General features: G+C 37.4%; 3 protein-coding genes and 2 long non-coding RNA genes across 5 annotated transcripts; 4 read left to right on the top strand and 1 right to left on the bottom strand.

The window, feature by feature from the left end:
- Window positions 1-11,540: 11,540 nt before the first annotated feature.
- Window positions 11,541-32,676, top strand: LOC109171631. The gene is made up of 3 exons (XR_002052631.1): window positions 11,541-11,551; window positions 23,761-23,767; window positions 32,570-32,676. It is a non-coding gene; the product is annotated as an uncharacterized LOC109171631 (long non-coding RNA).
- Window positions 22,052-22,697, top strand: LOC109171628 (putative ripening-related protein 1). Its single transcript, XM_019320686.1, has one exon. The coding sequence runs from the start codon at window positions 22,112-22,114 to the stop codon at window positions 22,688-22,690; it is 579 nt and encodes a 192-aa protein (XP_019176231.1). The 5' UTR covers window positions 22,052-22,111; the 3' UTR covers window positions 22,691-22,697.
- A 191-nt stretch (window positions 32,677-32,867) lies between the features above and the next one.
- Window positions 32,868-35,578, bottom strand: LOC109171627. Its single transcript, XM_019320685.1, has 3 exons — window positions 35,143-35,578; window positions 34,055-34,109; window positions 32,868-33,413 (listed from the first exon to the last, which is right to left on the bottom strand). Exons 1-3 carry the CDS (start codon window positions 35,359-35,361, stop codon window positions 33,061-33,063), a joined length of 627 nt encoding a protein of 208 aa, XP_019176230.1. The 5' UTR covers window positions 35,362-35,578; the 3' UTR covers window positions 32,868-33,060.
- Window positions 35,579-40,461: 4,883 nt separating this feature from the next.
- Window positions 40,462-46,080, top strand: LOC109171630. Its single transcript, XR_002052630.1, has 3 exons — window positions 40,462-40,472; window positions 45,031-45,459; window positions 45,674-46,080. It is a non-coding gene; the product is annotated as an uncharacterized LOC109171630 (long non-coding RNA).
- LOC109171626 (small nuclear ribonucleoprotein-associated protein B-like) lies at window positions 43,874-46,906 on the top strand. Its single transcript, XM_019320684.1, has 2 exons — window positions 43,874-44,841; window positions 46,089-46,906. Exon 1 carries the CDS (start codon window positions 44,047-44,049, stop codon window positions 44,827-44,829), a length of 783 nt encoding a protein of 260 aa, XP_019176229.1. The 5' UTR covers window positions 43,874-44,046; the 3' UTR covers window positions 44,830-44,841; window positions 46,089-46,906.
- Window positions 46,907-72,089: the final 25,183 nt, after the last annotated feature.

Here is a 72,089-nt window from a genome sequence, read left to right as displayed (position 1 = left end):
GCATAAACAATAGCCACAACCCAACATAAACAATCCCCAACATAAATCCCATATTCACATCCCCCAAGACACTCATGATCACCACTCATCCATATCACAACACATAGCACACTTTGTTGGCGCCACAGGACCAATCGCATGCCCATACATGAGGGTCAGCGCATGTAGCTCTGACACGGCCCCGCAGCACCCTGCCCCGTATCGCAACACGGAGGGGTCGATCGCAACCGACCGATGAACCGCAGCTCATCATAGTGTTTGATCGCAACCAAACAGTGGACCGCAGCCCAAGAGAATGTCATCTGACCGCAGCCAGGAAAAAGGACGAACCGCAGCTCGTATAGAAACGTTTGATCGCAGCCAAACGGTGGACCGCAGCCCAAGAGTATCAATCTGACCGCAGCCAGCTTCTGAACCGCAGCTCAGGATAACCAATCCGATCGCAACCGAATTGGGGTAACACACACATAACACATAGCAAGCACATGCAACCCACATTACACATTAGGAAGGGGGAGAAAACGTATAACAAAACCTATGCGTGATCCATCACTTACTAAGAATAGTCCTAAGGGGTTCATACTTCCTCCACCTAGGTCAACGGGATACCAATTCAACTAGCATGCAATATAATAGACTCATAAACCTACGAACGGTACCCGAAACATCAAACTAGACATAGGCACGATAAACGGAGTCCGTTGGGACACCACGGGGAACGGGGAACATCAAACGGGGAAGCCGGGGTCCCGGGTTGGGGGAATTTCCAGCGGGTAGCCGGTGGGTGGGGGCCACCCGCCGGCTGCCCGCCGGACATACTGTTCCGGGCAGCGGGTCGCCGGCGGGCAGCTGCCCGCCCGCTGCCGGATATACTATTTCCGGCCGTGGGTAGGTGGCGGGTCCCCACCCCCCCACCTACCCCCCACTGACTCTTATCACATAATTTCGCCCCGGGAACCGTTGTGGAACCCGAAACCATCCTTAGACACTTTACAACGCAATTAACGACAGCACGTATACAATTAACGGATCAAATACGAGAAACGAACGGCACATAACCTATCATGCTTTTCTAAACATAATCAACACCCAACATGCGATTTCCCCACCCGATAAACCAAGAATAATATCATACGATACAACCTAGGGTTCTAATCGCTTTTATATCAACAAGAATACGGTTCGTCTTCTAATTACAAGATTCGGTAAGAATAACGCATAAGCATCAAGAACAACACACAATTATCAAGAACATCACATAATCATCAAGAATTCCAATTAATCATCAAGATCCCCATGTAAGCATCAAGAACACCATAATTACCAAGAATCTCCCAACATCAAGATTATCAAGATTCCTCATGGAATCATTATATCAATCATTAATAATAATCATCACCAATCATTAATACACAATAATATGGGGAAACCCTAAGGGGGAATCATAACTATGAAAATAGGTTTTGTTGAGACATGGGTTACCTCTTAGCCTTAATTAATTCCTTGGCTATGAAGGATCTTTCTTTAAGCTTCCTTGCTTTCTTGATTTCTCCTAAGGGGATTCTTGGAGCTCTTTTGGGGTGGTGGGGCGTTATTTTTGTGGGAAGTTCTAGGTGCCTCCTAAGTCCCCTATTTATATATTTAGGAGTCTTAATTAGGAACTAATATTATAGGCTTGCTAATTCTATTCCTTTTGGAAATAAGGATTGGGTTTAGGGGTTGGGTTTATATATGAAGGCCCATGGACTATGGTGGGCCTTTTTCCCTAATTAATCATTATGATTTATTCTTTCTCTTGGGCTATTGATTAATTAATTAAATGGTTTTAGGGGCCGTAACACGGGGTGTTACAGGTATCCCCGTCCCCGTCCCCGATCCCCGAATTTTTTCCCCGTTCCCGTCCCCGTTCCTGACGGGGACGGGTCACATTGCCATCCCTATTGATATGGGTACACCATACTATGTAGACTCAAACTGACTCAAATAGAATAAAATTGGAGACTACTTGATTTTTCAAAAATACATTCGGCTCATCAAAATTTACAATTTATTCCTAACACTTATTGACTTACTTATTCACTTGCACCAAGTCATGACCTAAAATGTGTAGATTTTGAGGAGACTAGACAAATTTGTGCAGCTTTTAAACCCTAGACAATTTAGGGTGTGTTTGGTTCGCACATAGGAATCGGAATCGGAATGGGTATCAAATACTTGGTAATGGTAATGGGTTTTGGTGAAAGTACTTAACCTGTTTGGTAGTAGGGTGAAATGAGAATGATTACTAATAGTAGTGCTTGAAAATGAATAAGGGAATGAAACCCTTATTGTATTTGGGTATGGGTTTTTCAATTGATGGGGTATCAATTCATATGACCTTGAGCAGCAGCCATATGACCATGAGAGATTAACTTTTTATTCTACGAGCCAATCCTTTGATTAATCTTATCTTCAATATACGAGAATGCAGCCCGTTTATCACTCCCAACAAAGGAAGGCAAACCCAAGTATTTCCCAAAGTTTGGGGCCTGAACCACGCCAAGAACTTGAGCCACACCACCCCTGTCTACACCAGCTGTATTCCTGCTAAAACACACACTTGATTTATGGAAATTAACAGCCTGACCTGAGAGGCTCTCATACACATTTAGGCACTGTTTAACCACCACAGCTTCCTGGGTAGTAGCTTCGAAGAAAGGGAGGCTGTCATCCGCAAAAAACAAGTGAGATATAGGGGGTGCACCCCTCGCCACCCTACATCCGTGAATCGCACCCTCCGCTTGTGCCTTCTGCAATAATAAAGAAAGATCCTCCGCATAGATAATGAAAAGATAAGGGGGGAGGGGGTCACCTTGCCTCAAGCCACGAGTGGGAGTGACCTGACCACCAGATGACCCATTTACCATAATATTATATGAGACTGTAGTGACACACAACATAATCAACTACACCCACTTCTCATCAAAACCCAACGCAAGCAACATTACACACAGAAAAGGCCACTCCATCCGATCATAAGCTTTAGCCATATCCAGTTTAAGTGTTCCCTACCCGAGTACCCCACACTGCTTTCTATTAAGATAATGTCCCACTTCAGCCGCCACAAGAATATTATCAGTGATAAGCCTTCTCGGAATAAACGCACTCTGAGAAGCATTGTGGAAGCATTGTGCTTTAAAAATCAGATCTTGCTTGTTTGACTTGCTACATCGTGCTTTTCTGATTTGGCCACATTGTGCTCTTTTCGCATCTTGCTGTCCTTGGGGAGGGGGGGGGGAGGGGGGAATCGATCTCAGGTGGATCATCGTATGTAAGGACTTTTATCATTTTGCTGTTAGGCTCATTCAGTCATTCTTTGTAACGCCATTGTTTAGTACTTCTGTTCCGGATGAATACTTGTAGGACCAAAATTAATTCTCCAAATTAATTTTGTTCTTCATGAGATAGACTTTCCCTTAGCATACTCACTTTGACATTTTGATATATGATGCTTGTACTAAAGACCTAAATTATAAGGGGATCTAAAGTACATTTGGCTCATCAAAACTTTATTAAAAAAAATATTCCTATCAATTTTCCTTCTTTTTGATGAAGCCAAAACCTATACTCAGTCATTTGGCTTGTCTTTTAAAAATAAATTTTTCAAAAGATTTTATTAAATTTGACATAGCCATGATGAGTTTAACAATTTGATTTTGACTCTAGGAAATGTATTTTTAGCAACAAAATTCCTATTCGCATTTTTGGACTTTAATGATAATGATTTTTGCAATTTCTCCAATTATGCGATTTGATACAAGCTAAGCTAAAAATTTACCTTTCAAGACAAATTAAAATAACAATAAATAAAATATTGTAAGCATCATAATCAGATAATTAATATCAAAATATCATAGCAAGTAGTTTATGATCATACTTAGGAGTTTTTAGATCAACCAAAACATTGTAACATCAATTACAAATTACTTGATTATCTTGTTCCTCATTTCTTCTAACACATGATTGATATGCTTCTTGATTTCACTGAAATTATCACCAATAGCATAATCTTTGCATACCTGCCCAATCACATAATAATTGAAGGCTTCAATGATGTTGTCTCCGGGCAGTGCATTTTTTTCATACCAAATTATGCATTCTTCTAGACTTCTATCTCCTTGTAGTTCAGCATCATTCACCTTGATGTAGTCTAGAAGCACCATGATCATTAAGGACCTTGCATAGCTTTTGATTCTTCTAAAATTTTCATTCGAAACCCACATATTTTGGTCACTTGGACCACTCTTCTTCATCCTTTTGGTAGATCATTTAGATTTACCAATCTTGGCATTTGAACTCTGCCATCTCTTGGTGTGGATTCCAAATAGAGAGCTGCTTTGTTGTACCAATTAATTTGCTCTTGATTTCCACCTACATAAAAAATATCACGAAATGATTTGTTACTGGTATTGGCACAGCTAGATCCTCCTGGACTGCTTGCATCACCACCACCAAACCAGTATTCTAGTCCTCCTTTTTCGTGCAATATTGTTTCTGCCAGTTCTGCCTCCTCTACTGCTACTTGCACCAACATTTTTGGTAGCCATGATGACTTCTAACATTCCTTCCAAATGACTGAATCTCTCTTCCCCCTTTTTGGTGTAATCAACCAACTCATGAGCAGATTCTCTAAGGGAAGAAACAGATTGTGAAATAATGTCATAGGAACCACGAAGACATCCAACTTTGGTGTTGATGGAGTCAAGATCTGTGTGGACATCCCTGATTTGATTCTTTTGTTGATGAACTACTTTGAGAATTCCTTTGCTTTGATTCACGGAAATCACTTCACTGGCTTGCCTATCATTCTTGAGGGCTTGAGAAAGTTGAAGAAAGAATTCATTGAGGACTCCCTTGACATTGGCATTCAAACCACCAATCTGCCAAGGATTGGTGTGTGTCAATCAAACTTTGTTGACTCTTTTGATTATCAACAAATGATTCTTCAAGCTTTCCAGTATGAGTGTTGACAACATGATCCACATGTGTATAGATTCCTTGGATCAAACCTTCCATCCTGTCCACCAAATCGAAAATAACATTTTCCAGTTTCTTCAAGTTGTCATCCGAAGCAGTAGCTTCATGATCTAGTTCTTGGACAGTGGGTTGAGATCTTGCTCTTTCTTGAGCTGAGTTGTCACCAGGCAGTTGAGAATGCCCTTGTTCACACCTTGCTCTTTCTAGGGTAAAAATTAAAATGCTCAAGCACAAATGTGTCATCTTAATCACTCTCAAAATGTTGAGATTTTCTTTCTTCAGTGTGCTGACTACCTTGCATGGCTTGATTTTCAGTTTGTGCATGGCTCACCCCAGTCTGATTCAAAACACTCACATCATATAGATCAATACCAAGAAAATTTGGACTTACAATATTGTTTCCTTGATCAGTAAACTGACCAAAGAATTCAGTTTGAGAGATACTTGCCAGTGCCGGGTCTGTGATATGTCGAGACATCTCAATCACTCGATCAATATCATCATCATCTAAGAAATCATTTCCAGTTGGCAAATTTCCTTGGACTTCATGAACTTGAACTTGCTCAGCCATCTTTGCTTTCAGTTTAGCGAGAAAAGCAGCATTAATAACTAAAATTCTTGTGGCTTGAGAAACAATATGGCAATCAATCCAATTTAAGACAAACATTTCTTCATTCTCCAGACTATGTCCATGTGACATCAACTCTTGATATGTACCAAGTCTCCAATCTCTCCAATTCAATACTCTTTGGTATTCACTCACCAAAATTGAGTCTAACCCATCAAATTGACATATGATTTCACTTTGAACTTCCTCCATGGATTCTGCCCGAGAGGTTGGGTTATTGGGGACATTGTTTTGGTTGGAATTTTGATTAGGACTTGAGGTGTGAGTTTGGCTTAGGTTATGGTTATGGCTAGAAGTATGAGTGTTGTTTGGATTGGGATTGTGGCTAGAAGTATGAGTGTGGCTTGGAGGATCATTGGCTTGGGGTACGGGTTGAGGATTTTCATTGACGATGTCTTGCACTAGTCTTTTTCTGGTTGGTAGTGCTCGGGATTTTCTTTTTCTTTTGTTAGACTCATCTAACAGCTCAAAATCTTTGTAAAGAATCCTATTGTTTCCAAAAGGTTTTCTTACTCTCGTGGTCAATTCTTTGTGTTTCAAGGTTTCACCAATTAGTAAGCCAAAACCTAACACACGGCTAAACTTTCCATTCTTGATTTTTGCACCCTTAACAAATGACATATTCTGCTCAACACCAACTTGCTTTAATTTGCTTTAACACCATTCATAATAGCATGCAAATAACCAATTCTTATTGGAGATATATCTTCCATACTGTTTATTTTGCACAGAATACACTTATATATCACATTTATCAACATTTGATATTCCGACTTCAAATCAGTCTTGTCTCCAGAGAGATTAGGTTCAACAGATGATTTCTCATTCCTAATCTCTGCCCAGACCTCAGTTCGGTCATATACATGCATGTCTAAATCTAGCAAGGGTTGTTCTGGGGTAGACATGGGCAGTCCAAAGGTTGAGTATAACTCATTTTCTCCAATGGAGATAGGAGTTCCATTAACAGTGGACTCAATTATCCAACCATTCACCTTGGCATTGACATAGAAATCGGCTACATCCTCATCATAATATCCAGAGTAGGAATAAGAACATAACCTCATTAGACCATTGTTTTGTATTGCATGGATGATCCTTTGGGCAAGCTCCGAATTCTTGGCAGTTTTGAGAAATCCAGTAGGGTTGAAGCTTCCTCCGGCTTTGACATTGGTGGCCAGCTTGGTGAGATTAATCTGCAAGGGTTGTTCTTCATTAACTTGTGAACTTGATTGTCCGATTGTTGCCATTGTGTAGTCGAGGGTTGATGGTGATTGGGAGATGCAAAAATTTGAAGAGAGTTCGGCTATGGAAGATGAAGAGTTTCGAAGGTGTTTGGAAAGGTTGTAAAGTGGAGAAGATGATGGCTTTTGACCTTTTGACCGGTTGAGTGGAAGGGGTGTTTTACGAAGAGGTCCTTCAATTTTGGTTTAGGACTCCTAAGTATTGAGGGGTATTTTTGCAATTCCACTCGTTGACATAACTAATTGTCAGTCTAGGTTTTATATTCTCCATTCGGTTTGTCTGCTTTGTGGCGCCAAATTTAGAAGTATAAAATTAATTTTGACCTGCCACACAAAAGAAAGTACTAAGTCTATTCCAATAACAATAATAATAAAAATAAAAGTGATAGTGGCCAAAAAAAAAATATTTAGATAAATAGACAACTAAATAAATGTGATGGAGTAAATGCTTTCAACTACCATAACTAGATGCTCTTATTTAAGCTAATAGGCAATCATCACAACTATCTTGTCACACATAAATAAGGTAGATATTGCATGTAAGAAAATCTTATAAATTTATATATACACGGTTAAAGAGAAAGGCAATAAAAAAAATTTTAAGACAACTTATCCTAGATGCTAGGAGGTGAAATTTTGGTGCATGTTGGACACATAGGCATATAAAAAGAATGTGACCAAAAAAATATATAAGATCATTTAATTCGAACAAGAATTGAGCTTATAGTTAAATGAGATTTGGTGACTTAGCTCAGTTCGATCATGCCCATCTCGTGTCTCAATTTTGCAAACCTTGATTCGCACAAGGGTTTTGTGAGGATATCAGATGTTTGATTTTCCGTTGGAATATATTCTATTCTCAGATTCTTCTTTTCGATGTGATCACCGATAAAATGATGTCTCATGCCAATGTGCTTAGTTCTTGAATGTAGCACGGGATTTTGAGTGATTGCGATTGCACTTGTATTATCACAAAATATGCTAACGTCTTCGCAATTTACACCGTAATCTTTTAATTGCTGCTTCATCCAAAGAATTTATGCGCAACAACTCCCAGCTGCTATGTAACACCCCCTAAAAACAAGCTATTTAAAAGTCTTAAACACGCAGATAACTGAGCTAAACAACAAACACAGCAGAAGACTGAAAGATAACTAGATAAACATAATCCGAAACATGGGGTGTTATGCCACGTTCACCAAAAGGATGAACGTTACGGCAACATCTGCAATGTTTACATCTAAACCCATAGTCTCAAAGTGCTACATCTAAACTGGCACACAGACCACAAAACAAAGAAGGAGAAGCTATACTAGCAAGCACTAGACCGCGCACTCGTCTAGACATCACCTGAAAGAACACAATAAAACATGGGACGACGCCCGGTCAGCGAATAATGCTGGTAACCCACCAATACATGTGAAATAACATACATAGATAAGATATAAGTTGTAAAGCCATTTTCGAAACGGAATACGTAAGTATATAAGTACAAAACCAAGAGCAATAGTCAACACAAGACGCAACACTCTCAACAAGGATACGAGAACACATCCCAAAACTACAAAGAACAACAACGAGTTGATATGCATTCCTTATGCCCGGTTCTAACCTTATGGCTACCCCCAACCTTGTATCTTCTTCCAACCATTACCTCCAGGACCCCTGTACTTCTTAGTCCAACCTTTTCCCTCCTGAGACCGTCGTCCCCCACCAATGACCACCAACGAGACCACCGATTTCATAGTACACGAGGGTACCGTACACACACACGGCAACACATGCCACCCAAGAATCACGTGAACCTTACTCAAAGGTCACAACTCCATAATCACGTCACGGCCACCACGAGGACCGCTGCAATACCTTGGTGACTAGTGTCCCATACCACTAATCGTGCAATCTAGGTAAAGCCACACACACATCACACCACAACAGGAAACAATCAACGGATCACAACGAAGATATAAAACCATACTCAATCAAGGAATGGGTCACAACCCAACAACAACAACGATGAATAACACAAGTTATCATCAACCAATAGGAAGGTACAAACAACACACACGCTAGCATTTAAACACCGAACTAGCATGCTCATCAAACGGGTAAACCAAATGTAGTTCCGAAGAACACACAAGACTCATCACAGTTCAACGAAACACAATGTTGAACACTTAGCACGATTCAAGACACCAAAACCTACATGGATTCCTACCATATAGTTCTAGACATACGAAACATCAAGAAGACGCTCAAATAGTTCCACAAAAGAACATCGGGAAGTCAAAAGACCAAATATCGAGTCAAAAGAATCACGGGGAACAAATCCCCGCCATCACCACAATACGTACCCGCGGGTAGGCCCACGGGTAGGCCAATACCCGCGGTTCCGCCCGCGGGTACAGGCTGCCCAACCTGTGTACCCCGCGGGTGGCCGGCGGGTTGGACCCCTACCCGCCGTTCCGCCCGTGGGTACACCCCTATACCACAACAAAACACTTCGCGAATTTTCATCTCCAAACTCAAATTCAAGTCCAAAACATGCCAAATCTCACCAAATACAACAAAATGACTTGAATCAAAGGAAATGCCAAGCAATGGCACAAATGAACCCTAAACACAAGCTCTAGATATGCATTTTCACAAGACAATGCATAAACACTCACATTTCATAGCAAAAACACATGTAGAATCCAAGAAATATTCATATAGGTAAGCAAAATAGATTTTGTAGAGCATGGGTTACCTCTTGTAGACTAAAGACTTTACTTTACACCTCAACAAGATCCTCTCAAGGCTCACCTTCCAAACCCACTTCAAGAACATACCAAAAGATCATAAAGATCTCATCTTTAAGAAAAGACACCTTAGATAAAACCAAAAACACAAGATGAACTTAGATCTTACCCTCCTAGATGCCCAAATATATGAAAGGTTGAATCTTGGAAGCAACTCTTGAAGTTTTGGCAAAGTTTCAACTTGGCTTGGAAGAAAAGCTACTCACCTTTTTAGAGAGAAGGTGGAGCTAGATTTTTAGAAAAGTGTAAGGAGAGAATGAAGGTGGTATACTAGGTTAGGTTACAATACCAACAACAACTGAAAGGTCAAGAATACTCTTACTAACATAAGGAAGTGTAAGGAACAAGGGAACTCCCTACAAAGCTCAATGTACAACTTTGACTTTGGGGTTGACTAGTCAATTACTAGTCCCCAACTATTAAATTTCAGGAATTTAAGGAATTAAATCACAAATTGAAATAGGATTAATTACTTAATTAATCCCTTAATTATATTTAGCTTCGGCAGTGCTTGTAGCTATGGAATTTTGCTTTTTGCTAAACCAAGATACCAATCTTCTCCCTAAGAACTGGCATGTCCCTGAGGTACTTTTTCGGTCGATTTTACATCCTGCAAAATCTGCATCTGAAAAATCAGTTAGTGTAAAATTACCTTCTTTGGGATACCATAATCCCACATTGATTGTTCATTTGAGGTATCGAATGATTTTCTTGGTAGCAAGAAAATGACTTTCTTTCAACTTTGATTGGAACCTAGCACATACTCCAACTGAGTAGGATATATCTGGTTGACTTGCAGTGAGGTATAGTAATGATCCAATCATTCCTCGATATTTTGTTTCATCAACATCCTTGCCTTCATCATCTTTATCCAATCTTAAAGACGTGCTCATCGGGATCTTGATTGAGGATTTTCCATCTTGACCAAATTTCTTAATAAGATCTTCTGTGTATTTGGCTTGATTGATGAATATTCCATCGTTGAGTTGCTTTACTTGTAATCCAAGAAAGTAGTTCAAACTCTCACATCATGCTCATCTCAAACCTATTCTGCATGAGCTTAGAAAATTTCTCACATAAAGTTTTATTAGTACTTCCAAAAATAATATCATCAACATAAATTTGTACTAATAAAATATGATCATTTTCTTGAATTCTAAATAAGGTTTTATCAACAAGGCCTTTTGTGAAACCACATTTAATTAAGAACGTTGATAAGGTGTCATACCAAGCTCTAGGTGCTTGTTTTAACCCGTATAATGCCTTCTTTAATTTGTAGACCTTATTAATATCACCTTTTAACTCGAAACCGGGTGGTTGTTCGACGTAGACTTCTTCTTCAAGTAACCCATTTAAGAATGCACTTTTCACGTCCATTTGGTAGACAGTGAAATTCTTGTACGCGGCATAGGCTAGAAATATTCTGATAGCTTCAAGTCTTGCAACGGGTGCAAATGTTTCGTCGAAGTCTATTCCTTCTTCTTGTGAATATCCTTTTGCCACTAATCTTGCTTTATTTCGAACAATAATTCCTTCTTCATTGGCTTTGTTCCAGAAGACTCATTTTGATCCAATTACATTGTAATTTTCGGGTCTTGGAACTAATTCCCATACATCATTTCTTTTTAATTGATCTAGCTCTTCTTGCATTGCATTAATCCAGTCCGGATCATTTAGGGCTTCTTCAATGCTTGTAGGTTCCACTGAGAAAGAAAACAAGAAAATAAAGCATCTATATTTGAGGATCTTGTTTTTACTCCTTCTCGTGGATCTCCAATTACTAGCTCTGGAGGGTGATTTTTAAGCCATCTCAAATCAGGTTGTAGATTGCATGGATTTTCCACCTTTCCTTGCTCAGTAGGTAAGTTGGAGGTAGACTCAATTTGCTCCTCAGATTGTTCTCCAACTTGTACTTCTGCTTGAGAATTTTGTATTTCCACGTGTGGTTCTTTATTTTCTTCCACGTGTCCTTCACTATTGTAATCAATGTCCACTTGGTCTATTCCCTGTACAACATTATCTTTAAAAGATATGTCAGCATCATTAAATGATTTTTCAACTTGAAAACTTTCCTGATCATTTTTGTTGCTTTGGGTTTCCTTCTTGTGGACTTCATCAAATGTAACATGAACTGATTCTTCTACCACCATTGATCTTTCGTTTAATACTCTGAAAGCTTTACTGGTAGATGAATATCCCAAAAATATTCCTTCATTTGCACGCTCATCAAAAGTCTTTAGATATGTTTTACCATTATTAAGAATAAAGCATTTGATACCAAACGTATGAAAATAGTTGAGTTTAGGTTTTCTCCCTTTCATAATTCGTGCGGAGTCTTATTGTAAGACTTGTGTATCAAGCTTTGATTTTGCGTGTAGCATGCGGTGTTGATTGCTTCAGCCCAATATCTTTTAGGTAGCTCGGCTGGCGTAATCATCACACGTGCGGCTTCTTTTAGCATTCTATTTCTTCTTTCAGCTACACCATTTTGTTGTGGTGTACGTGCGACAGATAATTGAAGTAGAATTCCTTGAGAATTGCAGTAGGCTTGGATCACTTGGTTCATGAACTCAGTTCTACGATTGGTTCGAATTTTAGCAATTTTCAGGTCTTTCTCGTTTTGTAGTAGCTTTAGAAGTTCTGGCAGTTTTTGTTCTACTTCATTTTTTTTTTTTTTTGAGAAATATCCTCCATGTGTACCTGGAAAAATCATCAACAACTACTAGTGTGTATTTCTTACCACTTATACTTACTGGGTCTACTGGACCGAAGAGATCCATGTGTAGTAGACTTAGCAGTCTTGTTGTAGATTCTTGAGTCTTGGATTTGAATGATGACTTGATTTGTTTTCCTCTTTGGCAAGCATCACATATTTGATCTTTCTTGTAAATATTGTCGGGTAGACCTTCAACTAGTTTATTTCTTGCGAGCTTGTTGATGGTCTTGAAGTTTAGATGGTTCAACTTTTTGTGCCATTCCCAACTTGTTGCGTGTGAGTTGTTTGCTAGTAGACATACTGATTCTTTTGTTGTGTTCCAATCAACCACATACATATTTTTCTTCCTTATTCCTTCGAGCACAACTTCTCCCGTGGAATCACTCTTCACTTGACATTTGTCTTTGAAGAATTATACTAGGTATCCATTGTCACAAAATTGGCTTGTACTTAACAAGTTGAATTTTAGACCTTCAACAAAGGATACATCTTCAATTTCTAAGCCATTGCGGGATATTGTACCAATTCCTTTGGTTATGTCGTATCGTTCATTTCCACCGAATACGACTTTTGGTCCTTCGATATTTTTGAAATTCACAAGACTAGATTTATTTCCAGTCATATATGTCTAGAACATCCACTATCGAAGTACCAAATTTCCTGCAAATAAATTACACATTTTTAGGTACCCAACATGATTTGGGTCCTTGGGTGTTAGTCATTTTTGGTACCCAAATCCACCTTGTACTCACTGATCTAAGTTTAGGTGATTGGTAACCATTAAACACATTATAATCATAACTGATTTTTGAAAACATTTTTGGTGCCGATTTTTGAAAATTGACTCGATTTTTTGGCACTTGGGAAGAAGATTGTTTGAGCCTATGATAGGCATTAAATCTGGACTTAGTCCATGGTTTAATATTATCAAACCAATCTTGTTCAGAGGGATAAAATCTCCCTGCCCCAATCCTCGAATTCCTTCCCATTTTTCTATGAGGGCTTTTTGCACTTGACTCATTGGTGTGTTTCCATTTAAGAACAAACTTTTGCCTTTTTATAAACTGCTTAGCCGAAATATTATTTCTTTGAGGCTTCAACCTTGTAGCATTAAATTTGGCATTAGTTTGGCAACCAATTCCTTGTCTCATTGTGCTATCTTGACTTTTTACAAATTTTACCACTTGAACTTTATTGTTTAAAGTAGTTGTAAAATTGGTCAATTTCTCAGAAGCTTGAGAACACGATGGATCATAACCAAGTCCGGTTTTATCACTTGAGGCTTTTTGGATATTTAGCATTTTATCCATTATTTTGGATGAATGTGTAAATGTTGTTATAATCTCTCTAAGGTTGTGTTCTCTCACTTCCCTTGATTTACACTCTTTTTGAAGACAATTAATTTTATCCTTCAAGTCTTTCACTTCCAATAGAGCATTTTGCAAATTTTCGTTTAATTCATCTTTTTCAAGAATTAAAAGATTATTGCGCTCTTTGAGTTGAGAGTGAGTGTCCATTACAGTTTAACAATCTTTCATTAAGTGAAAGAAGGACTCTCTAGAGAATTAAGAGTTTACAAAGTCATAAGATTTAGATGTTACCTCATCTTCTTTATCTTCATTAGCCATAAGACACATGTCTTCGTAGGATGAGTTGTTGGAGATACTCATGCAAAACATTGCATTGTCATCTTTTGAGGTGTCACTTTCATCACTTGAAGATTCCTCTGACTCACTTGTTTCTAGTGGGTCACTAATAAGTACTTTTCTTCTCTCCTTTGTGGACCTTTTATCTTTGGTCTTGAATTCTTCCTGTTGAGGGTTAGAAATATTTGTGTATTGACTTTTACTTACCGTGAGGGGTGGACAACTTGCTACAAAGTGTCCCGACTTTCTACAATTGTAACACAGATTTGAATCTTCCTCAACCATTTCTTTCTTCGAATTTTTCGTTGCATTCCATGGTTTTCCTTGTGGATTTTTCTTGTAGTTGCTCCTCTTCATGAATTTCCTAAAATTTTTGACAAAGAGAGCAAATTGATCATTAGGCAATAATTCATTTTGTACTGACCTTGAGGTTGATGGTTGCTCGGCTATGAGCGTATTGTTCTTTTCTTTATGATCTTCCTCGATCCTTGACTTCATTTCAAATTCATAAGCCTTTAGATCACTAAACAGCTTATCGGTTGATAGGGTTTTTAGATCTCTATGATCTCTCATGGCCGTGACCTTCATATCCCATGTAGATGGTAGACCATGTAGGAATTTGAGTGAGACTTCCTTTTGATAATTGTCTTTTCCAACATCATTAATTGCTCCTAAGATTTTGGCAAATCTCGTTTCCATGTCGGTAATATTCTCGCCGCTTAGCATTTTGAAATCCTCGAATTTCTTTAATGCTATGGTGAGTTTATTATCCTTTTCTTGCTCATCTCCTTCACCAATTTGAATGAGCGTTTCCCAAACTTCTTTTGCGGATTGGCATTTTCGAACCTTTGGAAATATCGTGTCATCGATAGATTTAAACAAAATATCCTTGGCAATATTATCCAAGTTATTTCTTGTTCTATCTTCACGAGACCATTCCACCTTCGGTTTTGGAATGTATTGTTGAGTGTCGCTTGTTTGTACGGATGAAGTATTGACTTGCAAAATTTCAATAGGACCGTACTAGTGATCACTTTCCACATTTCATCATGTAATGTGGATAAATGTACCTGCATGCGAATTTTCCAATCATCAAATTTTTCTAAGGAAAATAATAAATTTTGGGCAAGAGCCATATCTCTTTTCATCATCTTGATTTTTCAAGATCTGTCTAGCAGTCAAAGTTGACTCAATTAGAAAACTGCTCTGATACCAATTGTTGGTCCCGATAGGATGGTAGAAAGTCTAGAGGAGGGGGGGGGGGGGGGGGGCTGAATAGACTTTCTAAACTTTTTCTCAATAAACAACTCTTTGGTAACTTCAACTTTAAGTAACAAGTAAATAGAGAAGAGTTTAACTTGAGCTGCACAGCGAAATAAATATGTGTAAAGAGTTATGCCCAATCAATAAATTGAATCACATGCACGTGTAAGATAAGCTCAGATGATGTGTAAGGATGACATGAATATCTTGAATATTTAAAGGAGATGGTTCACTCAATATTTAACAATAGTATTCAAGATTATAAATAAGACTTCGTGTCACGTCAGCCGTATGATAAATGTCACATGCAACACGTCAAACTTGCTTAGAGTAAATCAAATGTTAAGCATGGAAAGTTTGAGTTACATGCATACGTGAAAACACACTAAACCCGAAAGATTAAGATAGACCGTGAATAGTAAACGGGTTAGTCAAATAAGATAAATAGATAAAGCAAATTATGTAAGTGCGGTATGTAAATGAGAGAGGCAATTTATAGTGGTTTGGAAGTGGCGTAATCTTCCTAGTCCACTTTACTCCATTCACTTCTAGGAGTAATTCACTATTTTCCACACACAGTTACAATAGTGATTAAGCGCTACACAAGCACCTCTTCCGGATGTCTTGCACACAGCTATATCCAACTCCGAGTGTCTCGCACACAGCTACACTCAACTCCGAGTATTTCACACACAGCTATACTCAAACGCCAACTAAGTGTTTTGCACACAGCTACACTTAGCAATTACGAGTGTTTTGCACACAGCTACACTTACTAGAGTATTTTGCACATAGCTATACTCTTTTTACAATTACAAATACAAAAGTAATTGTATCTCTCTCCAACTATTTTTGAGACTATTCGGACTAAGTCTCTCTTCTAGATATTTCAAAGAATATTTAGCACTTGCACTTGTTCCTTAGCTTCTATTGTGTGTCTCATGTGTTCTCGTTCTTGTGCTATGTTTCTCTTCAAGTCTTCATGGCCTTTTTATAGATAATCAAATATATCCGTTGGAGTGGGATATTTTTATTTTTGAATTTTGAATCTTGTAGCCTGATATTGTTGACAATGGTGGGTCTTCAATTTTGATTTGATTGTCAACTTGCCTGACAAGATAATATTTTATTTCAACTTGATTTTCAAGTTGTTCCTAAAATATTATTTTCCTTGTCTATTTTGAATTTCCAACGTCTCTTTGCAATAAGTTCTTCTGATAGAATTTATTTCTAGGATAAGATCTTTTATCCATGCCTTCATAAATTTTCCACCGTTCTGAACATATCTTCAGGAAATTTGGATTTTTGTGACATGTGAAATGAACCAACATAAATTCTTTCGAATTTATCTATTTTCTTATCATCTTGCTTCTTTGTTGCATCTTGCTCTTTTGAGACGCATTGTGCTTTAAAAATCAGATCTTGCTTGTTTGACTTGGCACTTCTTGCTTCTTTGACTTGCTACATCGTGCTTTTTTTGATTTGGCCACATTGTGCTCTTTTCGCATCTTGCTTCTTTAACTTCAACACATTGTGCTTGTGTGATCGTTGTATGTAAGGACTTCTACCATTTCGCCGTTAGGCTCATCCAGTCATTCTTTGTAACTCCATTGTTTAGTACTTCTGTTCCGGATGAATACTTGTAGGACCAAAATTAATTCTCCAAATTAATTTTGTTCTTCATGAGGTAGACTTTCCCTTAGCATACTCACTTTGACATTCTGATATATGATGCTTGTACTAAAGACCTAAATTCTAAGGGGATCTAAAGTGCATTTGGCTCATCAAAACTTTATTACAAAAATATTCCTATCAAAGTTTAAAGATCTAGGAATCAAACTAACAGAGCAAAAGGTAAAGATGGGCATAGTTGCCCTGCAATGATCAATTATCGTTCCTACGTAGGAAAGAATAGGTGCACGATCAAATAATAAGAAAGCACGAAGCTTGGAGCAATCAGTGAATAGCTCAACTGATATAACATCCCGATCCCAGAGCCAGGACAATACTTCTTTGCAAGCAAGAGCCTCCGCCATGAGTAGTGAAAAACAAATCTGAAGAGGGCTGTTGCAAGCTAATAACCCCCATCGTGTGAGAATAAAACCGCCCCGAATGAGGCCCTCCCAGTAGCCGGTTGAAACTTGCGTCGAAGTAGCACTTCATATGACCTTGAGCAGCAGCCATATGACCATGAGAGATTAACTTTTTATTCTACGAGCCAATCCTTTGCTTAATCTTATCTTCAATATACGAGAATGCAGCCCGTTTATCCCTCCCAACAAAGGAAGGCAAACCCAAGTATTTCCCAAAGTTTGGGGCCTGAACCACGCCAAGAACTTAAGCCACACCACCCCTGTCTACATCAGCTATATTCCTGCTAAAACACACACTTGATTTATGGAAATTAACAGCCTGACCTGAGAGGCTCTCATACACATTTAGGCACTGTTTAACCACCACAACTTCCTCGGTAGTAGCTTTGAAGAAAAGGAGGCTGTCATCCGCAAAAAACAAGTGAGATATAGGAGGTGCACCCCTCGCCACCCTACATCCGTGAATCGCACCCTCCGCTTGTGCCTTCTGCAATAATAAAGAAAGACCATCCGCATAGATAATGAAAAGATAAGGGGGGAGGGGGTCACCTTGCCTCAAGCCACGAGTGGGAGTGACCTGACCACCAGATGACCCATTTACCATAATATTATATGAGACTGTAGTGACACACAACATAATCAACTACACCCACTTCTCATCAAAACCCAACGCAAGCAACATTACACACAGAAAAGGCCACTCCATCCGATCATAAGCTTTAGCCATATCCAATTTAAGTGTTCCCCACCCGAGTACCCCACACTGCTTTCTATTAAGATAATGTCCCACTTCAGCCGCCACAAGAATATTATCAGTGATAAGCCTTCTCGGAATAAACACACTCTGGGACTTAGAAATAAGATCCCACAGGAGTGGTTTCATTCTGTTCGCTATCATCTTGGCCATGGTTTTATAGATTACATCACATAAAGAAATAGATCTAAGATCAGCAACCGTTTCAGGGACACTTTTTTTCGGGATAAGAATTATATTAGTGTCATTTAGGCCCCCCGGGAAGGAGCACGAATTCAAACAATCAACTACAGAACCAGTAACATCCTCTCCTACTACATCCCATAAATGCTAATAGAAACCAGTACTCACCCCATCAGGCCCCGGAGCCTTATCTGGAAACATTGAAAAGACTGTAGATTTCACCTCCTCAAATTCAAAGGGACGAAGGAGAGAGGCGTTCTGACTTTGAGACACGCGGGGGGGAACCGAAGCAAACAAGCGACTCTCACATACAGAGTTACTAGAGGAAAATATATCTTTAAAATAGCTCAGGATCTCAGCCTTCATTACATCTCCTTCCACCCAATCACCAACATTATTCTTAATCCTAGAAACCAAAATTTTCTTTTTTTTTCGAGCAGAGGCATACCTGTGGTAGAACGTGGTATTGGCATCCGCATTCCGCAGACAGTGTTGTTTCGCTCGCTGCCTCCAAAAAGTGTCCTACTCTGCCTCCAGCTGGCATAACTGTGCCTCAAGACGTTGGAATTCAGCCAGGGAAGCTGGATCCCTACAATTACTGAGAGCCTCCTGATCCCTTCGCATAGGGGTGTTCAATCGGTTAACCGTTCGGTTAACCGAACCGTTTTAACCGAACCGAATTAACCGAAGTTTTTTTTCCTTTAACCGTTAACCGAATCGAAGTTTGCTCTACAGAATTCACCGAACCGAAACTTTTTTCGGTTAACCGATTAACCGAAATTTTTAAAGCTAAAATTTAAAATTTTAAAAATAACACCTAAAATAATAAATTCAATTAAAATAAAATACATATCATAATAAATTCATAACAAAATATACAAAAACAATAATTATAAACTCCAAACATCCATAACTTCAAATTAGTATATATATATATATATATATATATATATATATATATATATATATATTAAAATTTCGGTTAACCGTTCGGTTAATTCGGTTAACCGACCTTTCGAACCGAATTAACCGTTAACCGAAGTTTTAAAATTCCTTTAACAATTAACCGAACCGAAAAAGTTCGGTTCGAAAACGGTTAACCGAACTTTGTCGGTTCGGTCGGTTAACCGAAAATTATCCGAAGTTTGCACACCCCTACCTTCGCAGGTGCTTGATGCGATCCCCAAACTTGTGGAAGTGATTGCCACCCCACGCCATAAGTCGTTGACCACAACACTGCTGATAGGACAACAACCCATTAACTCTCCCCTCCTGCCAGGCACTCTCCACCACACCCCTGCACCCCTCGTCCAGAAGCCAAGCCATCTCGAACTTAAACCCTCTCGGTCCGTTTCTCCCATGCATGCACGTGGCATTGAGATTAAATAAAAGGGCCGAGTAATCTGAAGAACGAGTCTTAAGATTTTTCACAACTACACTACCCTAAGCCTCGCACCAGCCTGCATTTTCCAACACTTTATCCAGCCAACACTTTATCCAACCTTTCTTTAGTCCAAGACTCAATACCCTGACCCTTCTCCCAAGTAAAGGGATGTCCCTTCATAGGAAGCTGGAACAGGCCACAATCGTCAATGACCTCCCCAAAATCGCGTAGGAGACCATCTGGATGCGGATTACCACCCCTCTTCTCTTGCTGGAATAGGAGATCATTGAAATCTCCTAGAACAACCCAAGGGAGCGTAGAATATCTTGCAAGGGTTCTAAGTAGGTCCCATGAATCCTTTCTTCTATTTCTCTCTCGGAAACCATAGAAACAAGTCATACGCCAACATGATCCACTCACTCGACTAACTTCCACATCGACATGATTTTTTAAGAAACTCAGCAGCCTGGCCGTATAATTCTTCCTCCAAAAGAGAGCCAACCCACCACTTAAACCGACATTGTCCACAAAAAAAAAAAAAAAAAAAAAAAAAAAAGACCTTCGAAACCAAGCTTGACACATAGATTTTCAGCGTGAGTCCGTCCCACCTTGGTTTTCATAAAAAACACAAACTCGAATTTCTTACGGGACACCAGGTCCACAACTTCACGAACAGTGCATGGATTGCCCAAGCCACGACAGTTTCAGCTGATAGTACTCATGAGGACAGGCGGGTCTGGGAACCAGAACCCGCCAAAGACAAGTTATTTGACCCTGCATCAATCATAGCCACATCTTCACCGCCTAGCACTATCCTCCTTACCCCCGAACCCATGCCCTCACAGCGACATTTGGAAACAGCAACAACACTCATGTCGCCGTCAACACCACCGCCCACCAACTGCCCAGCATCCGCACTACCAGTCATCGTATCGCCACTGCCGGCGTCGTTAGCAGGTAGCGGTTTACCACCCACTGGAATTAACCATGGGTCTCCAACTGCACGAGGGCCCCTTGCAACCCCCGCCCGTAGCTCCTCTACAAAGGGATACTGATCAACGGGAATCCTCACCTCTCTCGCTTTCAGACAGAAGCGGTGTGAATGCCCCATCAAACCAGAAAAGTAGCAAAAATTGTGCAACCTCTCATACCTGAAGGTTACCCAACATGTCGAATTATCCCTTTTAACAAGCTTCATCCGTCCCTTTAATGGCTGTGATACCAGTAAGGAAACACAAATCCGATAAAACGATAACCATGGTGCTCACATAAACCGCTCATCATGTTTAACGAAGGAGCCCCGAAAATTGTCGATCTACTCAAGAATGACCTGCGAGGAACCCATCGGGAGATCATGGAGCTGCACCCACATGTCAATGGAATCAAGGGCAACATCACCCGGGAGAACCCCATCTAGCACCTGCCTACAAATCAACGCATTATTTTCAAAAGACCAAGGGCCATCCTCTAACACCCTCTACACGTCCGTCTCATTGTAGAAGACAAAAAGGAACACATTCTGCTACAGCTCGAAAACCTGGATTCCTCTAACCGGTTGCCAGACGGACGCCATCACCTGCCTCATATACTCAACATTGATTAGCTTAGTGGTTAGAAAGCGACCAACAACAACCCACGTTGCCTCCACTCCATCGGCAACCTCACCAACGCCCTCCCCAACCGGTTCGAAACTAGCGTCCTCATCCTCTAGGACCAAATCTGCCCACCGAGTTGTAAGACCAGCCACCCTACCCTCTGCCGTCGGATTAGCCATGCAAGACACCTTACTGTCGTAAACCAGCAAACTGATGGAGAAAGAACCGGCAAGTGACCGAAGAAAAATCAAGAAAACGTCGAAATCCTAGCAAAACCATAGGAGGGGAACAAAACCCTGGACAAAGCTAGAGAGAGAATTTACGAGTGGAGTGTGATTATTGTAGGTGAACTTTGTTTTCATATAATCAATTGATTTGTTGTTTGATCAACTAGGTATTTTTCTAGAGATTTAATTGATGGAAAAGTATTAAACCCACTTTGAGTGCAATATGAACATACACCATACATTATTAGACATATTATCGATCATTAACTAATTTCATCCATCGTTTTTGTTAGTATTTATATAAGGCGCCTTGCCTTGCAAGTAAAGTCCTTGTAATCATTCCAAGACGTACTGAACTTTCAAGATTGTTATTTCTACATATTAAACCACTACTGATAGAGAAGTATAAGTTAACCCCACATGAAGACTTGGCCACTCTACTGGACTATGCATTGATTAGATCAATTTATATTTACTGATTCATTTTGCCGGCCAAGATTTATACGCACCAATAATTCTGAAGCCAAAACCCAGCATTCTGACGGCTAAGAAAACAGGCAAACAATGAAGCTCATCATCTTATTAGAATTAACTATTATTTTGCATGTTTTTGCTTCTATAGTAGTTTACTCCTCGGAGGCTAGACGACTACAAGCCTGCAAACCAAGTGGTCAAATACAAGCCAAAGGCCCCCAACCAGGATTGTGCAGCCAGGTGAACACCACAGATTGTTGCGTCCCGGGCAGATTCTACCCTCTTTACAAATGCTCCCCGCCGGTTTCAAAAACCACCGCGGCAGTGCTTACGCTAAACAGCTTTGAGAAAGGCGGGGATGGATCGTCGCCGTCAGAATGTGACGGCAAGTACCACTCCGATGACACGCCGGTGGTTGCGCTCTCGACCGGATGGTACAGTGGGGGAGGGAGGTGCCACCACAACATCAGCATCAGTGGCAATGGCGGCAGGAGAGTTAATGTTTTAGTTGTTGATGAGTGTGAGTCGACTATGGGGTGCGACGAGGAGCACCACCATCAGCCTCCTTGCTCTAACAACATCGTTGTTGCCTCTAAAGCTGTGTGGAAAGCCTTAGGTGTGCCTCTAAATGAATGGGGAACCTTGGATATAACCTGGTCTGATGCTTAGGCTCAATCTCCTGCTTCTGTTTCTACATGTTTTCAAATTTCAAACTCTTTGGTTCTGCTAAGATTTTCCTTGTGCGTAGGGAAAACAACACTTTTGGGTCCTGAATCATTTCACTTTTGAAATTTTGATAATTGATTTGAACATATTTAGTTCCTTAATTGTTCATTATATTACACTTTTAGTCCCCATTGTTATATAATTATCAAATTTCATTAACAAATTCTTTTTTGTGTAGTTAATTTTGTCAATTAGAATCAATGTCCACGATTAAAGTTTTGCTCTCTCTATGGGAACATTATTTTTATTAGTGAATATTACTTCTAAATTATAAAAATAATCATATATGTTAATGGAGTTTGACAATTATATAACACTAGGGTCTAAAAGAGTAACATTACGAACAATTTAGGGGCTAAATTTGTTTAAATTAACTTAGAGGGATCAATGTTTTTAAAATGAAATAATTTAAGGGCCAAAATATCAAGTAAATCTCATCTAATGAAGGTAGGATTCTTTTTCCCATGTGATTGGAAATATATGAAATTTATTCAATTATATATGTATTTATACTTGTTAGCAATAGGTTAAAAGTCTCTTATAAATATTAAGAAATTTGTCTCTCATACCATTACCTAGATAACCATACTAGCTATTTATCAAATAAATGTGTCTTTCTCAACACTTTTTTACATATATACTTTTTGAATTTTTAATATTCTTGTTGAATATTGAAATTTTTGTATGATTTATTAATTTAAAAGTAATTTATTAAACACTTAATTATTAGTTATGTTTTTTCTTTTCTTTTTAGTGTTTGTTTATAGCAACGCTATATTAGAGAATTTTAAAATTTTCATAAGAAAGCTTAAACGATTCAAACATCTTAATTAATTTTTTAGATAATTTAATTCTTATGTTTGTAGTGTATCACGAAACGTGTTAATTAATTTTTCCTACAAAGTTATTCTGATCAAATACATTCCTCAAAAATATTTTCTCGAGAATTTAATTGATGGGAAAGTACTAAATGTCATCTGAGTGAAATATGAGCATACACCATACATTATTAGTAGGAGTGTTAGCGAATAGAGCTTTCGGTAAACTACTTGTGTTCGTGTTTGGTAATCGTTCGTTTATTAAGGTAAACAGACATAAATGAACAAATTTTTGTGCTTATTTAATAAACGAACAAAGTTTGAACATTTGTAGGCTCGTTTGCTAAGAGTTCGTGAACAAGCTCATTAGTGTTCGTTTAATAATGTTCATAAACAAGCTAGTTTAGTGTTCCTTTAAGTAACATTCAAAAATATACTCATTTAGTGTTCGTTTATGATTGTTACAAAGAAACTCATTTAAATACAATTTATTTTATTTTATTTTATTTATCCTAGTCTCCCTATGATTCTCTCTTCTATATATTCCCTCCGTCTGTACAGTTATAATTACTGTTCATCTAATACGGTTTATATAGTTCTCATCGGGTATCAATAGTCTCATGTTCGTTTCTTGTTTTCTCTCAATGGAACCCCAGCACAGTAATGTTGACGGATCTGTTAACTCCTCTGAGCGGACCGTTTCTGATGCTGCCATTACTTTTCCCACTTTTATGGTTGTCAATTCACTTTCTACTACCCATCACTTTATCAGTATTAAGCTTACCCACAAAAATGTCTTATTTTGGGGGACACAAGTAGTTCCCTTTTTAGAGGGACACGAGCTCATAGGGTTTATTGATGGGAATAACCCATGCCCGCCAGCCTTCCTGTCGGTTGTCGCCGACAGCGAACCACAACCAAACCCGACCCATGCCGTGTGGTATCGCCACGACAAAACATTGATGTTATACATCGCGGGAAGTTTGGGTGTTCATCACTCTCCGAAGAAGTCATGCACCTCTCCGTTGGACGTTGTACATCGCGGGAAGTTTGGGTGTTCATAGAGCAGTCTCTAGCTTCTTCTTCTCGTGCCCGATCACTTAATCTCTTTGGTCAGCTACAGTCTCTCTGTAGGGTGACTCCTCTATTGCTGATTATATTGGTTGTGCATGTGTTGTTATGGAAGACCTAGCCTTGGCTGGTCGACTGGTTGGTTTGGACGAGATGAAGTTGTACGTGTTTCGTGGGTTACGGCCAGGATATTAAAACCTAACGGCATCGCTTTCAGTCTGTGGACACTCTTGCAGAATTTGCCTATTTTCTCGACGCACAAGAGTTCATTCGCGGCAACGACGGGTCCTCCCCTACCACCTTCACTGCTCAGCGGGGAGGACAGACCCGTCGCAACAGAAACTGAGACGGAAATCAAGGTGGCGGTGGTCAAAGCGAGCAGCATGGAAATGGCAGATGAGAGCAAGGCGGTCGAGGCAACGGTGGCAGCGGCGGCCAATCTAAATGTCAAATTTGTGGGCGCAATGGTTTCACTGCTCTTACATGTTACAACCGCTTCAATAATAAAAAATATTCTCATCCTCAAGCCAACTTGACATATCAAGATAATAGTTCAGACATTAATCGTTCTCAGGTTTGGATTCCAGACACGGGAGCAACCAACAATGTGACCCTAGACATCACAGCTCTATCTACGTCTGAGGAATATGTTGGTAATGACACATTGCGTGTTGGTGATGGTAAGGGTTTATCTATTATTCGTGTTGGCCATGCCTCCTTTAATACCCGATCTAGGTCTTTTCAATTATCAAATATCCTTCATGTTCCTAGTTTGTCTATATCTTTATTATATGTTCAAAAATTTGCTTCAGATAATAAAGTGTTCTTTGAGCTTCACCTTTTTTTTTTTGTTGTGAAGGATATCAATACCAAGGAAATTATGCTACAGGGCAATAGCTCTGGGGGTCTATACAAGCTTCCTATCATCAGTTCGTCTCCTTCGGTTTTTCTTTCTGCTTACGCATCCGAGTCAGTGTGGCATGATCGCTTAGGTTATCCACATCATCGAGTCTTACATCGTATTCTTCAATCTTGTTCGGTTAGTAGGTCTAGTAAATCTATTCCTTGCAATTCGAGTTTATGTAATGCGTGTCAGGTAGAGAAATCTGCTCGATTCCCACTGCCACGTGTTGAGTATTCCAGTTCCAATATTCTTGATTTAATATACATAAACATTTGGGGTCCAACTCCTTTGTTATCCATTGATGGCTATCGTTGCTTTGTTATTTTCATGGATGATCACTCTCGTTACACTTGGTATTATCCCAAGAAATTAAAATCTGATATTTATGCCATCTTTGAAAAATTTTGTACTATGGTTGAGCGTTCCTTCAATAGAAAAATTAAATCCATTCAATCTGATCTAGGAGCTGAATACAAAAAATTACACCACTCCTTTATTCAGTTAGGAATCACTCATAGACAATCTTGTGCCTACACTCATGAACAAAATGGTCGTGTCGAAAGAAAACATAGACACATAGTTGAAACGGGTCTAACTCTCGTGGCTCGTGCCTCTGTTCCGTATAAATTCTAGGATTTTGCTATTGACACTACTGTATATTTAATTAACAGAATGTCATTTGCTATTTTAAATAACTCCAGACTCTAGTCCTCATCTTAAGTTGCATAAATCCCCTATATCCTACTCTTTTCTTCATGTCTTTGGGTGCCTATGTTATCCCTATTTGCGATCATATAATAGCCACAAGATGTCCTACAGATCTTCTCCATGTGTCTTTCTAGGTTATCCTAAGTTATTCCAGGGTTATAGGTGCATGGACTTACAGACTAATAAGGTTACTGTGTGTAGACATGCGTGGTTTGATGAGGATATCTTTTCCTTTGCTACTAAAAATATTTTACAGACACCACAGGCTCATCAAACCACTCAATGGGCAGAATTGATCCTACATGTAACACCCCAGATTTTCGAAACTTTTAAAACTTATATAATAAAGGTAAATTCTCATTAAATCCCAAATAGAGCAGTACTAAACATAAGAATACGGGGTGTTATGCCACATCTGAACTGGAGAACTCAGATACACAGGCTAAACTATCTAATTATCCTTAAACAACATCATTACATCATTACGGCACGCAGGCCGAATATGAAACTATCTATCTAAGCCTTGGGTCCTCTAGCGCGCTCCGGAGCTAATCGTCTGTGCCTGAAAGCCAAATATATCTGTTCAGCGAATAATGCTAGTAACCCACTCTAACGCGTTGAAATACCGTATAAGTATATATATATATATATAGTCTCAAAACCGGAATAGACTCGACAGATAGGGATAAGCACATTCAACAGTTATAACTAAGCATATAAAGATACTAGCATATATCCTACGGTCACATATTCACTTCATCTTCATTCATATCGTCATTCAATTCGTATCTCATCACACAAGCACACTTTGGTGGCGCCACAGGACCAATCGCATGCCCATACATGAGGGTCAGCGCATATAGCTCTGACACGGCCCCGCAGCACCCTACCTCGTATCGCAACACGAAGGGGTCGATCGCAACCGACCGATGAACCGCAGCTCATCATAATGTTTGATCGCAACCAGTGGACCACAGCCCAAGAGTGATCATCTGACCGCAGCTAGGAATATGAACCGCAGCTCATGTAAAACGTTTGATCGCAACCAAACAGTGGACCGCAGCCCAAGAGTGTAATTCTGACCGCAGCCAGCTTCTGAACCGCAGCTCAGGAATAACCAATTTGATCGCAACCAAATTGGGGTATCACGCACACATAACACAAAGCAAGCACATGCAACCTCACATTAACACATTGGGGGAAAGGGAGAAAAACGTATAATGAAACCTATGCGTGGTCATCCACATACTAGGATTAATCCTAAGGGGTTCATACTTCTTCCTCCTAGGCCAACCGGATACCAATTCGACTAGCATGCGATATATAAGACTCATTTATCCTACGAATGGTACCCAAAACATCAACTAGACTTAGGCACGATAAACGGAGTCCATTGGGACACCACGAGGGTCGGGGAAACATCAAACGGGGAAGCCGAAGTCCCAAGTTGGGCAAGTTCCAGCGGGTAGCCGGTGGGTGGAGAATCACCCGCCGGCGATAAACCTCCGGGCAGCGGGTGCCCCGCGGGCAGTCGTCTGCCCGCCAGCTGCCCGCTGCCGGTGGCGTCGTATTTCGGGCAGCGGGTAGGTGGCGGGTCCCCCTACCCCCCACTGACTCTTTATCAAATTAAACGTCCCGGGATCCTTCGTGGAACCCGAAACCATGCTTAGACGCTTTTAAACGTAATTGGTGACACCACGTAGACAATTAACGGATCAAAAGCAAGAATCATATAACACACATCCTATCATGATTTCTAAGTATAATCAACCCCCGAACATGCGAATTCCCACCCAATTATATCAAGAATATCACAATACGAATTTCACGATTCATCCTAGGGCTCTAATCATATTTAAATCATCAAGATCATAGTTCATCTTTTAACATCAAGAAACATCAAGATTTATCAAGAACATCACATAATCATCAAGAACCTCTTATCATCATCAAGATCATCAAGATCCCACATAAAATCATCTCACCAATTATCAAGATCATATCATCAATAACATAAACGATTCATCGAGACACAAGCATAGAGAAGAAGCCAAGGAAGGAGATTATAGCAAAGAAATTAGGTTTTGTTAAGACATGGGTTACCGCTCAGCCTTAATTAATTTCCTTGGCTATGAAGGGTCTTTCTTTAAGATTTCTCCTTTCTTGATTTCTCCTAAGGGAATTCTTGGAACTTCTTGTGTGGTGTGAGTTCTAGGTGCCTCCTATGCCCCCTATTTATATACCTAAGAGTCCCAATTGGGGTCTAAATACTATGGGCTTGCTAATTCTATTCCTTATAGGACTAAGGAGTTGGTTTTAGGGGTGAGGGTCCATGGATTATGGTTGACCCTTTCTTAGTTGATTAATGGGTTTTAATTCTCTTTTAGGGTAAGTGATTAAATAATATTAGTTAGGGTTAGGGGTCGTAACACGGGGTGTTGCACTACAGCACACTGCCACTGTTGTGATGACGGCTCCAAAGGAGGAACCAGCGGGTGGGGAGATCCGGCCAGTCCCACCCGCGGGAGACCCTCACGGGTCCGCGCATCCCACGGGGGCTCCACAAGAAGAACCAGCGGATGGGGAGGTCCCCCAAGTCCCACCCGCGGGAGACCCTCACGGGTTCGTCCTTCCCGCGAGGGCTACTCACGGGCATAGACAGCAGGATGCGACGCTTTCTTCTGTCTCCACTCGACCCAGGGGGCGTCCGCGACGAAAGTCAGTAAAATCTATCACTCGGACTCATACGATGGAGACTCGCAGTCGATCTTAGGCACCGCCCACAGCTTTGAGTGCTCAGATTTGTCCTCCAGATCCCACTTATTACACTCAGGTAGTAAAACATGCAGAATGGCGTGAGGTTATGGACCAGGAATTCAATACCTGTATACAAAATCAAACGTGGTGTCTCGTATCCTCTCAGACAGGTATGAATATTATTGGGTGTAAGTGCGTCTTTCGCACAGATGGTTCTATTAAGACTTGAGAGACACAAGGCGAGATTAGTAGCAAAGCGATTCAATCAGGTACTAGGGCAGGATTTCTTTGACACATTCAGTCCAGTGGTAAAACCCACTACTGTCAGGTTACTTCTTTCCTTGGATTTATCTTCTAGTTGGGTTATTAGGCAGCTTGATGTCCACAATGCTTTTCTAAATGGAAATATGTCTGAAACGGTGTATATGAAACAGCCACCTGATTATATTGATGCTCAGTATTCCAATCATGTCTTCTTACTTAAACGTTCTTTGTATGTCTTAAAACAGGCTCCTAGAGCTTGATTTAATCGTCTACATACGTTTTTACTTTTTGTTGGGTTTCAAGCATAAAAAACGAATATGTCTCTATTTTACTACTCACAAGATTCTGCTTATGTGTATCTCTTGGTCTATGTTGATGATATACTTGTGATGGGAAGTAATCAGGATCTTGTGGCTCGTTTGATAACAGAATTATCTACTGCATTTAAAATTAGAGATCTTGGAGAACTTGGTTTCTTTGTTGGGATTAAGACAATTAAATGTGATGATGAAATTTTACTTTCGCAACAGAGATATATGAATGATATTTTGAATCGTGCTGGAATGGCACAATGTAAAGCATTATATACTCCTATCTCTGTTTCGAAATCTATCCCCTTCAGTGCAGATATATATGAGGATCCAACGCAGTACAGAAGTTTGGCAGGAGCACTCCAATATCTAACTATCACATGCCCAGATCTATCATTTGCAATCAATCAGTTATGTCAACACATGCACGCTCCCACAGTATCACATTGGGAGCACCTAAAATGAGTCTTGAGGTAAGTTAAGGGAACAGTTAATTTTGGCTTGCGTATAAGAAAGTCAGTATCAAGAGAACTCCATGCATTCTCAGATTCTGACTGGGTTGGATTCCCTAAGGACCGCAAGTCCACTAGTGGTTTTGCTGTGTTTCTTGGATCTAATCTCGTCTCTTGGGTCTGTAAGAAACAAAGAACCGTTACTAGATCTTCTACTGAGGCAGAATACAAAGTTCTAGCAGATGTTTGTGTTGAAGTAACATGGGTAATCACTGCTGGAAATTACGGAATTTCCAACCACCTGAAAGTGATCTTAAATCACTTTGAAAGCAAAAAGTGGTCGGAAATTGCAATAAAGGTTTTTCCGGATACCAAAAGTGGTCGGAACAAAGCTTTCGACTTGATTTAAGATCACTTTCAGGTGGTCGGAAATTTCATAATTTCCAGTAGTGAATCTCTTTGCTGCGTGAGATTAAAGTGTCAAGTATATATATCTATTCCAAAATTATGGTGTGATAATCTTGGTGCTACTTATATGTGTGCAAACCCCATCTTCTATGCTCGCACCCAACACGTGGAAATTGATTATCACTTCGTTCGAGATAAAGTTGGTTATGGAGACATTCAAGTTAACTTCATCTCTACAAAAGATCAATTTGCAGACATATTTACTAAAGCTTTACCTAGTCCTAGATTTTCTTTTCTTAGAGACAAGCTACATGTTACTAGTATATCATTTGCTTGAGGGGGAGTGTTAGGACTAGTATTAGGACTCTATGTATTTGAGTCATATCATGACTCATTATTCTAGTCTCTCTATGATTCTCTCTTGTATATATTCCATCAGTCTGTACAATTGTAATTACTATTAATCTAATACAGTTTAATAGTTTATACACTTCTCACCATTAGTACTTTAGTTTAGGCGTTATTAAGCATATATTTAAAAAAAAAAAAATCACTTTTATTTTTCCTACGGTCCTACTCCTACCAGAGTAAACCCATTTGATACTTCTCACCCACGAGGGCTGATTAGGCAAATTATATCATGCACCACGGTGCATGATCAATCATGCACCGCGCGTCTTTTTTTTTTTAAATGAAAATAAATCGTGTTTGTTTTTTCGCCGTTTCGCACCCATTTGTAAAAAGTAACCCTGTTCTTCAGTGTCATTTTGTACACACTGCAGTTTCAGTTCAACACAACTACAGTTTCATTTCGATATAACTATAGTTTCATTCGATATTTATAGACTCAAATATGTGAAAATGTTATTTAATTTTATTTTATATACACTATAGTTTCATTAAAACACAACTACATGATCATTTTGATATAATTACAGCTTCATTGTACAATATACACTCAAATATGTGAAATGTTATTCAGTTTCATTTTATATACACTGCAGTTTCATTTCACTATAACTACAGTATCATTTTGATATAACTGCAGTGTCGGTTTAGATATAATGTAGTGTCAGTTGGTATTTAATACACCAAACAAGCGGACTCTGTTACCTATAACGGCAGACCGTTTCTTTACTTAAAGAAACGGCACCGTTTTTTACCGCGGTGCACATGCACCGCGGTCTATGATATAACGACTGGATGTGCACCGCGGTCTATGATATAACGACTGGGCTGATTATGCACAATTCGTGCTCCTTTTGGAAGGAGTCGTAAGCTCCGTCCAGAAAGAGCTTTGCTAATTAGGATGAAAGAATGAAGAAAATATAAACAGATTATTTTTTGTTAACAAATGAATTATGATTTATGAAAATTACATGTGTTTATTTAGTTAGCATTTATGATCAAGAGCGTTAATGAATACGTTCGCGAATGTTAACGAACATGTTCTCGAACGTGTTCGTGAACATTAACAAACACTAATGAACGCTTAACAAACGAACAAGGACATGATTTTTAAAAACCATAACAAACGAATATGAATACGAACACTTCAAAAATCTTACCAAACAAAAAGAAACAACCTATGCTCGTTCATATTTATGTTCAGTTCGTTAATAGTCCTATTATTATTAGACATATAATCATTAATTAAATTCAGCCATCGTTTTTGTTAGTATTTAACTAAGACGCCATGGCCTTGCAATTAGTTGTGAAATCATTCCAAGACGTACTGAACTTTCAAGATTGTTATTTCTACATATTAAAACACTACTGATAGAGAAGTATTAGTTAACTGTTAACACCACATGAAGACTTGACCACTCTACTGGACCATGCATTGATTAGATCATTTTATATTTACCGATTCATTTTGCCGGCCAAGATTTATGCACACCAATTAGATGATGATTAAGTTCTGAAGCCAAAATCCAGCATTCTGACGGCTAAGAAAACAGGCAAACTATGAGTCTATGAAGCTCATTTTATTAGAATTAACTATTATTTTGCATGTTTTTGCCTCTATAGTTTACTCCTCGAAGGCTCGAGTACAAGCCTGCAAACCAAGCGGTCAAATACAAGCCAAAGGCCTCAACCTGGATTGTGCAACCAAGTGAACACCACAGATTTGGGAGAAGAGATCAAGATTCGAAACTCGGCAGCGGCAATGTAGGGATTATGCTCAAAGTGGGCAATTACTTGTGCACCGACATTTGGCCTTGTCTGCTGAGTCACTGAGTTATGGTGATTTACATCATCTGATCTCACATGCTCTATCGGATCGTGGCGTAAATGACCCTTGGAGTTTGGGATTCAACCTTTTGGAAAAAGATTGTTGCTTCCAGGGCAGATTCAATTTTATCCTGTCTATACATGTTTTCAAATTTCAAAACTCTTGGGTTTTGCTAAGATCTTCCTGTAATATGTATCTAAACTTGCTTCAACAAGTGTACTTTGAGAGTATAATTATAATCCAAATATGGAGAACAACAAAATATTATTACAAGGGTTCAATCTGACAAGTGTATATGATCTAGTAGCTTAATTAGTGTCCAAACTATATATATGGTGAGCACCAATAAATGGGCTTTGATGCTGAATTATACATACCACCTCTTCATTGAGATAGCGGGTTTGCAGAACGAAAGCACTCTTTCGTTCGCCCATAGTAGATTGGTTTGGTGCCAGGATATGTTACAAAATTCCACCCAAACGCTGATCCACCAACAATATACGTCCCCTGATCAAGATCGTCTACAGTTTGCTGGCTTGGGGAGAGATTTCCCGATAATACTGGCTTATCTTCAGAAGGTTTGGCGGATTGTCTCTCTGGTGGAGGCTTCTCCACGGGTTTCTGTCCATCCCGCGTATCTCCTAACAAATTATGGCCTTCAGCTGCCTTCTTAAGTTTCTCTGGCGGTGGTGCTTCTGCTGTCGTCTCTTTGTAAAGATCCATCAAAAGATTCAGCTCTGCGCATAAATGTATACACAGTTACACACACATAAGCATGCCATCATTCACCTTAGGTTGTGTAAAATTGAATATAATACTCTGGAATGACCATGACTCATGGAGAACCTGTTGGGCGTCGGGCAGGTCGGCCAAATTCAGCCCCTGCTCGAATCGAGATGTGGCACTGTGGCTCACCATGGTGGAATGTGGTTAAATGGTTAATGTCCACCTACTTATCACCAATTGGTTTTAACTTTTATTTTAAGAAGATATGACAACCAGATAACCAAAGAACTGTGTGGTTAAGCATGTAGCGCTGACATCCAATAGAACCCAAAAAAAAAAAAAAAACACACCCAGGAAACATTTGGGTCATTGGGTGGTTTCCTTTATCATGAAAAGAAGTTGATACTTGATAGCAAACTTGATAAAATTCAACAACATACTAAAGTCTGACCAATTTCAGAAGTATATAAGATGCCAAAAATTCTGAGAAATGAATATCAGCTGCAGAATGCACTTCTCAGATTGATAATAGAGATGCAAGTAGTTTAACGCAATAGTGATGAATCTCATGAAAAGCTTCCAGATAAAGCGTTAACACTAGAGAATAAGTCCCATAAGAATATATGATAGAAATACATTAGCAAAAGCTTACGTTGACGAATTTCAGTAGCAGCCTTGCAATTCCGGAAGTCTGGACTACGGAGAACCTTCAAGAAAACAATAAGAAACTTAAGCCTCTTAACAAAATACTTTCAAATGAAATTAGCAGAAAGTATTAAACTAAAGCCTTTTAAGCCCTTTACCGGCCTTCACCCAACAATCCCCCAGCCACCGGGTGCTAGACTTGGCCTTTACCGGCCTCCGCCCAACACCATATATAGGAATATATCCACATCCAAAGAGAATGCTTGATATGTATCATGCCACAATTTTAGCTTCAAAGAATCAGACTAAAATGCGATTACAGCTTTTTCCATTGTATCGATCATAAAGACCCAAATCAACTATTCCCTCATAAATTAAGACACACATCCTAAACAGAGCCCCCAAATTCAACTAGAGAAGCTTGCGCGTTCATGCAATAGAATTACTGCCAGGCACCATTAATCACTAAATTATGACGCAAAGGAGTTCTCGAAAACAAGATCTTCTAATTAGAAACTATTCGACATTTATCCATTGTAGCCAATAGCATTGTTGCTTCCCGCTCCTAAACTAACACTGCAAGCAATATTGTTGAATAGCGTTTGTGATTTAGACTGTAGTGGCTTTAACTCAAAACAAAATAGTCACACAGGAAGGTTAAAGAAAACAGATGTTTTAGTAAACCGAAACGAAGAACAAAAATTAGAAATATCACAAAAAGGAAACTAAAATTAACTCAAACTTGTACTTTCCATTGAGCAAACAAGTTAATCATAGTAATTAACAAGAAAAAAAGTGGATATTGCAACCTAATAATCTCCAATTACGGGACTATGAAACTGCAATCGGGCTAAGGGCAAATAATCTTGCCCCAAAGTTGCAAAGCATGATTTTAATTTTTTGCCCTATCCTTGAAATCTAGATGAAAACAATTCGCTAACAAAACTCTAAATTCATGGTGAAACAACTGGGCAAAAAGGACAGATAACTATAAGAATTGAAGTGCCGACAGCAAAAGAAACCCATAATTGAAAGAAAACCTAAAATTGAATTCCAAAATTTCTTGGAAATTAAGAGAGTTTAGTGTGCTTGTACCTCAATGACATGGGGTCGAAGTTCTTTGACTATGGCTCGCATCTTGAAGTAAGGAGTGCTCTGCAAATGTGCGACGTCAAGAGGCCTCTTTTTGGTTTTTGGCGGCTGAGATAATGGAGGAGCAGACGGCGGTGCCGGAGGAAGTGGCGGATCAAGATGGGCAGTTTCGGGTGGGTGAGGAAGGGCGGTGTGGGTGATCGGTGGGTCAGATTCACCCATGAATAGTCCTTTCTGAATCTGAGGAGGCTTTTCCCAATTCAGTGTCAGTACTCAGTGAGAATCTAAAGATTCATTTCCTTACACAAGATATTGCAGATAGGCTAATCCACGCTCTGCATTTGAGCAGTTCTACCATTTTTATATACTCAACAATTATTTTTCAACATGTTTCCGTACAGAAAAAGTTCACCTTTAAAATATGTTTGTACGACTGAACTACTCTGATGTTTGGTTCACAGGGAGGGGTTAATTCTATTTTTTTCCGTATATCTCACTTTCAAAAATGGGAGAGCTATTAATGGTATTCTCTCCACCACTACTAATCTTATTATAAGGAGAGTGGAGGTGAGTCCGTCATGTCTTATATGTGCCTCTTTTCATACCATGCATTTTCTCATTGAGTGTGAGTTTGCACAATTTGTTTGGCATGAGTCCCATCTCCCCATTTCTTTTGTGGTTGGGAATTCTTTTTCTGCTTGATCCCAAACTGCTATGGTTGTGTTAACTAGAGACATTCTTGTGAAAGTAGTTGTTGTACTGTATCACATTTGGAGGGCACAGAATGACGCGGTTTGGGATGCTAGCATGTAGCGGTCGAGACAGATTTGGAGGGTTGCATCCATTGTTGTCATCACCTGGGAGCTCGCTACTGGAGCTGCTGCCTCGTCGACTGTCGCCGACTTCTACCTTTCCGGCACGTCAGCAATCGCAACTGGAGAATGGCGCACTGCTCTGCTATTTCGACGCTGGGTTTTCTACACTGCAAGTAATATTTCAACATTTTGCTTTTTTTTCCTTTTGTTCATCAAGTTTGCATTAAATTGCACAAAGACTAGATTGTTTCGGCGGTTAGATTCCAACCTTTTTTTTTTTTGTATGTACCAACAATAGTAAAATGCAAAACATGTTACCTTAAAAGTTAAAGTATCAACTATCATTCTATCAAGTATCAACTATCAAAGTATCAAGTTATCAATTATCAAGTATGTAAGTAATGTAACTTCTAAATAAAATAACTAAGTAAACAAAAATTAATTAACCCCTTCAAATGTACTCCAATAAAAATTAACTAACCCCTTCAAATGTACTCCAATTCTTATCACAACCCGATGAACTTGAAGTAAGAGATAGAATCTTCATAGCAATTCTTTTCAAGTTTGGAGTTCCCAAACCAAAAGTTGACCACCATGCACATTGCTACATCAAAGCAATAAAAATATTAATTATAAAATATGTTATATCTTATATAGTCATATTATCATATGTATTAAAAATTTAAAATTTAAAACTAGTATGTAACTTATTTAGCCGAATCATATTGCTCATTATTAGACTCACATCCTTTTAGTGCAATTGATTTTCCAATTATGCCATCTTTCATCTTATACTTGGACAATTCCTCATTCGATACCTTATTTTGCATTTCTATATCACCATAATAATATGTCTCGAGGAACTCAATGCATCCAAAAGAAACAACATCATCCAAATGAAGCAAAGTATCCTTAAAATGGTAATAAGGGTTCAACAACAACAACAACAACAACAACAACAACAAAAAAAAAAAAAAAAAAAAAGTCATCAAATGAAGAGGAGTATCTAGCCTATTTTTCATCTTCTCTTCCATTATTCTAATAATAGGCTTATAGTTTTTTTCAACTTCATTCAATGCCTTCTTAATTAATGTCTTCTTTGGCCTGCATTAATGTCATCAAATGAAGAGGAGTATCTAGTCTATTTTTCATCTTCTCTTCCATTATTCTAATAATAGGCTCATAGTTTTTTTCAACTTCATTCAATGCCTTCTTAATTAATATCTTCTTTGGCCTGCATAAGCACACCATAAACAAATCCCATTGAAGGTTTCTTATCCTGATCAACAATACGAAGCACATTCACCAACAGTGCAAAAACCTTCAAGCATAATGCAACCCCTTGCCAAAATGCATGACTCAAGACAATAGAATAGGCATGTTTCTCTTTAACTGTTTTGGCAAACTTACATTCATACCACTCATTGCTTGTAAATATAACCGTTAATTCAACTTTCTTACCAGCTAAACTCGGTAGAGTAAGAAATGCAAAAGCAAACCTAGTCACACCTGACCTAACCATGTCACGCTTCTTTGTAAAAGATCTCATCATTGCCAAAGTTTTATGGTGTGCATAGATGAAGATAGTCAAACTTTTTGCTTGATCAATAACTCTTTTAAACTTTAGTAAACCTGCAAGGCATTCAAGTATTAAAGATTTAAAGATTTACGGAGTATCATATAGTCTATTAAAGAATAAAGATTTAAAGATTTCACATACCTGCAATGCTTTTAAGCATTAAATTAATGGAATGAGTTGCACAACAACTCAACAAGTCCAAAATATCAGTGGCATCTTCTCCTTCAACAATTAAGCAGCTCCCGTGTTGTTCGAGGCGTTATCTGTGACAATTTGAACAACATTCTCCTCTCTAACTTGTTGAATGACATGCTCCACATACTCAAATATAAACTGACTTGTGTGTGCCTCACTTGAACATTCTATAGAAGATTTAAAAAAAAAAAAAACAGTGCCCAACCTTGAATTGACACACAAGTTCATTATGCTTCTTCTCTTCCTATATGTCCATGCATCGGTCATAATTGAGCATCCATTTAGTTTCCACTTCACGGAGGAGGCCGATTCCAGCATTCCTCAACATGGTCGAGCGCTGCCTAATCGGTGCCTAGGCGCGATTTTTGCAACATTGCTTGGTTTTTGATATGAGTGACCGGGTGCCACCCAATCTGAACACCTTGATAACTTGATGGTTTATCCTTCAAAAAATTGACAACTTGGCTACCAAAAAATCAAGTAAAAGTTAAGTAGGACAATCGATCCCCAACCATAATAAGTACCTAGCGGCCAAGGCTTAGAAGGTCACTCGTTCAATGCCAACTCAATGGTAGAGATGAGTGATGAGTAAACATAATCAATCGATCAACCAGACAATACCATGCAGGTAGGACCGGAACACTCGACCAGACAAAACCTCAAACAAAAAGCCCGAGAAAAAAAAAGTGAACTTAATCACACACTTGATCGGGCACATGTAGGGTTGGGATAACTCAACCGGGCAAAACCTCAAACGGAAAGGACGGGAGGTAACAAGTGAACTTAATCACATACTCGACTGGGCAAGACCATGCAGGTAAGGCCGAGATAAACTCAATCGGGCGAAAATTCAAACGGAAAGGGCGGGAGACAACAAGTGAATTTAATCACATATTCGACTAGGCAAGACCGTGCAGGTAGGGTCGGGATAACTCAACCAAGCGAAACGTTAAACAGAAAGGCCAGGAAGCAACAAGTGAACTTAATCACATATTCGACCGAGCAAGACTGTGCAAGTATGACCGAGATAACTCAATCGACCGAAGCCTCAAACAAAAAGGTTGGGATTTTTTTCAATCGGGCCGAATGATTCCGAGTAAGGTCGGGAGTGGTCTTACAATATTTTACAATGAGACAAAAAAAAAACTTTGATTTAATGGTTCTAAATACAAGCACCATACCAGTGACCTTACATTACTTGTAAAATTTCATGAGGTGTGATAAGTGCCAAAGATACTACATTTAGTGAGGTATTTAGGAGGCATATTGTGCTATAATTGGAGTCCTTTGAGCCTTCTACATGCTTAGAATGACTTACTTTGATGGAATTTAGGAGCAAGGACTAATTGTGATTGCCTTTGTAGGAAATAACACATTGTCATTTATAGGGCATTCTGGCGACAGTTCGGTAATTGGAGCATACCTTGAGCTAGGAGTGTCCAAATGAGATGATTCGAGTGGCTATAGTTCAGCAACTTCAATGGCTATAACTTTGATGAAGAAAAGAATGGATAATTCCCAACAGGAAGTCCAACACATCGTCAAACGCACGTTGGCCATGCGTTGGAGCGAAGCAGAAAGTTCAACGCGTCGTCCAACGTGCGTTGGAGAATGCGTTGGACGGCTAATTTCGTGGAAAAATTAGTTTTCAACCTATTTAAGGGCTTGTATTGGGACTATTTTAGGGGGGATGCTTTAGAAATCAATTACACACTTTAGAATAGCTTAGATTAGGGGTTTTAGAGTATATTTCCATATTTGCTATCTAGAAGACTCATTGCTCTACAATTTCTCATGGATTGCTAAACACTTTATTGAAGACTTGGGTAACCTTTCTTCTTGCTTTTGATTTCATACTTAATTTGTGTTTGTGATCTATTAATGATGATGAGTTGCTAGATTTCTAGGATTTGGATTGGAATTGATTTATGATTGTGTATTCATGCTTTGTATAGATTAGATGATGAGATTTGATGTATTGTTTGGCCTTAAATGCCTATGTTGTAGAGGTGTGCATATGGAACTCTCTCCATTGAGAGCTCCAATGGAGAGGTGGGTGTGAGAGTGGGAAAGGAGCAAGAGATTGCCCTTTCCTTAGTCTTGCCCTTACAATTCCCAACTTACGATTCGAGAGGGCTAGGTTTGGGGAGGGGAAGGTAAACCGCCCACCAAGTGTTTGATAGAATGTCTACCCGACTTAGGAATTGAGAGTTTAGGTTCTACGCAACCTAATGATAGTGCCATAGTTCTCCCTTAGGATATTCAAACCTTGCATCACATTCTTGTCCACGTGACACTGATGAATGCATGATCACGAATCACTTTCCATCCAAATCCCCGTTTTACTTATTTGCTTGTTTTCCTTTATTTCCTTGTTTTCTATGCTTGCTTACACACACAACTTTCCATACTCTTCTCTTGCACCTAGCCTACCTTGTTTACACATTGTGATAGCGGATTGTCTTGCACTTTTCTTACTCCGATTTGTCATCCTTGAGTTCGACACTCGGGGGTTCCACAACCTTCGTTTACACTCCAGATTTCCATCCCACTAAACTAGCAAACATCAAGGTGATCAAAGTTCCAAGCTCAGTCAACCAGTCAGCTGGAAAGAGTCTCTAGCTTGTAAGTGCCGGGTTGAATGATTGCCGAGACTTTGTACAGTCCTTCCCATTTTTGGTGAATTTCCCATGTTTAGGGTTGTTAACGAACCGAACATAAATGAACGGAGGTTGCTTGTATTTGTTTGTTAAGAATTTTGGAGTGTTCATATTCGTTTGTTAAGGTTTTTGAAAATATTGTTCGTGTTCGTTTGTTAAGCGTTCATTAGTGTTTGTTAACGTTTGTGAACGTGTTCGTTAACATTAAGGAACACGTTCATGAACATGTTCGTTTACGTTCATGAACACGTTCGTGAACACTTAATAATCAAACACTTGCATATGTTCATAATAACAATTCGTTCATGAACAACAAATAATCTACGTTCACGAACAATAACCAAACAAACAACACAACTACAAAACTATTACTGCATTATTCACTCCCAGGGATTAGACCGTCTATTATAAGTTCGAACCAACGAGACCCTGAGATCTTGTGGATAGTGAGCGCTCATGACGTCGTTGGCGAAGGGGGTAGAGATTAGCGGACTGGACGGTTCCCTGCCCGCATTACTCTTCTCACGAAGCTCACATTGTAGATGATCTATCCTTTCTTGCATTTTAGCTAACTGATGACGAAGACTTCCTTCCCAAATTGGGCGCCTCTCTCTCTCTCGACCGACTGTCACCCCAACTAGCCAGCTGGGCTCCTCTATCTTTATCCCTAGATCAGGATGCGTTTCTTATGCTGCTTCCCCCCGTCTTTGCAATCCTTTGGGATTTTGGTCTCGAGTGCTCTTAGTTGTCCTAGGGTCCTAACCGGGACCTAACACTCTTTCGGATACAATCAAAAACACTTTTACACTTAGTGGTGTTGGGTTGTCGATGATCTTCATGTTCATCTTAATCAGATCTCCATGACCGCTCTCCCGATTGAATATCCTCTAGGTCATGACCTTGGGGTTGTGGGTGCGAATGTTGCCTCTGGGACAATTGCTGCCCTTGCTGTTGTTGCTCTACTATTGGGATTTGGGGGTTTGCGATCATTTTGGGGGGAGGAGGGCGAGGGGTGGTGGATGCCATAATGTAGTACCCGGGAGTTTGAGGCCATGGTATATCTAGGTGAATTCTTGCGGCTGGCAAGATGCCCCTTGTTGCAGTGTCCCTTGCTGACATTGTATTGGGGTTCCTCTAAGTGCACACGGTGTCGGGGGTAACATGGTGTACGCCATTGGCATATGAAGGTTAGTGTTGGTCATGCCATTTCAAGGTACTGAAACGACTAGGTGGACATTTGCTCGTCCGACATGTTGGTCGGTGTTTTGACCGATCGGTTGGGTATGTTGTGTATTTTGCCCTGCGTGGTTTGGGGTGTGCTCGTTCATCTGACCTCTCGACCTGCCCAATTGTCGACGTAGATCGTCTTCTGGGAGTGTTCCGACCATATTATCAGGGTGATATTCAATATGGTGGGTTGACCGTTCCCTTTGCGGCTTTGATTCTGACTTCTCTTGCTGTTTGCCATTTCGACCAAGCAAGGTAGAATTTCATGTAAGGAAAATGGTAGTAGGACATGTAGAGTAACTCGTTCTGGTCCCCACAGACGGTGCCAATGATAACTTAAATTAGACCAGGGTCACGACTACGCTACGTATATAGTGAGCAAGTAAAAAGATGCTTAGTCATCCAATCGATTAGACCGGTCAGTCGGTCTGGGGGTGAAGACCGAGTGGACTAAGGCTTTGTAGTATTATGAGTAGAAGACGATTACAAGTAGTATTGTGTTACACTTTAGGGAGTATCACAAGTAGTGTGATATTGTAATTCCCGCGCGCTGTTAGTCGCCTTCTTTGCAGGCACACGTTGATCTCCTTTACTTGTAGTGTAGGGTTGGCCCTCCAACTTGCCTAGTGGGTCACGTAGCAAGTCGATCGAGTAGCTTGCCGGACCGACCGAGTGGGATTCTGCCGGTGCGATGCCATGGATAATCCGGGAACGTTTTTATCCATCACTAGGCTTTTCAATCTTCACAACGAGCGATGCAATCGGTCACGAGCAAATAGTATCCGACCGACAGGTGGTCCTATCGGACCGACCAGGTGATCTTACGGGTAGTCCTTGTGCGTATTTACCCGTCAAATCACGAACTGGAAAACTGTATCATGAACCGTGAATCGGCGATTTGAAATCAAAACAACAACTAGCATTAGCTTAAAATTATAATTATAATAGTTGCAAATTGTGTGTGTGTGTGTGTGTGTGTTTTTTTTTTTTTTTTTTTTTTTTTTGTATTTATTCTGATTTTCACATATAAGTAGATATGACCGCGATTCGGTTATGATTTTAAATCGCCGGTTCACGGTTCCGGATCCAGTTTGAACCGTTGGTTCAATTTTTTTTATTTTATTTTTGTTTTATAATTCTATTTTTATTTTTAAAATAGTTCAAATTAAAAAATTAATGTATTCTTTTTCAATTCGGAACCAAAACGGGCAATTTCGATTTGCGATTTTAGTAGATTGGAACCCAACTATTGGGTTCCGGTTCTAAATCGTAACTAGAACCTTTCGGTTTGGTTGCTACAGTGTCTGATAATGTTTGAACCAAACTGTAGTCATTCTTACATATAAGCAATAATTTGTTAAAAAAGAAAAATAAATGAAATATTTATTTCAAGGGTAAAGATGTCTATTTAACATATAAGAGGGAAAATTGTCACTTTTAGAATAATTGAAGGGCTAATGTGGATGCATAATAATTCATATGAAGTGTGATCATTCCTACATATAAGCAATAATTTATTGGAAAAGAAAAATTAATGAAATATTTATTTTAAGGGTAAAAATTATATAAGAGGGAAAAATTATCACTTTTAGAATAATTGAAGGGACTAATGTGGATACATAATAATTCACATGGAAAAATTTTATAAGTATATAATTCAGGGAAAAAATGTCATTTTCCCTAAAGAAAATAAACAAAGTAGAAATTGTTAGGTTGACCATATAGATAACTTTGGAATAAAGTTTAAATTGGCCACTGAACGTAACTTGAAAATGCAATTAGGTCAAAAGTGCAATTAGGCCACTGAACACTCCAAAAACATGCAATTAGGCCACTGAACACTCCAAATGTATTCAATTTCACCGGATAGCAGGTTACGTTCAATGGCCAATTTGAACCTTATTCCGATAATAAATATGAAAAATAAAATAGAATAGAAATAATTTATTATTATTTTTTAACAAGTGCCAAAAATCTTGTGGTCGAGCTATTACACTGTAATGAGTAGTTCTCAACAAAAAAATCAATAGTTCACTTTCACTAAGGCTCAAACTTACAATTTTCCATATAAAAAAACAATTTAGTACCAGTAGGCCACAATGTTCTTGATCAACAAAAAAAAATCTTTAAATTGTAGTATATGTTGTTCTATAAGTAATTTATTATTTAATTTTACTATTTAAATTTATCCTATCATAAATCCCTGGGACTTGGCCACTTGCGCATTGGGTACGTTAGTTAATTCATACGGAGTATTACACATTTTCAAAAAACTCCAATTTTATACATTTGGATAGCTCTGCGCGCGCCTAATACTCTTCCATCGTAATGCCATAAAGAAACCCTAATACCTAAACCCCTCCGGCCGTCTCTTAAAGCCCCACTTTCCAGGCGGAACCTTGGCCGGTCTTCTCTTTCGGATCCAGCCAAGATGTCGATGTCGAAAACTTCCAAGATGCTTCAATACATCAATTATCGGATTCGGGTCACGGTCCAGGACGGCCGTCAGTTGGTCGGAAAATTCATGGCTTTCGATCGCCACATGAACCTCGTTCTCGGAGATTGCGAGGAGTTCCGGAAGCTTCCACTGACTAAGGGCTCGAAAGAAGAGCGCGAGGATCGCCGCACTCTCGGCCTTCTCCTCCTCCGTGGCGAAGAAGTTATCTCCATGACCGTTGAGGGTCCGCCTCCTCCCGATGAATCCCGCGTCAAGGCAACTGGAGCTGCAAATGGCGTTCCCGGGCCCGGTATTGGTCGTGGCGCTGGGAGAGGGGTTCCTACCGGGCCGTTGGTTCAGGCCCAGCCCGGACTTTCTGGTCCGGTTCGCGGTGTTGGTGGGCCCGCTCCGGGAATGATGCAACCTCAGATCTCTCGTCCTCCGATAAACTACCCTCAGCAACCGCCTGTGATGAGGCCACCCGGTGGTGGACCGCCGGTGGCTCCTCCACCGCAGCCCTTGATGGCAGCGCCGCAGCAGTTCCGACCACTTCCTCCAGGGCAATTCCCGCCGCAGTTTGGGCAGCGGCCTATGATGCCGCCTCCTCCTATGATGAGAGGTCCACCTCCTCCCGGAGCTCCGCCGAGGCCCAATATGCCTGGTGGTGGCCCACCTGGACAGCCTCCTCGCCCTGGGATGCCGCCTCCACCTCCTGGTGGTCAATTTCCTGTCTTTGGACCTCCCCGTCCGGGAATGCCGCCCCCACAGAATCAGTAGTTGTGGGATTCAGTATGTACAACCGAATCTTCTATCTTTATTGCTTCGAATTCTCCTGTTGATGTTTCTGTTGTATTTGTTTTATTGGTGATAATTAAACCTTTTGAGTTCAGCAAAATGACTAATGGCTTTTACAAAGAGTTGTGGTTTGTGAAATATGCCCAAAAATGTCAGCATTGTTGTCAATTGTAAACTCAAAAGGTAATATCTTTGTGCTAAAAAAAGAGTAATAGATTTAAGTGTGAGGTCTCATATGGTGTATGGAACAACATGAAGGACAAGAAATGATGCCCAAGTACATGGTTAAAGAATGTGATTAGTTGCCAAAATTGATGGTTAATCAGCTTTCACATCACTTGGAATGCTGTATATGTTTTATGACATGATCTTACTTTGCAATGAAACTTCAATCTACTGACCTTTTCCATGCTTGGTCCTGCATTGATAGGCCTAACTATCTCTATTATTTATGTTTTCATGTTTTTCTCGTATACAACAGAGTACTTTTTACCTTTCTTAATTAGAAACTTTACTTAAATTTGTGAATTGAGATTTTTGCCACCATGAAGGAATTCTCCATTAGAATGCCTGAAAGGGTAATGGAGGTGGATTAGCATGCAAGCCTATAGAGTAGGATTCTTTAGCCCTCACTGGTTTAGTAGACAGTATTTAGGAGAAGAGACTAAGGTTCGAAGTTTGAACCTCGACAACGGCATTGTGGGAATTATGCCTAAAGTAGGTAGATCCCTTGTACAATTGAGTCACCCTGATTTACATCCTTCCAAATACTTTGTCGGGCTGGAGTATGAAGGCCTCTTGGAATTGGGATTCAAGTTTTTTGGAGAAGAGTAGGATTCTTTAATCAGTGTTGCTCGAAACTAGTGTTGTATTTAGAACCACAGATGTTCTTAACTAAATGAGACTTTTGATCAATTTATTATGTGCATGATGATAGAACACGGTGAAGATAACTATTCTATTTTCATATTCTGGTGCCCAATAATTGTCGACGTAACTCTGTTGTTTTACTAGAAAAGTCGTGAAATTTTATTTTACTATGGAATAAAATGATACTGTACTAATTCTTAGGTTTAAAGACATGTATAGGAATATAATCCAGTGTTAGATTATTCAGAATTTGCTGAAATTTATACTTGGTCTGGACTATGAGATTATTTCTGATAACCTTTCTCCTGTATGATCTCATAATGTATTTGTAATGTTTGTTATAATTTTTTTTTTTCTTTTGGCGGGTGCAGGTGCACTACAGAACTTGTGTAGCAAGTGTTTTTGTCACCCTGAATTAGGGAGCTATTGCAGTTTGTACTCAAAATTAAGGTAAAAAAAAGGGTGAGAGGATTAAGAAACTGGTAGCAAGTAGTGACCAGTGTTGTAAAAATCGGCCTAGGCGGCTGACTAGGCGCTAGGTGCCCCTAGGCCGAGGTGATTTCAACTCTAGGAGCTAGGTTTTTAGTCGGCCGGCCGACTAAAACGCTCTAGGCGTCGAGTTGGGCGCCTAACTCAGCCTAGTCGGTGTCCAACTCAACCGAGTTTGCACTCAACTCGGCCGAGTGGATCTTTTTGCTTGTTCGGCTATTGCTTTTATATTCCTCTAGTCATGCATTCAACTAATTATCTAACATATGCAATTGACTAGTTTGGAGGATTATAACAATCTAACAACTCTTAGCCCTAAGTGGAAAAAGTGGAGACGAAATACTTGAATTACTTAGTTGTCTAGGTGGCGCTTAGGCACTGCTTAGACGCTAGGCGCCTCCCGGACATCCAACTCGCGCCTAGCGCTTTCTGCAACATTGGTACTGACATAATTTATCTTCTCATTTTGATTTCCTTTTTGGTACATAAAGTACCTAATACAAATATACAATTTAGGGATATGTTTTTAGTTGAAATTCATGTAGGGATGAGAATTTTCTTGTTTGATATGAGGGATTAAGTTTAGAATATAACATCTATTCAGTACTTTGTAAATTGTACGGAGTAATATGTATTGGAAATCTATATTATTGCAAGGCACCATATGTTGTGTTTTGTTAAGTGTTAACTTTGACCCTTCTTCCCATTGAACATCTAACTTTTATAGTTAAATAAATGTTGGAAGCTTTGAGGAGCTACTGATGGACAATGTTAATAGTCTTTCATAAGTGCACGAATTGCTTAGTAGTATAGTGTGCAAAAACAAGAGTTGATCTCACAAGAAAAAGTCTAGGAATTAGACATGAATGGAAGAGCGCATGCAAGTAGTTAAACAATGAGAAATGGTAGTAAGAATATTAATCAATTACAAAAATAATCTTATGCAATTTATCAACGGCGTCTAGAGGTAATCATGTATTCTTGATTGTTCATATGTCTACAACATTTATTCAAACATCTAAAAACCCATTAAACATAGAAGAATTAACTAAGTTATAGTAAAGTTGAATAAATGTTGTAGAGAGGGGGTGGGTGGGGTGTGCTGAAAATTCAGTCATGCTTTACAAAGAAATAAGATATTCACTAAAAGAATAAATTGAATGCACAATAGAAAATACATATAAATGATGCATTAAAATGATGTACCCTATGCATTAAAATAATGTACCTAATGCACATAAATAATGTACCTGAATCAGAATGACAACTTTTAGAGAAAAAGGTACAAATAATTTTCAATCAGTTTGAATATAATCAAACAGTGAACCCTATTCACAGGAGTAATGTATGTTATTGCATAAAAATAATGTACTTTATTCACATAAATAATGTACATTCAAACAGATTCAATATAATGAAATATAAAAGTTTATACACACCAATAATGTATTTTATGAACAAAAATAATGAGTTATATACATAGAAATAAGGACCCCAAAATGTTTTGTATACTTCAATCACTTGATGCACGCTATTTGAATATATAATCCTAACAATGTATAATACGATTAAAATTTTGCTTGAATAATCCCTAAAAACAAGTAAGAACCTTAGGTAGTCAAACAATGTATAATACTTTATGATAATGTACTTTGCACACAAAAACAACCTGCTCGAAAAAATTCATATAAATAATGAATAATATTTTTAAATTCGACTTCAATAATCCTTAAAAACCCTAGGTCAAAATGTACTTTTATTGGTGTTGTTTGAGTTCGTAATCGTAATGTATATGTTTAGAATAAGACTTTCACCTTCAAGAAGCTCAAGTATTGTGCAACAATGGAGTCAGATGGTTGTCTTCTTGTGTCTTTATAGCAGCCTAGTTGAGGAAGCAGTGAAGAATCCTAAAGAGAAGACGATTGTTCTTCGTTTGAAAAATCGCAAAGCAGGTTTTATATATATATATATATATATATATATATATATATATATATATATATATATATATATATATATATCCCTTTTAAAAAAAGACGCACGACGTGTGTCGCGCATCTAATGGCGTCGTCTCTCCTTAAGTGGAGAGACATGTCGTTTTGGACCATAGTTGTGTAGACCATGGTCCATGCAATAACAATTGCGTGGGACAAATTATTGTGCGATGCGAATGCTTTGATTGATGTTAAATTGATTTCTCCAATTGATGTTGATCATAGATATGTAATTCCAGGTTTGTCTTTTGCGTAATTTTTCTAATCTATATCGCATTGCAATAGATGTATTGTGTCTAGGGTTTGGTTATTTGATTGGACAAGACATATTATCTTTGTTCATAATGTACATTATTTTTTTGCACATAATGTACATTATTTAAGTGTATAATATACATCATTGTTGATCATTTATGCAATGTAAATTATTTTCAATTTATGGCACTTCTGGGGGTGTAGTTGATGAGAGTTTATACCAGTTCTTCTAATGTTATAGGTGAGAGTTCTTTTATTCTAGTTTTTTTTTTTTTTTTTTTTTTTAAGAATTATTAATTTGTTGATTATTAATTAATTATTGTTAGTTGTGTTTTTAATGATATTGATGGAATGATTATTATTTTATTATTGGTTTTTGTGTTTATGTTATGTTACAATAAAGTATTTGTATATTCTGTTGTGAATATTGTGTTTTTTATTTTTATTTTTATTGAGGTTCATTAGGTACATTATTTTAATGCATCATTTATGTGTACTTTCTGTTGTGCATTTAGTTCATTGTTTTAGTGATTTTTTTTTTATTTTTTATTTTTATTTTTATTTTTTTGTAGAGTATGATTGGATTTATTCAACATACTCCACCTCCCCTCTACTTAGAGATCTAGTATTCATTAAAAATGATCTAAAAGTGTTATGCTACTAACTTGTTAGTTGTAGAAGAAATATTGTATATGCATTTTATTATAGTTGTATTGTTTTTTGAAATTTATAGCTAATCAAGAGTTGTTGGGGCTTATATTTAGTTTAATTGAAGAATGATATAATTTATATAATAATTATGTTTTTAGATTGAGATTTAGTGTTAAGGAAAGGGCATGTAGTACTATGTTATTCGTAGTTAGACTGTTAAAATGGAGAAGTTCTACTGTGCAAAGGCTGATTCAAATCTAACACACATAAGTCTTCTAGGTCATATTTAAGGGTAGACACACAGACAAGATGTAATGCATTTTGTCAGTTTGATGTGGTCTATAATGGACATTTGATGGTGTCAAAGACATGTAAAAGAGCATAATCATAACTTGTATCCGTCTTCTAAAAGCTATTTTCTTCCGCCACACCGAAATGTTGGTGATACCTAATTAAAAGACTTGGAAAGGAGTGAGGTTGCATTGTCGGATGGCATTCGATTTTTGAAACACCAGTTTGGAGGTTCACCTTTTGTTGGCTTTACACATAGGGATGCATATAATTGACAATTTTTGTTAAGAGTTTAGATGACACAAATTCTAATTCACTAATTCAGATTTTCAGGCAAAGGAATATTGAATGCACATGACTTCTTTTTTGATGTTGAAGTGCATTGTGATGCAAGATTGTGTGGTTTTGTTTTTTGTTTTTTGTTTGTTTTTTTTTTTTTTCGAGGGATGCAAGAATGAAGGAAGATTTTGGTTTGTTTGGGGATTTAGTATATGACACAACGTATCTTACTAATAAGTAATGTGGTTCCTTTGTAAGAATGAATTATCATTGTATGAATGTAATTTTTGGGTGTTGATTTTTGTTAACTGAGAGGGTCAGTTCATTTGTTTGATTGTTTAGAACATTTTTGCAAGCTATGGATGATAATTGTCCATAAACAATCATGACTGATCAATGTGCTGCTATGTTTGCTTTAATTTCTCAAATTTCTCTAAGTGCAAGGCACATACTTTGTATTTGGCATATTGGGAAGAATTTAAAGAAATATACCAAAAGTTTAAAGAATCAGAAAGGCTTTTTCCAGTTATTTAATTTTTTATTGAAGAGTTTAAATTTTATTGGACTAGGTATGTATACTATTAAATTTATCATTCTTTATGTTTTTTGTCATTATTGCTTTATTTGTCATTCTAGTTACATTTTAAACTTAGATTTTTTCCTTGTTCTCTTTGTGTGTTTCTTTTGTGGCATGTAGTATTTTGTGGTTATAAAATGAATTGGCATACAATTTTATTTTTGATGAGTTGGAAATTGTAGTGTTTAGAAAATGTACTTTATGTGTTCTAATAATGTACTTTATGTATACAAAAAATTTACTTTTTCTAGTTACACTTAGGTTTGTTGTTTTTAGGATGGTGGCCGAGTATAAGTGCCATATAAATGCATGGTTAGAAAAATTGTATGATATTAGGGAGAAATAATGTCTTGCTTTTAGTAAAGATTACTTTTCTAGTATTATTTTTTCTTTCCAACGGAGTGAGACTACAAATCATTTAGTTTCAAGAAGGTTATTTAAGACAATTGGGTTGTTTGATTTTTATAACTCTTTTGTTAATGTGGTTTCTGATTGGAGGAGTAAAGAGAATTGGGAAGATGTGTGGTGTTGTCAAGGGTTTCCTACAATCACATTGGATCATGTGAAGCTTCTTTCACATGCTAGAGATGTATACACTACTGGGATTTATTATTTGTTTGAGCAACAGTTTTTGAAAGGTGTTGCATGCCATCAAGAGATTGTGGTAAGCAATGTTGATGATTTTAAATATCACATTTAGCGCTCGGATATTAACATTATTTTAACATGAATTTTGTTTTAAGGATATGAACATATGTTGTAGTGGTAAGTTTTTCTCAGAGATGGGTATTGTATGTTCACATTGCTTGCATATTTTGAACATTTACTGTGTTGGAACGATTCTTGAAAAATATATATGTAAAAGGTGGTCAAAAAAGGTGGTTGAAGATAGGATTATGGATATTGTATCTTGTTCTAGTATGTTTACAGTTGCTTCTCCAATTTGGGTTATAGAAATGGGCAGAAAATTTCAAAGGTTAGTTCTAACAAGTCAAGACAATGCAAAACTCAACAAGTTTGTGAGGAAGTTTTTGAAGATGCTAGAAGAAGGATTGAAGGTGGGGTTGGTCCAAATGCTTTTATGACATTGAAAGATCCATGCAAAGTGGTGGTATATAAAACCCTTTACGAAGTGGTGTGAAAGGTGACCGTAAGCAAATGTTAATTAGTACATCAAGTAAAAAGCTGAAAGAATTATGCAAAAACAGTTGAATTTAACACAAAGGCTACAGTCCAATCTTTTGTGCAGTAAGTTGTTTATGATATTGTTGGTAGTGGATATCTTGTTTATGATAGTGGTAATACTAGTTCAGAGTTAGTTTGTGTTAGGTCTACGTCTCAAAAGAATTCAAAATTTTGTTTACTTATATACATGGTTGCAATAGGCGCTAGGCGCTAGTCGGGCGGTAGAGTAGCGCCAAGCGCCTAGACTGCCTAGGCGGGGCCTAAGCGGCCTAGGCGGCTAACTGAAAAAATGAAAAACAGTGCACGTGTGTAGGTGCATATATGTCATATTATGCATATATATATATATATATATATATATATATATATATATATATATATATATATATATATATATATATATATATATATATATATATATACATAGGTGCATATATGTCATATTATACATACATACATACATAGGTGCATATATGTCATATTATACATACATACATACATACATACATACATACATACATACATACATACATACATACATACATACATACATACATACATACATACATACATACATACATACATACATATATATATATATATATATATATATATATATATATATATATATATGTGTGTGTGTGTGTGTGTGTGTGTGTGTGTGTGTGTGTGTCATATAAATGAAAAAATTAGCAAGGTTGAGTCGGTCGGGTTAACTCGGCTAACTCGACATAAATTGACGAGTTAACTCGGTGTAATCGGTCGAGTCGGCCGGGTTAACTCGGCTAACTCGACAGAAATTGACGAGTTAACTCGGCGTAATCAGCTGAGTTAGGCGCTAGGCGGCCGATCTCCTAGGCGGGAGCCTAGGGGAGAAATCGTCACGGCCTAGGGGCGCCTAGCGCTTAGGCGCTGATTACTCGGTGCCTAGGCGAGATTTTTGCAACCCTGCTTATATATGAACTTGACAGATTATAACGCAAAAATAGGTTTTGTATAGCATGAGTTACATTTGAAGACCAAAAACCTCTTTCTTCTTATACTCCTAGGCCTCTCCTTGAAGCTCTTTCTCACCAAAGACTTCTTACACAACCAAACCGCAAAGAAAACATCAAAACTTAGATAAAGACACCTTAAAGCTAACTAAAAATACTAGATAGCTTTAGATCTTACACTTTCCTATGCTAGGGAGATAGAAAGGTGGAATCTTGGATTGAATCTTTCCAAGGGTAGATTGTTCTTCTTTTAGCTTGGAGAGTAAGCCAAGATTTCTTAAAGAGAAGGTGGAGTGTTTAAGAGATTGGCTAGAAGATGATGAATGAAATGTGTGTCTTGCTAGGGCAAGCTTAAACACCAAACATGTGTGAAAGGACAAGTTTAGACTTACTAAAAGGCTAGGAAGACAAAAGGCTAGGTACAAAGCACAAAGCAAAAGGTACTCATGGTTGACTAAGGAAATTAGTCAAATTCTAGTCCCTTGATTATAAAATTTCAAGATTTTGGAAAGGAATTCACCAAGGATTTAAAGATTAATTCCTCAATTAATTTCACTTAAAAGAGTTGGATTTTCGGGATGTCACATTTGCACTGATCAGGATCGGCCCGAGATAATTGGGCCAGTCTCGTGCAAGGCCTACCTCGGGTCGGTCCATGGCCTCTTGTGGCTGGTTTCAGGCTAAGCCCAAAATTTTATATTTATTTTATATAAAATATTTATATTTTTTTTTGTTTGAAATGAAATTGAAACCATTGACTTCATGATTAACAATGAATTTTCTTACCACTTAAACTACTTCAACATTTTGACATAATAAGACTATTTAATATATATATATATATATATATATATATATATATATATATATATATATATATACACACACACACACACACACACACACACAGACACTCACGCACACTTTTTCAAAGTTAATATTTTTGTTTAAAATAATATTTTAACCATTAATTTCAAAATAAAAAATTAATATGATTTTCTACAAAATAAAAAATTTATAAGACTTTAACATTTGAACATGTAGTATTAAAATTTTTTATAAAACTTGTAATATTATTTGATAACTTATAAATATTATAAGACTTAATTTCACTTTTGGTCATATGATTATTGGAGTGTTGTCAATTTTAGTCCACAACTTTTAAAACTACCAATTTAGTACTCTAACTATTTCATTTTTATCAATTTTAGTTAGTACGGTCAAATTACCAGCAAATTGTTGGCCAATTGTCGCCAATTTTTATTCACATCCCACATGCCTCCATATTAATTCAAACAGTAGTTCAGAAATTAGCTTCCATTTTAACACTGAATTAGGAGATTTTTGCGACAATTGGCCGGACTAACTAAAATTGATAAAAATTGAATAGTTAGGATACTAAATTGTTAGTTTTGAAAGTTGTGGATTCAAATTGACAACACTCCAATAGTCATATGACCAAAAGTGAAATTAACTGAATATTATAAATTGTATTATAATTTATAAAGTCCATGCTAGATTTGTTCGGGTCTAGAGCCGGGCAAATTATATCGTGCACCGCGGTGCATAATCCATTTTGCACCGAGCTTCTAAACGACGTCATTTTGTTTAATGAAAAGAAACGGCACCCGTTTTGCGTCGTTTCACACTATTCCGCAAAAAGTAACTCTGTTATTTAGTTTCATTTTGTATACAATTCAGTTTCATTTTAATACAACTACAGTTTCATTTCGATATAACTACAGTTTCATTCGATATTTATACACTCAAATATGTGAAAATGTTATTTAATTTTATTTTATATACATTATAGTTTCATTAAAACACAACTATATTATTATTTCGATATAACTACAGTTTCATTGCACAATATATACTCAAATATGTGAAATATTATTTAGTTTCATTTCAATACAACTACAGTTTCGTTTCATTTCATTTCAATTGTAGTTTCATTTGATAATATAAAAATAATACCTGATGTAGTATCAATTTAGATACACTGTAGTTTCAGTTGGAAATTAATACACCAAACATGCGTTCTCCGTTAACTATAACGACGCGCCGTTTCTTTACTTAAAGAAACGGAGCCCTTTTTGGATAGCGTGCCACAAAGCTTTGTGGATCGCGGTCCATAGTATAATTGCTGCTAGACCCGGGCCTGGGCTGTGCCTGGGCCGGTTAGGGACCTGGACCTGGGTTGGTTTCGAGCTGGGCTACCGGCTATTTTTTATAGGACCTGAACCGACTCTCTATAAGCTGGTTCAGGTTTGGACTAGTCCCGGTCTAGACCCGGTGAAGCTCATACTCGGTTTCCCTAGCCGATTCAGGGCTAGTTCGACCTTGAACCGGCCCGTAGCCACCTCTAATGTACATAAATAGTGTTGGATATTTCGTTGGTAAAACCCAATAATAATCCTACAAAATAAGGATTATTATTTACAGAAAAATTTGGGAAGGAAAGGGTGAAGAGATATGACTATGGTTTGGTGTAGGTTGTTAGCACGAGTCTAGCGAATCACTCTTTCCTTAAAACCTTTTTTGCTACCTCCCACAAGTGCAAGGAGCGTTGTAGCCTAGGTTTCCCAAGATAAAACGTGCTACGATTCAATTGTTTGAGCACCCAAACAATGAACCCGGCGAACTAGAGCAAAGTTTAGAACACAATTGGCTAAAGAAAGGAGTAGAAGCAGAGAGTTTTTAGAGCTGAAAACAACGATTTCTTGTTGTTGAAAATGGATTAAATAGCATTGATTTTTGGCATTTAAAACTAATTTGCAACAGTTGAAACATCAGGCCACAAACATGAAATTAATTCCGTACGAGTGCACGCCAGAGAAAGCCTCTATGCTATACAATTCATTAAGTCTTAAAAAAGCTCTTGTATAAATAGTGGTGCAAATCCACTTCCCAAACCAATGTGGGGCAAAAGCTACTCCCAAGCCTTTTCCCTTCACTTTTCCAACTCAATGGGTCTACTTTGAGAATCAATATATCATTCATCCATTATCCGTTTTGAGCGTACAATATATCAATTTCTTCGTCTCACTACGAAGAACTCGAATCCACTTTGACCGTCGACCCAAATCAAAAGTGAACCCCACTGATAATTGTACCACAAAATATCCACTTAATAATGTCATTTTATGTCATTTTAAGCTATTTTTTCCAACAAATAGCTCCCGGATTTGTCAAGCTAGAAAAAGGAAGGTTACAACTGGTTACTTTGAGAAAGAGAGAGAGTGTGATTTTTGATAGGAGGTTCAAAAGAGAGATTCACATTCCTTGTCTTATTTTCTTTCAATAACAAACTTTAAAGGGGTTAAATATAGGTAAATTAATTCTTAGATCTCAAATAGAGGGTAATTAAATTTGATTCATTAGATAATAGAATTCATTATCTTAAATCAATTTTTAAAGCTAATAAATTGCTTGAGCCTTTGTCCTGACTGGGTCTCAATGGGTCAAAAGTGTTATCCAGAATACCACTACAAAATCATATCCATGGTGTTTTACATCCTTACTTTTCATTTTGATTTTATTGTTGTTTATTTGAATTGCCTTATTAAATTGATTCAATTACTTATACTAGTACTATATATTGCTTGTATATTCATCAAACTTGATCATATAAGTTGCACAAATTTAAGGACATTTAGGCAATATAGCACAATTTTCTTTTGAATATTTTAATTCACCCACTTCTTATGAAACTTTTAAAAATCTCTCAACAAGGTCAAACTCCAGTCGTACACTTATTGTGATTATCATAAGCTTGGGAGTTGGCCGAATGAATTATTTAAACAAAATAAACATTAATGATTATCATATTTAATTTATTGCACAGCCCGCATACCATATTTTCATGGTACGTTTTTTAGTTTAATTTTGTTCTTTTCTTTCTCACAAAAGATGAAATTTTCTTGCCTTCAGGGCTTCAACACTCCAATCCAACAAAATAGTAGAGAGATAAATCACAGTGACTTAACGACTTATTAGGTGGGAGGAACAATATCTGGCTCTCACAATAAGCATACCACATTGAGTGTAATTCTCATACCGCCACTGCAATAGCTCGATCCAGTACTTTTACCCACAATTGATCAGGAGTCTGAAATGTATGTGGTGCAAACAATTTTGTTCTTTTCTTTTGTTTTGATTGGGTGAGAGAGAAATAATATGTTGACTTTCTTCTATTTCTTTATTGTATTTTGAATTGATGTTAATGATGGGATAGCTTCTTTGTTCCATTACTCAATCGGAGTTTTGTTTTGCCCCACAATTTAGCTTTGTATTATCTTCAGGAGGGAGAAGTGAATTTTAAAATTTCCATTATATTAAATGCATAATCTACCATGACTATGTGGTCTAATGGTACCTGAGTTGGACTTCTATTTAAATGGCTGTGAGTTCGTGTCCCAGTGGAAGCGTTTGTCTCTTTGTATTTCAGTAAGTTGAGAAAGTATATAAGCAGATACTACATTATTTCTCCAAGGGTCAACTCTCTCCTTAGGGTACAACCATTCTTTCCCAACCGTTCCTACATTATTTCTCCAAGGGTCAACTCTCTCCTTGGGGTACAACCATTCTTTCCCAACCACCGAACGGTGTGCAACATATTCTGGAGTCTGACGCTTTGAACGTGGCTTCCAAAAGGGTCAACTCTCTCCTTGGGGTACAACCATTCTTTCCCAACCGTTCCTACATTATTTCTCCAAGGGTCAACTCTCTCCTTGGGGTACAACCATTCTTTCCCAACCACCGAACGGTGTGCAACATATTCTGGAGTCTGACGCTTTGAACGTGGCTTCCAAAAGGATTACTTAGTTTTTCTTGTTCTCTCCTTGGGACCTTTTAGTCCCTCCCTTTCACCAAAAAAAAAAAAAAAAGATACTACATTATAATAGAGTCAGTAGTATTAAAAAAAATGCATAATCTGATTTTTAAATTTAACTTATAGTTGAATTGAAACCGCTATTTCTGATTAATTAATGCAGCAAGCTATTTATGATCCTGACATCATATAATTTTCTTGATTTTGATAATTCAAAAAATTAAAAGGGAAACCTTAGTTGCTAAGGTATTGTCGTTGTCAATTTTCATTCAAGTTCGGATTGTACTGTGTTCTGTGTGGTCCAATGCATTAATAGCCTAATATAATTAATAGGAAAAATTGTAATTTATTCCCCATTCATAATATGCCAATTATCAATATCACTCATGAATTATTAGTGGTGTAAATGTTGTCTCTCAATTTTTAAAACGGTACATATATTGCTTCTCCTATACCGTACGAGCCGGGAGGGGTAATATATGTACCGTTTTGAAAAATGAGAGACTATTTACACTACAAGAGGGCACTATATGTACCATTTTAAAAATTGAGAGGCAACATTATTTACACTAATAATTCAGGAGTGACATTGATAATTGACATATTATGGAGGGATATAAATTATAATTTTCCCTAATTAATATTGATAGAAATATACCTCGATTTCTACCTCCATATACGTCCATACTCTCGTGTTGTAGTTGGGTCGGGATCAAACGGTTTGGGCCAAAGTCAACGGGTCAAGGTCAAAACCGTCAATGCTTTGGCCTATATAAAGGGCCTTAGCCCTTCATTAGGGGGGTGGGGGGCTTCCCCTCTCGAGTCGTTATATCGTGGACCGCGGTGCACATGCACTACGGCCAAAACGGCGTTGTTTCTTTAAGTAAAGAAACGGCGCGCCGTTAGTGTTAACGAAAAGCGCATTTTTTTGTATGTTAAATACCAACTAACACTACATTATATCTAAACTGACACTGCCTCACGTATTATTTTTATATTATCAAATGAAATTGTAGTTATATTAAAATGATATTGTAGTTGTGGTGAAATGAAACTGCAATGTTTATAAAATAAAATTGAATAACATTTCATATATTTGAGTGTATATTGTATAATGAAGCTGTAATTATATCAAAATGATCATGTAGTTGTGTTTTAAACTTTTAATAAAACTATAGTGTATATAAAATAAAATCAAATAACATTTTCACATAGTTGAGTATATAAATATTGAATGAAACTGTAGTTATATCGAAATGAAACTGTAGTTGTGTTGAACTGAAACTGCAGTGTATACAAAATGAAACTGAATAACAGAGTTACTTTTTGCGGAAGGTGCGGAACGACGGGAAACGGATGTCGTTTCTTTTCATTAAACAAAACGACGTCGTTTTGATGCGCGGTACATAATCGATTATGCACCGCGGTGCACGATATAATTTGCCTTCCCTCTCCTCTACTCTCTCTCTAAAATATAGAATGCTCCCTACTCTCTCAATTAAAGGCCATCCCCAATAGGGGAATTTGCACAAGATTTAAGAAAAATAATGGGGATGTGGAGGAGAGAGGAGAGAGAAGAGAGATGGATGAGATGGTTTCAGTAAGTTGAAGGTTTTGGACGAAAATGGGTCCCACGTAATTATTGTTAGGCGCTTGTTCAGCGCGTTGGGCACAAATTGTGCATATATCTATTTTATTTTATTTTATTTTATTTATTTATTTTTGTTTCAGATGGGCACTTAAAATAGGCGCGTGAGCATTTCTTTTTCTTTTTCTTATTTTTTTGTTTTATTTAATTTTTTTTTCTTTTTTCTTCTTCTATTATTTTTCTTTTCTAATCATACATGTAAAATCTCCTCAAAAATCTATCACTATTGAGGATGTCCTAAGAACATTCCCATTAGAAGAATTTTGAATCAGATTTTGAGGAGAGATGAAATGAGGTGGAGGAAAGAGAGGGAAGAGAGAGAATGTGTGAGTGCTTCCTACAAATTATGAGGTTTTTGTGGCCCCGCGTCAGTGCTATTCCTTTTGCTTCTGAAAAGAGAGAATGGGCGCATCAGTGTTGTCCTTTTGCTTCTGAAAAGAGTGTTTTTTTGGGTTTTTAAATTCCTTTTTCTTACTTTGTTTTGGTTTTTTATTTTTATTTTTAATTTCTTCTCATTTTTCTCTTTCCTAATCACACATACAAAAATAATTAAAAAATCACACTAAAATCCTCACTATTAAAGATGCCATAAGAGCATCCACATCAGTTGGGGGGAATTGGGGGATAATGTAAGAGTGATTAGGAAAGAGAAAGTGGGAAGGGAGAGAAAAAAAAAAAAAAAAAAAAAAAGAGAAAACTGAAATTGAAAAAAAAAAAAAAAATTGAAGCGTCAGGCGCGCTGTCAGCGCGCCTGACGCGTACACGGGCGCGTGCACTGCACGCGCCCGTGTGGCCACAGGCTGTGCGCAAACGCGCACAGCCTGTGTTGCTTATTTTTTTTTTTATTTTATCTTTTTCTGACATTGTTTGTGTATTTGCAGGAGGATTCTTTCCTCCATTATCTCCACTCCACATCTCTTATTATCTCCATCCAAATTTTTTAATCTGACATTAACTTCTCATTCACCTTTGGTGTGGATGCTCTAAGACTCAAGAACAACATTGAATAAAAGAGTTTCTTTATGCCTAATTATGTGATCTTCTTTCCTTTGTTCATACATGGTCTTACCGTTTACATACGTATTATATACTTACAACCAGGGTTTTAAAAATCGGTCTAGGCGCCCGCCTAGGCGCTAGGCGCCTCTAGATCGTGGTGATTTTCCCCCTAGGCGCCTGCCTAGGTTACCGGCCGCCTAGGCGTCCGCCTAGCGCCTAACTCGGCCGATTTGGCCGCCTAGCGTCTAAGTTAGTCGAGTTAACTCGTTCATTTTGGCCGAGTTAACCTGATTGGCTCAGCCTATTTTTTTTTTATTATATATATGTGTGTGTGTGTGTGTGCGCGCGTGCATACATATATATAATATGACATATATACACTCGTATACTAGTTTGATACTTTTAATCTTTGGATGATTGAAGTATTTGAGTATTTCATATTTGAGTATTTTTAATTTATTATATTGTTTTAATGTTTTTTTTTTTTTTTTTTTTTTTTTTTGAAAACCATTCTTTTGATGTTATGACTTATGAATTATCATTAATTCATTTATTTGGATGTGTTATTTGATTAAATGTTGAAAACAACCTCATTAAAATTGTCAAACTGCAAGTCTACCACTGTTTTTTTGGCGCCCGCCTAGATTTCGCCTAGGCGCTGTCCGGGCGCCCGACTAGCGCCTAGCGCCTACTGTAACCATGCTTACAACCATGGTTGCAAAACTCGGCCGCTTAGGCGCTAGGCGACACCAAGCCTTGCCGGTTTTGGGTGTAGAGGGCCATTATATTCCTCGGCCGGCTGCCTAAGCGGCCAACTCGGCCCAAAATCGACCAAAATCGGCCGAGTCGGCCAACTCGGCTGAGTCATCCGATTGTGACCAATTTCGTTCGATTTTGAACAACTTTGTTCAATTTTGACCGATTTTATCTGGTCGTCTTTCATTAATTATTGATTTTAATATTATTATGATGTTATGCCTTATAAATTATCATTATTTCATTTTTTTAGCTGTGTTATTTGATTGAATGTTAAAAACAACCTCATTAAAATTGTCAAACGACAAGTCTACCACTATTTATTTTATTTTTTTTGGCGCCGGCGCTAGGCGCTAGACGCTGCCCGGGCGCCCGACTAACGCCTAGCCTAGCGCCTAGCGCCTACTGCAACCATGCTTACAATATACGTGAAGCAATTTATGTTATCAAATAATTCGCTGATCATATCTAATGCAAAATTGGGTACGTACGTAGACAATGTAAAGATGGCAAGAATCAGTAGGTTAGACAAGGAGATGGCAAATTATGGTCCACACAATGTTACGTGGACCATAACAAAAAGTACATTTTTAATATACTAAATGTACATTATCTTTGTACTGAATGTACATTATATAATATAATGTACACAGAACAAAAATAACGTACATCCCTTGAATACAGTGTACATTATTTTTGTACTGAATGTACATTATTTTTGTACTAAATGTACATTACATTAGACAAAATATGATCCACACAATAATGATTGGAATGAGATGGCAAATTATGGTGGGTTCACAATGCTATATGGATCATAACAAAAAGCACATTTTTAATATATATTAAAAGTACATTGTTTGTGTACTGAATTAATTACATTATATAAAATAATATATTTTTAATACTCAAATCCTGAATACAATGTATATTTTTAATATACTAAAAGTGTATTATTTGTGCATTGAATATACATTATTTTATAGTATGGTTCCCACAATAATAATTGCAATGAACCCTAGATAGCTTGCATCCTTTCAAATCCTGAATACAATGTACATTTTTAATATACTAAAACTGTATTATTTGTGCACTGAATATACATTATTTTATAGTATGGTTCACACAATAATAATTGCAATGAAACTCTAGATAGTTTGCATCCTTTTGGTCTCAAGTAATAGTTTGATTAATAATAGAGGACCTAAGAGATTACAATGGCTTAAAGAATGAATTCTTTATCTGAACTTAACAAAAGATATCGCATTCCCCTCACAACTATGTTATCTTTCTATAGGCCAAAACACACTCTAGTTAGAAACCACGCTGCACACCCTGGTGTTGTGAGATGTACGTGTTTGTCCGATTCCCACAAAGTGACTTTGATTGCGTTCCTCAATTGTCTATATAAGTTGCCGAAAAAACAACTTAACCCACCAGCTAAGTGAAATGCACCAATGAGATGATCTCGTATCAAGATAACTACTTCGAGTGAGTGCAGACAACCGGAATAAGAATGAGAGAGGAGATTTAAGAAAGAAGAGAGGAAGAAGACAAATTAATAAGGAAATAGGGAGAGAGTATAGGGACTAGGGAGATAGAATAGATAGACTAGAGAGACTAGAGAGACTAGAGAAATAGAGAGAATATAGAAGGCCGGGTAGAATAATTTCATTAGTCTTATTGCATTTACAAGCGGTGCACTAAGCCGTTGATAGATCTATTGAGTAGTACTACCAATAGTTATGCTGTGCAACCGAATGCACCATGCGCATGATACATACGATGCAAAACGACGTCGTTTTGACTAAAAACGCGCGTCCCATTTAAAAGAAAAAAAAATTCAGGTTCGATTCTCGGTAATAGTATTATTGTGGATATATAGTTATGAATTTGTGGATATATAGTTATGAATTTATAGATATTTAGTTCATTCATTGTGGATATTTAGTTCATTCATTATAGATATTTACTTCATTCATTCACTGTGGATATATAGTTATGAATTTCTGGATATATAGTTATGAATTTGTGGATATATAGTTATGAATTTATGGATATTTAGTTCATTCATTGTAGATATTTACTTCATTCATTCACTGTGTTCTGTTGATATTTAGTTCATTCATTGTGGATTTTTACTTCATTCATTCACTGTGGATATATATATAGTTATGAATTTGTGGATATATAGTTATGAATTTATAGATATATAGTTATGAATTTATGGATATAAAAAATGCTATTGCCGGGAATCGAACCTGATTTCTTCTTTAAGTGGGACGCGCGTTTTTTAACCAAAACGACGTCGTTTTGCATCGAATGCACTATGCGCATGGTGCATTCGGTTGCACAACATAATTTGTGGTAGTACTACTAGACCAACGGGTCTATTGAGTAGTACTGCTAGACCAACGGGTCTATTGAACCCATTGATATACCCTGTGACCAATAGGTTTGACATCCCTAATTGAGTGGTGCACTAAGGGCTAGTCTGTGGTACACTAAGGGTAGATCTGTGGCGCACGTGAGAGTACTTGACAGTGCATTGGATTCAAAACACCATCAAGAACATCTAAATGCATCACCAAGCATATCGAAACGCACCTGCATATCATTGAAATTAATAAAATATCACCGCATTATTTTTATACTTTTATTGATTTACACACGTTGATATGAGCTCATCCAACAATCGCGATCTATCCGCACGTCCACACGAGAGGAGTCTTTGCACAAAAACCAGGTCCATATATATATAAAGGAAGTAGATCAGGTGCAAAGATAACTTCCTGTGCGGTTAACATAATAAGACGCACCTAACCTTAAGCACTAAAATGACGCACCTAAGTATGCAAACCACGCACCTTAAGCACACAAACAACGCACCGTAAGAACACAAACCACACAACTAAAGTTTTAAAATAGCCCACTTTGAGTTTCAACAACTTACGCACCTTAAGCATACAAATCACGCACTACCTTAAGAAGGAAAACCACACACCTAAAGCTTTTAGCCAACACACCTTAAGTTTCAACAATTGACTCACCTTAAGCACACAAACCATGCACCTTAAGAAGGAAAATCACCCACCTTAAGATGGAAAACCACGCACCCAAAGCTTTAGATCGACGCACTTAAGTTTTCAACAAGTGACGCACCTTTAAAAGGAAAACCACGTACCTTAAGAAGGAAAACCACGTACCTTAAATTTGACCTAAATACAAAAAAAAAAAACCAAATTGCCCCCGCGCTTTTTTAATCTTTGTTAATCCTGAATGTTGATTTAGGCAAGACCAATGGCTCAAATTTAACCGCACAAACATATATATATATATATATATATATATATATATATATATATATATATATATATATATATATATATATATATATATATATATATATTGTAAAATAATGTACATTCAGTACAAAAATAATGTACTTTTAGTATATTAAAAATATACATTGTATTCAGGGATGTACATTATTTGTGTACTGAGTATACATTATATTGTATAATGTACATTTAATATATTAAAAATGTACATTTTGTCATGATCCACACAATAATTTACCCTAGTTGGCAGTCTGAAGTTAGAGATAATTGAACTAAAAATATTATGAATATTGCATTTTGTTTTTGTTTTTGTTTTTTTTTTTTTTTTTTTAAATTTTCATTTTTTAATATAGAGCTAATCAGTTTAGCATAGAAAACATGTACTACAAAACACCAGTTTAAAATGGTAAATTTTATCGGATTCCTTCTGCGTACCGACATTTGACCCTATCCGCTGAACTCATTGAGTTACCGTGATTTACATCCTCCCAAATACTTTGTCGGGTTGGGGTGTGGGAGGCCTTTAGGGTTTGAGATTCAGTCTTTTGAGAGAAGAAAATGAAAAATTTTATTTATATTTTTGAGAGTTTCAATTCGAAAAAAAAATATAAATTTTGTATAATAATTTAATTTGGGTTGCAATATAAAACCAAAAAAAAAAAAAACATGGTCGTTTACTTCATTTCTCTGTTTTTCATTTTCCAGTTTTTAAATTTTCATTCTCCTCCGGCCATTATTTCTCTAATTTTCATTCTCGGGCCATTATTTCTCTAATTTTCATTCTCTATTTCTCTAGTTTTCTGATTTAATTTTACAAAATTATTTTTTTTAAAATATTCAATACACTAATACTAAATGTGTGAAAGGTAACAAAAATTAATAAAATTATATTACTAAATAAAGGGAAAATGACACTTTTTCCCCCTGAGTTATATACTTATAGCAATTTTTCCCACTGAATTATTCAAGTGGCTATTTTTCCCCCTGAAATGTTAAATGGACATATTTACTCTTAGAATAAATATTTCATTTATTTTTCTTATCCAACAAATTATGACCATGATTTGGTTCAAACCAAACATACACTATAGCAACATAACCGAAATATTCCAATTACATAGAATCGAAACTTGATATTTGGATTTTATTAAAATCGCGAACCGGAACTGCCGGTTCATGTTCCGAATTGAAAAAAATAAACCACATTTATTGATGAATTTAGACTAATTTAAAAATAAAAAAATAAAGACGGTTCAAAACCGCGAACCGAATCCAAAACTGTCGGTTCACGATTCAGGATCTAGTTTTTTCGATTCATAATTTTAATAAATTGAAATTCAAATATTGGGTTTTAGATCTGAATCATAATTGGAAATTTTCAATTCGATTGCTATAGTGTCCGGTTCAGTTCGAACCGAACCGTGGTCATCCCTACGTATAAGCAATAATTTGTTGGAGGAGAAAAATAAATAAAATGTTTACTTTAGATTAGAAATGTCAATTTAATATATCAAGGTGAAAAACCGCCAATTTTAAAATAATTGAGGAGCAAATGTGCTTACATAAATAATTCAGGAAAAAAATATGCTATAAACATATAATTTAAGAGAAAAAAGTGTCATTTTCCCCTAAATAAATTTTAACTATTTTAATTACACGAAGATGGAAAAATATAGGGAACTACAACTGTGTACGCGAAGAGAGAAATTGAATAATATTATAAAATGATTCAACTTTAACGTGCAAGTTGTGTGTGTGTGTATATATATATATATATATATATATATATATATATATATACCACATTAATTATTTAAGCAATATGATTTTAAAATAAATAATTTCGTAATTTGTTTCATCACATAAAAAATTCAATACAGTAATACAACAATAGTAAATGTACAGAAGGTAACAAAAGTCAATATAACCATATTACTAAATAAATTACAACTATTTCAATCATTTTAGTACATAGTTTGATCACAAAACAAAATACGCAAAATATCATGGATTAGATGTTGAAATTTTTAGCATAAACGGACAATTAAAGTGGCTATTTTGTGGTACAAATATATGTGGGTCCACTTCCGATTTAGGTCGGGTCAAGGTTGCTTTGCACTCTTCGTAGTGTATATATATATATATATATATATATATATATATATATATATATATAGACGTATTCAAATGAAAACAAGTATATTATAGAGGACTGTGTGGACAGGTGTAGTCGTGTGCCATTAGTTTGTATGTCGTGTGCATGACCTAATGTAGTAATGTAATAATGTAATCGTATGCCATAGTGTGTATGTCCAATGGCGGACCTACAATGGGGGCAGTGGGGGCAGCTGCCCCCACTGACCCCTCCCTAATTAAGGCTTTTATACAATATAAATACAAGATTTAATAAAGGTGTTAGTAGCCTAGTTGGTAGAAATCTTAGAATGTTAATGGTATGTCATGGGATCAATTCCGATCCTACGAATAGCGCTTTTTTGTATTTTTAGTTTGTTGGTTTTTTTCTTTTTCTTTTTTTTTTTATTAAATTTTATTTTATCCATTCCAATCCTATAGTATTTTTAGTTTCTTTTCTTTATTTTAACCCTTCCAATCCTTTAATAAATTAAATATTTTTTAAGTCTATTTTTTTTGTGAATCATTTAGTTAATGTAGTCCGCAAGTTTATATTATACTTCATTGTATTCGAATTAATTTAGAAAAATTAAAAGTTGATATAACTAAAAGAAAATTAAAATTAAAGTATTTAAGAATATACTATCTTTTCTGTTCAAACTATGTTATCTAATCAATTATCAATTATGTTTCAAATATTTTATAGCATTTCAAAGTGTTTTAAAATTTAACCCTACCCAAGTATAGTTTTGGCTCCGCCCTTAACGATCTTGTCGTCTATCATAAATATTATTGTATTATAATTTATAATGTATTTGAACCATATTATAGATGTTTGATTTTTTTCATTGACAATTCTAAAGTCGTAGCGAATTCTTCAGACAAAATTGTGAAAGATGTAATTTTTTCTTAGAAGTGAGATCTAGGTTAAGTATGCCCCCACTCACATTATTTTCTGGGTCCGCCACTGTGTATGTCTTGTGCATATGTTTATTAATTAATAGAGCCTGTGTTCGAAACCTGATATTTTATGCTAGTGTGTCATTGTGTATTAAATTGTGTGCACAATATTAATTTATCGTGTGCCCATTATTTGTCCGCACAGTCCTCTATATATCATTGTCCTCATATGAACTCAATTGTCTCTCTCTCTCTCTCTCTCTATATATATATATATATATATATATATATATATATATATATATATATATATATGTTATTTATTTATTTATTTATTTAGGTGAGAACAAGTTAATTTTTAGGTGTGGATGTGAGGACAAATTATAACCGTTGATTATTTTAGATATAATGATTATTATTTATTTTGGTATATTAATTATTGACAGTTTTTTTTTTAAGAGTGGGCTAGTTTTGATAACCAAATCCCCCAAATTTAGGAGATCTTGATGTTTAATCTAGGCCGTGAAAATTATTAATTTGATGGTGTGGATTTGACCTCACGTCCTCACCTGAAGCCTTACTCTCATGGGATTATGGACACACACGCACTCGCATGCACGCGCGCACGCGCGCGCACACACACACACATATATATACATTGATGTGAGCTTAATTGTACATGTTTCTAGTGTTAGTTTGAATATATTTGTTGAGTTTAAGTTCATGAAGTGGATACTTTAATTGCATATTCCCTTGTTTTATTATTTAGATATGATTTACACTTGTTTTGAATGTTTTACGGAGTTTGTTAGTGTTTTGGAACCATTATAGGTCAAGTGCAAAGGCAAAGGGAAGTGCTAGGACAAGTTCGGAGTCAAAACGAGGTGACGGTTCGAGCCCAGAGGATGAGGAAAGCAATCCAAAGTTTTAAGCAATTGGCAAGTGAATCTGTAAATGAGTCTTGGGAGAGATTTAAGGAGTTAAAGGGGTAGTGCCCACACCATAGCTTCCAAACTTGGGATTTAATGATGGCATTTTATGAAGGCTTGCTTGAAAATTCAAGAATCTTAGTTGATGCTTCTTCGGGTGGTTCATTCACTGTGTTGGGACCAACTCGAGCCGAAGAACTATTGGAGAATATCGCGATGAATGGATCAACACGGTACTTGGAGAGATCTTCCCAAAAACTTGTAGGTGGCATACATGAGGTGGAGTAAATTTCCGCTTTGTCAGCTAAGATGGACAACATGGTTTCTATGGTACAAAAGCTAGCCCAAATCACTCTCAAAAATCAAAATGTGAGTTATGTTTCTACTCCTCCTACTCCTTCTAGTCAAGTTTTGATGTGTGATCTTTGTGGTGGAGGACACACTTTGGGGGAATGCCTTAATGATGTTAGTTCTCAATTTCCCATGGAGCATATTAATTTAGTGGGGTACAATAGGCAACCACAACAATCCTTTCAACCTCAAGGGGCCTACAATCCAAATTTCTCAAGGAACCACCTAGGTTTTTCATGGAGCAATCAATGGGGGTTGCTAATCCCCAACATTTTAATAATAGAGGACCACCAGGTTTCCAAGGGAAACAATTCCAAGGTATGCAGTCTCAACCTAGACCTTCTTTACCCGCTTTGGAAGCTCCACCTCCTCCAAATTTGGAGGCCATGATGAGTATGCTGCTAAAATCCCAATTACAAAGTGAAGAGAGATTTAAGCAAGTGACTGAGAGGTTGGATTAATTGAGTGCTCGCAATAGGCTGGATGCTAGAAAATCAACTTCCCAATCAAACCTCGACTTCTAGCACCAAAGTCACTGGGAAGATGCCCGCTTAGAGCTGTCAAAACGAGCCCAACACGTTGGGTTGGGCCTGTTTAAACCGTATTTTACACGGGCTGGGTTGAAGGATTTTCAGCCCGTCCCGTTTCCAACCCGTCTCGTGTAACCCGTGGGGGATACGGGTTGGCCCGTGGGTTACACGGGCCGACCCGTATAACCCATATCTCCACCCACTCACTCCCAATTGTGTTGTATAATTGGGTATTTTATTAATATTTAAAAATATTGTTGCAAACAAAACTCGAACCCTTTACCTTTTATTTAAGTTGTCAAATTATTACTATTAAAACTAGTTATGCTAAGAACACATGTTGAACATTTTAATATAATTATATATCTATTTACATCATTCACAAGCATTACTAAATATATATCTATATTAATTAATACAATTAATTGTATCATTATATAAATATTAATTTAAAATTTATTTATTATATAAACTACATAAAGTAATAAATTATATATTTTATAAACTTTATAACTTAATAGTATATATTATAATTACAAATAAAAAATATTACATGTAAAATATATTAGTATTAAATATAAATTAAATAAACTATAATTACATATTAAAAACTAAAATCTAATTTTATATGTGTATGTGTATATGTCATATGTGTATATACATATATATATATATATATATATATATATATATATATATATATATATATATATATATATATATATATATATATATATATATATATATATATGCATATGCATATTTTTCACTATGGTTAATGTGGTTGATTGAAAATAGTCTTGGTTATTAACTTAGAGGTCATGAGTTCAATTCCTAAGCATTACGACAATAAATATTTTAATCATGTAAATTAAAAATTAAAAAAAAAAAAGAATAAACGGGCTGGCCCCTTTAGCCCGTCAGCCCGTCTTACACGGGTTGGGTTGGGAAAATCCTAACCCGTGGAAAAACGGGTCGGCCCGTCCCGTCCCGTTTCCAGTAGGGGTGTCAATACGGGCTGGCCCGCCTCACCGCGAGCTTTGGCGGGCTGGCCCACGAAGCCCGCGGGCTTGGAACTATAAAACCCAAGCCCGCCCCATGCGGGCTTGCGGCGGGTCTCGCGGGCTGGCCCGCGGGCCATCACTTAAATTTAAAAAAAAAACATTAAATATTATATAAACATGTTAAAACCGCTTGAAATATGGCACCGGAAACTTTCATAAAATCCATAAACCTCACCCAAATTTCCCGGATTGATACCGCGCGTTCAGCAGAACTGTAGAAGGGTGATCAAAGCTAGGGTTCAACAGCACACTCGATTTCTCTCTCGGCTTCAGATTTTCCCTCTACAATTCCCATGTGTGTATAATACATATATAAATATGTATGTTTGCTAGACTTGGAGGCGATTTAGTAATTCATAAATATGTATGAATTGATGATTTAGTTTTAGTAATTATTTGATAAAGTTGGAGGCAGATGGAGACGGGAGAACCAAAGAACTACGTACTCTAGGAATTATTGAATTAAGAATTGGCGAAGGATTATTAAATTATTGGATTTCTCCCCTTCTGCGTACTCTTAGATAGTTAGATCTACACATTGCCTATGAATTAAGATATTATATATGATTTTTTTAAAAAAATATTATATATATAATTTATTTATTTATTTTTTAAATGTGGCCTGGCCCGCAACCCGCGCGGGTTTACCCGCGTGGGCTCTAGCCCTCCGCGGACCATGCCCGTTAGGCCCACATTTTCGCGAGCCTAATTTCTTGCGGCCCTAACCCGTCCCATTGCAGGGCGGGTGCGGGCTAACCCGCGGTGTTCGGCCCACTTTGACACTCCTAGTTTCCAGTTGAACCCGACACGGGCCAGCCCATATGGGCCGGGCTGACCCGTTTTGACAGCTCTATGCCCGCTTGCCCCGAGAATCCAAGGGAGCATGTCAACGCCATTGTCACAAGGAGTGGAAGATACTTGGAGAACCATCGCTTCCCGTCTACACATCAATTCCAAGTAAAATGATTTAAGGGAAACTTGAGGAGGAAGAAGTTTAACCAGCTGTCTTGACACCAAAGCCACAAGGCCATGATGAGGTAGAGAAGGTATGAACTACCCTTACCCTTTCCTAAAAAATTTCAAAAGCAAGTAAAAGGGAGTAGATGGAAAAAGTTTTTGGAGGTGGTAGAGACTTTGAAAGTTTCATTTCCTTTGCTTGATTTGCTGTCTCAAGTTCCATCTTATTGAAAATTTTTTAGGGATATTCTTGCTAAAAAGAGGAAATTTGGGGATCATGAGATTTTTGTATGGCACAAGAGTATCGAGCCTTGTCTCGTAATGATGGAAGAAACTTTAGGAAGCATAGAGATCCGGGGAAATTCACAATCCCTTGTGTTGTTGGTGGCCGTGCCATCAAGATATCCCTTTATGATTTAGGAGTCAGTGTTAATGTCATGCCTCTATCTCTTTGTCAAAAGTTGAAATTGGGAGATCCATGACCGGTCCAACTTACGTTGACATTTGCAGACCAATCCACTACGAGCCCTATTGAAATTCCTGAAGATTCCCAGTCCGTGTGGACAAGTATTTTGTGCCTTGTGATTTTATTGTGATAGCTGCTCAAGAGAATCCCGATACTCCAATCATTTTGGGGAGACCTTTCTTGGCCATAATTGGAGCAATAATTGATGCAAGAAAAAGATCCATGATCTTTGATTTTGGAGAGGAGAATGTTGAGTTTAATGTTCTTGATGAGCCAAAGTCTCATGAGGTTGAGAATTGTTCTATGGTTAATAGGAAGTCCCTTGTGCATCTTGATCCTAGCTTTAAGATGACACATGATGAACATGTAAAGTGGAAGGCACACATGACCAACCGGGTTGAGCACCTCATAATGAGGTTACGTCGAGTTAGCGATGTTAAACTTAGCGCTTCATGGGAGACACCCCATGTTATCTTTTGTATTGTTTTTTTTTATTTTTTATTGCTTTCTATTATTTTAGTATAGTTAGTCTCTTATTTAGCATATTTTAGTTTGTATTGTTTTATTGCTTTCTACCTTTCTCTTTTCTCTTGTTTTGCATCAGGGACGATGCAAAATTTTAAGTGTGGGGAAGAGCCAAATTTTGGGGTAATTTTCAAATTTTTGCTTGGATGATTCATGTTCTTTTTGTTAATAAGTTACTTGTTATAGCATGCAGTTACAATTTCTCTCTCTTGTGGGTTTGTGG

The sequence above is a fragment of the Ipomoea nil genome, unplaced genomic scaffold, assembly GCF_001879475.1.
Source record: "Ipomoea nil cultivar Tokyo-kokei standard unplaced genomic scaffold, Asagao_1.1 scaffold0322, whole genome shotgun sequence".
Classification (NCBI taxonomy): domain Eukaryota; kingdom Viridiplantae; phylum Streptophyta; class Magnoliopsida; order Solanales; family Convolvulaceae; genus Ipomoea; species Ipomoea nil.
The sequence above is the reverse complement of the archived record's forward strand: the minus strand, read 5'-3'. Positions and strand labels throughout refer to the sequence as shown.

Excerpts from the sequence above, each read along its gene's own strand:
- LOC109171627 (XM_019320685.1), bottom strand. The coding sequence starts at position 35,361 with ATGGGTGAATCTGACCCACCGATCACCCACACCGCCCTTCCTCACCCA. Across the intron at positions 34,110-35,142 it reads TTCGACCCCATGTCATTGAG|GTTCTCCGTAGTCCAGACTT; the intron begins GTACAAGCACAC and ends GTTTTCTTGAAG. Across the intron at positions 33,414-34,054 it reads TGCTACTGAAATTCGTCAAC|AGCTGAATCTTTTGATGGAT; the intron begins GTAAGCTTTTGC and ends ATTTATGCGCAG.
- LOC109171628 (XM_019320686.1), top strand. The coding sequence starts at position 22,112 with ATGAAGCTCATCATCTTATTAGAATTAACTATTATTTTGCATGTTTTT.
- LOC109171626 (XM_019320684.1), top strand. The coding sequence starts at position 44,047 with ATGTCGATGTCGAAAACTTCCAAGATGCTTCAATACATCAATTATCGG.